General features: G+C 30.7%; 1 protein-coding gene, 1 long non-coding RNA gene and 2 pseudogenes across 4 annotated transcripts; 2 read left to right on the forward strand and 2 right to left on the reverse strand.

Moving 5' to 3' along the window:
- The first annotated feature begins 5,212 nt into the window (after positions 1–5,212).
- LOC146723859 (uncharacterized) lies at positions 5,213–6,351 on the forward strand (annotated as a pseudogene).
- A 2,645-nt stretch (positions 6,352–8,996) lies between these two features.
- LOC114931335 (uncharacterized) lies at positions 8,997–29,877 on the forward strand. 3 transcript variants are annotated; one of them, XM_029303316.2, is made up of 8 exons: positions 8,997–9,474; positions 11,797–11,952; positions 12,079–12,539; positions 13,881–14,127; positions 16,330–16,533; positions 18,707–18,953; positions 28,990–29,189; positions 29,499–29,877. In XM_029303316.2, the coding sequence occupies exons 1-8, from the start codon at positions 9,337–9,339 to the stop codon at positions 29,634–29,636; spliced, it is 1,791 nt and encodes a 596-aa protein (XP_029159149.1). In that variant the 5' UTR covers positions 8,997–9,336; the 3' UTR covers positions 29,637–29,877. The 3 variants fall into 3 exon arrangements, with proteins under 3 accessions (XP_029159149.1, XP_085337095.1, XP_085337094.1); XM_085480968.1 differs by lacking the exon at positions 8,997–9,474 and adding an exon at positions 9,536–10,106; XM_085480969.1 differs by lacking the exons at positions 28,990–29,189; positions 29,499–29,877 and adding an exon at positions 28,500–28,978.
- Positions 22,493–24,067, reverse strand: LOC146723860 (uncharacterized; annotated as a pseudogene).
- A 452-nt stretch (positions 29,878–30,329) lies between the features above and the next one.
- LOC146723861 (uncharacterized) lies at positions 30,330–32,772 on the reverse strand. The gene is made up of 2 exons (XR_014924325.1): positions 32,386–32,772; positions 30,330–30,603 (listed from the first exon to the last, which is right to left on the reverse strand). It is a non-coding gene; the product is annotated as an uncharacterized LOC146723861 (long non-coding RNA).
- Positions 32,773–72,089: the final 39,317 nt, after the last annotated feature.

Genomic DNA, 72,089 nt, shown 5'->3' on the forward strand with positions numbered 1-72,089 from the left:
AATTTTATTTTTTAAAATAAATCAAAATAAAAATTTAAAAAAATTTTTTTTTAATTTTAAAAAAAATGTTATTTTTTTTTTTAAAATTTTTTTAAAACTCTAGAAATTTTTTAAATTTTTTTTTTTTTCGTGATAATTCCCTTTTCTTTCCTTTAAACGAATAAAAAAAAAATTAATTTTTATTTGCCTATTTTAAAAGTTTTTTGCATGCCTTTTTCAAAATTTGACTAAACAACGAAAATAAAAAAAAAACTAAAAAAATAAAAGAAAATTAATTAAATAGACCAAAAATTAAACATTTAATTTTTTAATTTTATTTTTTGAAATTTTAATTTATTTAATTATTTGGGGTTTTTTAAAATATTTAAAATTTTTTTAAAATAAAAAATATGTTTTTTTTATAAATTTTAAAAAATTTTAAAAAATTATTTTTTTTGAGAGATTTTTGTTTTATTAAATTTTTGATTTTTAAAAAAATTTTGGGGGGGGTTTTTAACTTTTTTTTTTTTTTTTTTTAAAAATTTTTCAAAAAATATTATTTACAAAAACAAAATTTAAAATCACTAAACTTTTAAACAGATCTTTTAAAATTATTAACAATTTAAAATATTTTTTGTAATTTTACTTTTTAATAATTTTTAAATTTTAAAATTTAAAATTTTTAAAAAAAATTAATTTTTATGCTCTTTTTAAATGTTTTAAAAAATTTAATTTAATTTTTAATTTTTTTAAAAATGTTTTTTTTTACAATTTTTTTTTAAATATTTTTAAAATTATTTTTTTTTTTTTAAAATTTTTAAAAAAGTTTTTTAAAAAAAAAAAAAAAAAAAAAATTTGTGTTAAGGCTTTTTTATTGCTCCGATTATCCGCTTAATTTAACATACTGCGTGGGGAAAAAAATTTCGGCAACGGGGAAATTTTGGGTAAGTACTTGTTCATTTTTTAGTGACCCGGGGCCCCGTTTTGGTCGGGCCTTTTGGGGGGGTTTTTAAAAATTTGTTTTTGGGTCTTTTTGGGGAACCAACACATCTAAAAATTTTTTTAATTTTTTATAAAAAATTTCACGTCTTTGGTATACTAAATGTTAAAAGTTTTTTAAAATTAATTTATAATTTTTTATAATATTTAAAAGAAAACGACATGAGATGAAATAAACGAAAGAGAAAAACAATATTTTACAAATCTTACGTTTATTTTTTTCGGTTTAAAAGCCTTAGATTTGCTGCTCAAGGAATTATCGTGATCTTTTTCGAATACAAGATAATACATTGGGGCACTAATTTTTTTAAACTCTACTAATATAATGTTTTTTAAAAATATATTTAAATTTTTTTAAAATGCTGTCAAAGGCCCTTTTTTAAATACTGTTAAGAAATAAAGTTAAAATTAAACTCTTTCGAACGAGCGGCAAGCTCGATGAATTTCTATATTCGGAAACTTTTTTCAGCGAGTAGGGGCTCGATATCGAAAAAATCTCCTTTTCTCCATTTCTATTTATCTTTTTTTTTCATTTTCCGACAACCGGCATCCCGTTTTAATATTTTATAATTACAGTAATTTTTTTCAATTTTTTTTCAGGAATGGGAGAGAAAAATTGGAATTCTCTCCGTTGACAAACAATAAAAACCGATATGAATCGTTTTGCCGAAACAACGATGTCGGCAGAAACTGTTCAACAGTGGCATCGGTGACATCGGATAACGATGTCTCACTTGATTCGGCGGAGGCTCGCACGACACCGGGATTGGCACCGGCACGGCATTGACACCGGGCTAGCACTGGCCCAGTATAGCACCGCACTGACTCGCCCGGCGTCGACATTAATGGAAAAAACCGGCACCAAGAAGGGACGGACCCGTCAAAGGAGGCTCCGCTAAAAGCATTTAAAATGAAAGACATTTTATAAAAAAATAAATTTATATTAAATAAAATTTAACATATTACGAATTTATTTTCTACAAATTTTTAGAAAAAAAGCAAATAATCCTTTAAAAATTTTTTAAAAAAAAATTAAGTCATTTTATTATTTTCCCCGGTTTTAAATTAACAAGAAATTTATAAATAAGGGATAATTTTAAATTTTTAGGGGGGGGGGGAATTAATATAGAAATGGGAAAAAAAAATTAATTTTTAAAATTTATTACAAATTTATACAAAAAAAATTTATAACGGGTTTTTTATTAATTTCTATATTATATTAATTTTTTGTTTAAAAAAAAGAAAAAAAGATTTAAATTTCTTTTTTTTTTGATGCAGGCCCCGTACAATCTGCCCGAGAGGAGGACGGGAGGAAAAAGGGCGGGGTACGAGGAAGAAGGGAAAAAGAAGGGGGGGGAAAGGACAGGCATTATCAAGACGGGATTATATTTAAAAATTTTTTATGTCCTAAACTAAAACTATAATATTATAATATCTATACATAAACTCGTATTTTTCACATTATGTAACTTTATATAAAAAACTAATAAAAAAGAAAAAAAATTTACCCTTTGGGCCCTTCTTTAGCTATTTACAGGCCCACTCCAGTTGATTTTTATTTCCGTTAATTTTTCCCCCAGTTCATCCCATTAAAGTTTTAATCGCAATTCCATTAAATTTATTTTAAGCCTTTACTAAAAAAAATAAAATATAAAAAAATGTTTTAAAATCTTTAAAAAATTTTTCAAAGATTTTTAAAAAAAGTGAAAATATTTGGTTCCCCTTTTTTTTTTAAAAAAACGTTTTTTAAAAAGTCAATGTAAAATAAATATTTTATTAACGTAATTAAATATTTATTTTTTTTAAAAATTTTTTTTTAATTTTTATTTTAAAAATTAAATTTTTTAAACCTTAAAATAATATTTTATTACAGAATGTTAAAAAAATTTTTTTTTTTTAATTTTAAAAGAAGAGACTTAATCATTTTTTCACATTTTAAAAAATCTGAAAATGGTTTTAAACATTTTTTTTGCTATATTTGTTTGTTACTTATATTGATTTAAAATAGATTAAATTTATATATATTTAAATTAATAATAATAAAGTAAAATGTAAAAAAAAAAAACTAAAAAATTTTTTTTTAAATATTTTTTAATTTATGTGAAACAAAAAGAAATATAGCATACTATACCTAACAATTGCCGAATAAATTTCGCGTAGTAAATAATATTTTTTACATATACATATAAAATAATACATGTGCATATAAAATTACATGTACATATAAATAATTTATATTAAAATATTAATTATTTCTTTTTTTATTGTAAAAAATTAAATTTTAATTCTACAAATTTTAATACAATTACATGTGTAACATATCGAGTAAATAAATTAGTTTTTAAATTTTCTTTTCTTTTGTTTTTATTACAGGAAATACGAAAATAGAAAATGGTCTGCCAGTTCTATCGACGTGCGGGATTGTGTGTGAAGATCATTTTCTTGAAGACTCCTTCACACATAAAACGACAAGAGGATTAAAACGCAGTGCAGTACCGATTCCTTTCGAGTCTCTAAATAACGTAAGTAATGAACACAATGTATTGATTTCTTTAGATTCTCATAATATTAATAAAATAATGAAATAAGAAAAGAAAAAGTATGCAAATGGAAGAAGTGCTTTATTTACAAGAAGAACAAAGTATAAAGAATATTGTATCAACATCTACTACATCATCTACGTCTACTGTTGTTAATGAAAATGTAATAGACGAGCATCCAGAATCACAAACTTTTGAACAACGAACAAATTCATTGCGATGCTATCAGCCACGACATTTAGATTTTAATTCTTCCATAGAAATGAAGATATAATGGAATGGATGCACATTGAGCCATCTATGCATCAAAGAGTTCTTACGCCTCCTCCGTCTAATAATAATAATAATAATAATAATAATAACAATACAAATATAATAGAATCGGCGCATCTTGAGCCATCATACATGAAAAAGTTCTGTTTCCTCCGTGCAATAATACAAGAAGTACTAAAAATAGTACAGAAACAAATACCAAAAAATGAAATAATACATAAGTTATGTGCAAAAGTTAAATATCTAAATCTGAAAATATACGATTGCGAAGACAAGTAAGATATCTGAAATATCGTTTACGTCATATTCCACAAAACGTAAAACGTCAAAAAAAGATAAACAAAAGAAAATAATATTAAACAAATTGGTAGACGAACAAGATCTAAATCCTGTTTGCGAAGGCGATGATAAATTTGCCACTGCATAAACGCAATGCAGCATATACAGAAGAAGAGAAAAATCTGTCAAGACAACTATATTATTATTCACCTGCTGCTTTCTGCCGCTTAAGAAAAGCAGGTTGCAATTTTCCAGGGCAACGAACTATTAGAAGATGGCTGGAAGAATATGACGTACGGCCAGGATTTTGTGATTTATTTTTCAAAAATTAAAGGAAAAGATTTCTTATTTACCAGTAGAGGAAAGAGTGTGTGCCTTAAAATGGGACGAAATGGCCATAAAACCTTATGAAGAATATTCGCAAAAATTAGATGAAATAGAAGGTCTTGTCGATCTTGGTCCTCTAGGAAAAAAATCAGAAAGATCTAAATGCGTATTTGTCTTTTGCCTAGACAGTTTAAATGCGCGTCACCCATGGCGACAGCCTTTAGCATATTTCCTTCCGGGAAAATGCATGAAAGCAGAAGAAATAATAATATTATTAAAAGAATGTTTAGACAGATTGAGTACAACGGGTGCTGATGTGCAACTTTTAACATGTGATCAAGGCACATGTAATCAAAGTGCGTATAGTGAACTCGGTATTGATGCACAGAGGCCATGTTTTATACATAATGGAAAAAAATATAACGCATCTTTTGATTTTCCTCATCTGGTAAAAAGATTGGCAAGTTTTCTTAGAACGCACAAAAACATTTATTGTGATGGAAAAATAATCGCATCGTATTCAGATTTTGAAATGACTTGGTATATTGACAATGCCACAAAAGGAGGCTCAAATTTATTATCCCATATAACAGAAGCACATATTCGTCCAAATAATTTCGAAGCGATGAATGTTAAAAGAGTTTTTCAATTATTTAGTCACACATTTGCAGCTGCAATAAGAACAGCTGGTAATGCAAAAGAATTAAATACGAGTACGTGGAAAGCTACAGCTGACTTTGCAACACGCTTAAATAATATTATTGATGCTTGTAACAGTTACAGCCTTAATATTACATTTGGCGGAAAACGACCTTTATCCTTCAGAAATTCAGATATTGAAAATCTGTTAACAGATTCTATCGAATGGTGCTCAAGATGGTCAAAATCGGCGGAAAATCTAGTTCAAATTCCTTGTTTCAAAGGTTTTCCATTAACTATACGAGCTATTCTTGCAACTTATAAAAAACTTGCAAATCAATACGAAGGATTTGAACTTGCGACAGGATTGTGTAATCAGGATTCTGTCGAACATTTGTTTTCTAAATTGAGACAACGCGGAGGTTTTAATCCAAATCCAACCGCAAGAATGATCCGATTATCTATCAGACATATACTTTCCACAGGATATATTCAGACTAGCGACAAGGGCAATGTTCAATGTACAGAAGGTGTAACTCTTATTAATCGACCAAGTCGACTTGTTAAGACAATAGAAAAATGTCATGAATACGAGCAATGCGACTGTAGAATATATTGAACATGAAAGTGAATTGCTTGACGAAGATGTTAGAATTCTTCTCGAAGAATATAATATCGAACAAATTGATAATATAAATCCGATTGATAGCAATTACGATGAAAATGCCATTGCATTTTTTGCCGGATTTGTGGCACGGCGAAGTATTGCTAAAAGTAACTGTGACGATTGCCGCAACGCAATGATGAAAACACCAATGGATGAACCTGCAGCAAATGAAAAATATATAGAATTTCGTGAATATCCAAATACAGATGAAGATGCTCCAACAGTAACAAAATTAGTACGACCAACAACTCTATACACAAATATTACTAAAACGCAATTAATGGCGTTTAATTGTACATGGCAAAGCCATTGGTCATCCACACAGATGCTTGAAAAAATAGTGACGGAATGTGTACATGCAACGAATCAAATTCATCCAGATTGGTTAGATAAAAATAACGAATGTTATAATCATCGGATGCAAGCATTAAAATACATGATTACTGTAAAAATATATTCCCGTACGAGATATAACAATCGTACTGCCAAAGTAGTTAGTGCATCATACAAAAAAGTTAAGAGATTTATAAATAAATAAAAGTATATATAAGAAAAGTAAAAAATAAAGGATACTAAATGTAAGATCATCTTGAGCACTATTATATTAATTACAAATAAGAAAAAAATGATATGAAGAAAGAAAAACCACAAAGGTCTAAAATAATATCATTATTAATAATTCATTAAAAAAAAAAATATTTAAGAATTTTATATAAAATTTATTTAATAAATTTTATAAATATTTTATACATTTATTTATTAAATATTTTATATTTATATTTATTTTATATTATTTTATTATTAATTATTAGTAATTAATATTAATATATACATCTTATATTATTTTATATATATATAATAATATATTAATATTTATTAATTTTAATATTTAAAAAAATTAATGCAAGGAATAGAAAAAACATAAAATAACGTGGAACGTAGTAAAAATTATCTAGAAAAAGAATTATTTTTTAATATGAGTATTTTCTATAAAATAATATAATTTCTTTATTTTGTAATTTTGAAAAAAATTTCTTCATTTTTTTATTGTTATATATATCTTGCATAATTTTGTCATTGAAAAGAAATATTTATACTGTGTATCATGAAATTACATTCATTAAAATATGTTTGCAAATCATGTTACATTTAGTAATGAGTATTATTTTCCTGTAATGAGAAAAATAAGCATGAATTTTTCAATTTCTTAGAAGATTGCAATCACAGTTGAAACAAATTACATAAATCGTTAACTAGCAGGTTTAATCACGGACTAAATAAAATATTTTTATGCAATCATGCTAAGAAATTGTAAAATCATGTATTTTCTGATTACTAATGACATATAACACGAGATATATATAATAATAAAATTTTAAGAAAGTACAGTAACACGGTACAATAAATGAAATCTATCGTATATGTATTTGTTGGCATACGGTATTCTAATATAATCATAGAAGATACATATGAATACCGTTAATAATATAGTATACAGTAAGTGATTTTGACAAATCACTTACAATAATAAGACGCCTTAACAGAAATAGATAACAAAAGACATCAAAATATATAACTGATTCTTTTAGTTATAGAAAATCTATATTATATGTAGATTTCCCGTGATAAGACCTGTTAGTTTGAGCGATTTATGTAATTATTTCAACTGTGATTGCAATCTTTACGTCATGCATATCTAAATGCCAACTAAAATACATATACACATATGTACCTAAATCTTTAATTACAATATATTATTAATTTTTTTAAACATACGTTCCACGTTAACATAGTAAATATGATTAAATACAAATTATTTAACAATATCTTTTTTCACAAAATATATGTTTTATAATAATGAATACTTTTAATTACAGCTTTTTTTTTAGAGCGGAGGGTTTTTTAGTGGGTGAGAGTCCCACATACCCCCGTCGGACGGCCGATGGGAAATGCATAATGCATTTTTCCCTTCCTACAAAAAAAAAAAACTGATATATACAGGATTCCGAAATTCGCGAGTCAAAATAGTATAGCAAAAAAGTTCTTTAAAATAAATTAAAAAGTTTAAGCTATTTCTTATTCTAAACAATAAAATTTTTGAGGTAAAAAAATTTTAAATTGACCAATTATAGATTACGATTTAATGGACACTTGAAGTGCGTAAAGTGCATGGTCACTACCCAAACAGCACACATATCCTAAAAACGTTCAGAGAACATTCTGAGGATGTTCGAATGTCCTCTGGATATCCTCTGAATATCTTTCGGATATGTTGTGCTATTAGGATATAACATAATCGACTCATGGATAGGCGTCCGTTTAATCGTATTCTGTAATTGGCCAATTTTAAATCTTTTTACCTCAAAAAATACTGTTTGGAATGAAAAATGGTAAAAATTTTTTTAATTTACTTTTTCGAGAAACTTTCTTTTTATGGTACTTTAATTCGCAAAATTCGGGACACCTTATATATATATATATACATTTTTGTACACGTGGTATACGTATTAAATAAAAAATATTAATATACATATATTATATTATATAACAATTTTTGTATAATTTAAAGTTTAAAGTATATTTAATTATTCATTTAATTTTATTTAAATATATATTATTAGAAATTTTTTTTATGATAAATTATTTCCATAAGTTTTATTTTTTTTATTATTTTTATTTTATAATATTATGTTAATTTTTTGTTATTTTTATACAAATATATTTATTTTATTTTCAATATTTATTTTCTTATTTTTTATATTTTTTGTGCAATCAATTTAATTTTCAGGGATGTTATTTTTGTAAATGAATATAAAATTATTGAAAATATTTTATAAATACAATTGATTTATTATTTCTTATTTTTTATTCATTTACAATTCTGATTTATTAAAAAAAAAAAAAAAGAAAACATATGGTCTTGAACTCTGATCTTCGTCGTATTCTGGTCTATCAATTGTGGATGTAGCACGGACATGAACTAAATTTGGCTCTTTTACCGACATCGAAAGTGGATGTGGCCATGTAGTTCCAGACGCTCGTAAAATGGATGTACGTGACGCTAGTGAGCAGCCTAGAAAAAGCGTTTGACGAAAAACGGCGGCGTGGCCTCTCTCATTCTTCTCTCTGCCCGATCGTATATACACATTATATTCTAATACTATTACATAACTACTACATGTCTCGAATCTTTTTCTTTTATTTATTTTTGTCCCTTTCTTGCTCACTTCTTGGTTATAAATGGCAGAACCAATCAGAAATCGACCCCCTGGTATCGTTAACTTTTACTAGAGGAACTCTATTGTTCACGCTATTAGCACCCTCTATCAGGATCTTCTAGAGATATTTTCTAGGGATTCTGGTTCACTTTCCATAAGAGTTCGCCATCTTTGTATCACGTGATACACGACAGTGCGTGTACTGTGCCCAATTGTGCCGCTGACAATGAACTGCAGCGGTGACTGTGATAAGTGATCCGCGTAAAACCCAATTCTCTCGTAAAAAATCCTAAAAAAAACACGGATTAGTGGCGGTGGAGAAGGATAGCAAAATCGGTCGCTAGACAAACACAGCAGCAGATCCCTTGATGATTCGCGCCTTACGCGAATCGCAGGCAAGCCGGAGCTCGCAATTATGTTCGATGTACCGCAGAAGTTCTACGAGCTGTGTCGCCTTTGTTTATCTCAGGATGGTGTCACATTGTCCATATTCGAGGAGGAGGGCATTCAGCGAAATTTCACCGAAAAGATATTAGCGTGCCTGTCAATCACCGTAAGTGTTACAATTGTCTCAGTTTCGCATCGGACAAGTCCCATCATCATCCTGATGATGAATAGTCTTGCAACCGTGCGATGCGTTCCCTCTTTCTCTCTGTCTGCGTCGTTTCCGTCGTCGCTTGCTCTCTCTCTTTCTCCCGCAGTGGAGCGCCTCGCAAGGAGTGAGCGTGAGTGAGAAAGAGGGAGAGAGAGCGCAACTCGCTCCTTTCTATTTCTCTCTCTTCAACTCGCGAGTCTGCGTTTCGCGATCCCATTCGCGGATCCACGTCAACGCGGATATGTATATGTATGCATGTGTATACGTACATGCGTGCGTGCGTGCGCACGCGAGAGAAAGTTTGGCAAGAGATGTATTCGCGAGATAAGCCGCGACGAGCAGCAGCAACGGTATTTAAAATGGCAGTGATAAGCCATGCGCGCGAACGAGAAGTGGAACTCGAGTCGAGTCATCGCGAGAAGGGGGGAGAAAAGGGAGCTGCGGCTCCTTATTTGGTGTCCTCTTATCATGTTTCACGTGTTGCGAATTTCGCATCCGTGTTGTCGTTTTATCGCTTTTTGACATCTTTCGAATTTATTAGAGATCCATTGAGGATAAACGGAAGTAAAAATATTTAATAAAAGCACATGGTACTTAAAAGTCTCTTATTGTATATACATGGGCGTCTACAAAGGGGGGCAAAAAGGGCATTTGCTCTCCCTCGCCCTTTTAGAATTAGTAAAAAAATTAAGGATTTGCTCTCCTTTTAAATTAAACTAAACTTTTGAATTGAACTAAAATTTATTTGCATATTTATTATAAAAGAATAAAAATAACAAAAAAATAAAATTTGGAAGAATTAAGAACAAAAATAAAAAAATCTAATATACCCCTTCCTGGAAAAAATTCTGCAGACGCCCATGTGTATATTTAACCATAATTTATGCGTATATGAAAATGAAATAAAATTCTTACCGAAGCAATAGCTAGAGATAATGTACAGTTTATAGTTTATATTAAAAATATACTAATATATATTTTAAATATATGTATATAAAATTGTTTGTATCATTTATAATAAATAATGCAATGAATTAAATATTAAATTATTTGAATATTAAAATAAAAAGATAAATGAAAACTAAAAATATAAGAAAATATACCGGGTGCCCGGTGACTCGCGTTTTACACGTTAATGAGAGATTTCTGAGGCGATTAGGAGACAATTTTTCCTCAGCAAAAATGATGAGAAAGGTCATCATTTTTTTAATGTTCCCAATTTTTGAAATCATGTATCTATGTAACTAAGCCTTAAATTAAAATTCCATTATAGTAAACTTTACCTGAAATTAACTAAAAAAATGTAGTTTTGTTAATAATTTATTTTTACAAGGCTTAGTTTACAAAAAAGCTTTTATTTTCAATCATTTATAATTCAAAAATTATTGGTGCCTGGATATTTTTGTTGAGGAAAAATCGTCTCCAAATCGCCTCAGAAATCTCTCATTAATGTGTTAAACGCGAGTCACCGGATACCCTGTATATGTATTGATCTTTAAGGGAATGGTTTTTGTGTTTTATCGACAAATATTTTCATTTAACTCTTTATTGGCTATACAAAATGAAAAATTCTTTACTGGAATTAAAGTATTCGTAATAACAAATGTAGGCTACTATATGTCTATATAAATAGAAACCAAGAAAGTTAAATAATTACATTTTTATTATTGTTTAGGTTAAGCTGACCAAATGCAAAAGACTGATAAAAAACTAATTATTTAGTTTTCTTGTTTTTCTTATATACATATATAGTAGCCTGGATTTATTATTATGAATACTTTAATTCTATAGTATATATATATATATATATATATATATATATATATATATATATATAGTATCTATAGTCGCGTTTAACACATTAATGAGAGATTTCTGAGGCGATTTGGAGACGATTTTTCCTCAGCGAAAATATCCAGTAGTATATATCCAGTAGTGTATATGTATATATATATATATATATATATATATATATAAATAATCCTTTATATAAAAATCCTTTATATATATATATATATATATATATAAAGGATTTTTCATTCTATATAACTAATAAATATTTAAATGAAAATAATATTTATCGATAAAAGAGACACATTCCCTTAATTTTAATAACATATATATATAAAATAAAGATAAATAGGTAACATCAATATAATTTGATTATAAGGAAAACTATTACAGAAATTATTTTGACTAAACATTACTGTTAATTTTTTTAAGTTTTTGCTTCTTCATTGATTAGTTCCATATATATTTTATATCAATATATATTTTAAGGTAAAAGATGGCGATTCCTTGCCAACAAATATTTGCCATCGGTGTGTATCTAAATTGGATGCCCTACACATCTTTCGAGAAGTGTCGCAAAAGTCTGACATCATACTTAAACAGTACCTGGATTATGCCAAGCAGTTGTCATCTCCTGAAGAGCAGGTATTTGATTATTTTTATAACTAAATATTAAATTATTATATATTGTTTCTATAAATCAAATCTATATTGAGAAGAAAATGAAACAAAAATGGATTGATATTTAAATATTTTATTTTTCTTTTTTAGAAAGAGACTTCCTCCACTGCCAAAGTAGCAGGCGAAAGCCCTCTACAATCATTCCTCGAGTTGAATAGGACATTATTTAATGAGGAGTCTAACTCCGAGCCGGCCAGCATTAATCAAAACATAATACCTCAAACTCAAACGCATCATCTACAGTTGCAAAACAGTGATATACTTGAACATGACGATAATATTAAGTGTGAACCAGAAGATGACACATGTTCTAATAGCTCTGATCCTGAACGATTAGAAATTGAGGATCGTGAGGAGCAGGAAATCGAAAGTGAAGAAAATGGTTATGACATGACTGTTAACAAGAGAATAAAAATTGAGGATAATTATGATGGTTCTGAATCCAACACAGCAAATTGTAGTCCAATTAATAGAATGGATACCCCAGAAAGCAATTGTTCTGATAGTAACATTGATCATGAAACGACGAAGCTTTGGCAAGCTTTAGCTAAGTATGTAATTTACTAAACAAATTTGCTTTTGTTTAACAAATGTCTGCTTAAGATCCATTCATAGTTAAATTATACAATAAGTATATTATGCAACTTTGTAAATAAAATAGAACATTTTATATTACAATTATTATATTTTTATTATTATATTATTGTATTATTTTTTATATTTTAGAATTTTAATAGTAAAAAATTATGTTGAATATATTAATTATTTATCTGAATTACATTAATATTATAATTTCTCAATAGATTGCATTATATATAGGTTGGACCATTTTAATCCATTCACGCAAATATCTTATAAAGTAAGCAATATAGAAAAATATGTTTTATACAAAAGTTGCAGAGTTCAGAGGAGGACACCTGACAGTGACCTTAGTTTTGACCTGAATGGTAAATTTGAAGGTTATTTGAAAGTCAACTTGATTTTCTTAAATGAAACCACCAATTTTTCATATCATTCTGGTTGCTGATGTTGAGACCTCTTCAAAATACTATAATAAAACATTTTTTATTAAGTACTTTTTGAGTTATAAAGGTTTAAAATTAACAACTTTTTGACAAAATGCTTTCAAAAAAATATGTTGCAAATTACAAACATTCTTTTTAAAGCAACTATGTTTTCTTTACATGCATTAATTGGCCGCATTATTCCGTGCATAAAAGTATTAAGGTATGATTACCGAAAACTAAATATTTTGCAAGATATTTTACATTTTATGTTAAAAAATTATTAATTTCAAACCTTTATAACTCAAAAAGTGTTTAATGAAAAAATGTTTTATTATAGTGTTTTGGAAAAGTCTCGACATCAGCTACAAGAATATAATATGAAAAATTTGTGATTTTATTTAAGAAAATCAAGTTGACTTTTAAATGACCTTTAAATTTGACATTAAGGTCAAAGCCAAGGTCACTGTCAGATGTCCCCTTCTGAACCCTGCAACACTTTTGTATAAAACATATTTTATTATATTACTTACTTTATAAGATATTTGCATGGATTGATTAAAGGTCCACTCTGTATTATAATTTCATATTTTTCTATTATTACATAAAATGAATTATGAATTATTTGAATGAATTATTTAAATTAAACTGAAAGTACAAAAAAAAATAAAACAATTAAAAAAAAGTAAATTTATTTTTAACAGTTTCTATCCAAGTAGATTGCACGACTATTATTTTTTATGTCAAAACAAATTTGTTTTTCTTTATAAATTATCTTAAACTGTACCAATTATTTTGTTTTTTAAGTTTTTTAATTTTAATATTTGATTGTAAATAATATTGTAAAAAGTTATTTGTGTGTCTATGTTATCATATTTTGTCATGCAGCAATAGAAGTTTGGAAATTACACGCTCAAATGGTGATAAGCTAAACAATGGATTTACTGGTGAAGCCACCAATCTGCTACGCTCCTTGATCAATAACAGGCAGATTGGTATTACTGCCATTGATTCAGACAAAATATCTCCGCAAATCAAATTCTATAGGGATGTCCAGGGGACAACCCTCGAAGATATGCTCGCTTTACCTGTTGTACTTGCTAATCGTACCAATATAGCGCCTTTAGAAAACAAGGTAAATGAGAATTGATTCTGAAACTTTTTAGAAAATTTCATGAAAACCTGAGTAAAAATTCACAATTTCCTCTGATATTCTTGTGATATTCCTGTGATATTCTTTAATTTGTTTCATGCATGCTTATCTTTCTTTAAATAGAAAAGAAGATTCTTTTGGAAATATTTTTGACAAATACGAATATTTATAAAAAGAAAACAAAATTTCTTTAGGATTTTTTTTTTACTATTTAAAATGCAGTTTTATGTAAGAGAAATATAAGATGTTTTATATATATATATATATATATATAAAATTTTTTAAATTTATATATATATTTATATATATATAAATTAAATTTTTTTAATTCGCTTTTAATATAAATGGGTTTTTCTTGGTTACGTTGGATATTCTTCTTATAAAGGGGTTTTTCTTAGTTACATTGGATATTTTTTATAAAAACAAAAAAAAAACTAGCTTTTTTTCATAAGTCAAACTTCCAGATAATATTTTTGAAATATATTAATATTAGAATTAGAAGCAGTTATATATAGAGAAAGAATAAATTAGTTTTTATTGAATAGTTAAATTTTAACAATACATTTTTAGTTTTCAAATACTTTGCAAAATATGTTTTTATATTGAAATAAATTATTATGCATTTGTTATTTTTTTAGTATTGTCTCTGTATTTCGATAACAGGTGAAATATCTTTGTATTTTTTTAAAAACGATTGTTTTTGATAACAAGAAGACATCCTTAAAAGAGCCGATTTTTCCAACTTTTTTGATAAGTTTTACCCGACAGGTAGCATATTTTCGTCTCTTTTTTTAGAATTTATCTGAAAAGAGACGAAAATATGCTACCTGTCGGATAAAACTTACTAAGAAGTTGAAAAAATCGGCTCTTATTGAGGTTACAGTTGTTCAGCCTAAGTATAGTTACGTTTTTATATTTTTAGTTTTTATAATTTTTATTTATAATATTTATAATATTATAAATAAAAATTATAAAAACTAAAAATATGGAAACGTAACTAAGCTCGTGTAATACAAAACGCAAAGAAAACACATAATAAGGCCAGAAAACGAGCACCAAATTAATTATAAAAACAAAATCTATACAATTTAATCGTTAATTCATCTAATTATAAGGTCATACAGTCATCTGAATAAAATAACTAAATAAAATAAAATAATATAGAATAAAATAAAATAAAATAAATTAAAATATAATGAAATAAAATAGAATAAAATAAATAAAATCTATAGAATAAAATAAATAAAATCGCAATGTCAAACGTTTCGACCTATACTTAGTCGTCTTCAGTAATTAACAAATAAAAAATCGATATTTGTGAGCGAATGATGCATTACATCGAAACAGCTGATAAAATGTAAAAATTGTACAATAAAGTGAAACAATATATAAACAATATATAAATATTTCTTGATTATATTTTTACATTTTTATACAGAGTTCTATTAATTTGTTATTTGAGAATAAACTTTTCATATTCTAAAAGTTAGACTATTTTCCAATCGTCGAAATTCGTTGTAAAATCATTGAAGATAAAAAAATTAAAAAAGATTTTGAAGCTTGAAATTTCAGCTCTACGCTATTGGTGATAAAAAAATATATCTTGTTCTGAAAAATACAGGTTAAAAATTGTGTAACTCGGTAAAAAAAAAATTGTAAGATAATTTTAAGGAAAGCATTTTGTAGTGTTTTAGTTTGTGGAATTTGAGTTAAATTTTTTGTCATTTTTTTATCGAGTTCCAAAAATACATAATTTTGAGGAACAAAACATTATTCTTTTTTAAAACACAAAACAAGGAAAATAAAAAAAAAATGTTAAAAATTGCGTTAAAGTTGAAATTTCCCAGCTTCAAAATGCTTTTTAAATTTTTTGTCTATTGATTATTGATTTTTCGCTAAGTTTTAACAGTTTGAAAATAGTCTAATTTTTAGGATATGAAAAGTGCTATCTATTTTTTTATATTAATTTTATACAATGCAAATTAAAACATTAATTTTGGAATATTGTTTTTAATATTGAAATTATTTCTTACATAAAATTGACCTTATGTAAAAAATTCTTGATTCTTTGTGTGGAATATCTTAATATATTATGACGAGCTATTATAAAAATTATTTATTTGAGAAATATTTTTAAAAAAATTTGCAAGAAAACATAAATGATGATTTAATCTGTATGTATAGAGTGCCTCGATAGACAGTAACCCATCTAGCCCTGCCAGTGTCGGTCGTAAGGAAGTGACAGTAACTACAAAGGGTCGCAGGAAACAAAGCTATCCCAGCAAGGCTCCTGCGAGTCCGGATGTCGTCGCCAATTATCAGCATGAACGCAACAATGAAGAGCAAGCCCATGACTTCACCACGTGGTCGAATAAGATAAAGGGAAAGGTATTTTTTTGCATGTGATAAATTTGTTATTTGAGTCTCCTGGCTCTTAACCGATCTGTTGGAATTGTGATGTCAGAGATGAGAAAACATGCTAAAAATTCTTAGATGCTATTATGAAATAAAGATATATTGATGAAACAGCACTTTAGATGGCTTTAGCACACTCGTAAAATACCTCGAGAACTATCCTTTTCTTTTTACAATCAATAAACAGCTGTAAAATGACCGTAATACCAGGCTCAGTCCGTCTAGTCCTTGCACATGCGCGGTCATTCCGCATGACGAAGTCTGATATCACGATCATTTTACAGCTGTGGATTGATTGTCAAGGGAAAAGAATAGTTTTCGAGGTATTTTAAAAATATATTAAAGCTATCTGAAAAATAGTGTTTTATCGAAATATCTTTATTTAAAAATAGTATCTAAGAATTTTCAGTATGCTTTCTCGCTTCTGACGTCACAATTTAACATGACTACGGCGAGAACCCAGGAGTCTTAAGGAGGTTCAGATGCTTCAAAAAAATGTAGCCAGCCTCACGTAATTTTAATATATTGTTTTGCAATGCAACATGGAATTATGTGAATTTTTTTGGAATTTTTCACTGTCTCGTTTTGAAAATAATCGGCTCAATAAATTGTATTTTTTAGCATAGATTTATATGGAAAATGACATAGGCGTACAACTTCAAAATGAAAAGAATGAAATAATGTAAGAAAAAATGCAAATAATAATGAGAAAATAATATGTACATAGTATAATTTAACAATTTACAAATAAATGAGTAAAAAAGTGATAGGTTACCGCACATTTTGCAGAGAAATTAATTATTAAAAATTACTGATTTTTTGTTAGGTTAGAAATAAACGCAAACAAATGATGGTAACAGCGCAATTGAATATAGCAGAGATTGTATACACACACATATATATATATATATATATATATATATGTATATATATTTATATATATGTATATACATATGTATATATATATATATATATATATATATATATATATATATATATATATATAAAATATTGAGGACGGACCTCAAAGTAACACAAGTTTCCAAAGTAGTCAGAATATATAAAATTTTGTCCTCAAAGTAACCGATCTGCTCATATATATGTATATATATGAGCAGATCGGTTACTTTGAGGACAAAATTTTATATATTCTGACTACTTTGGAAACTTGTGTTACTTTGAAGTCCGTTCTCAATATTTTATATACAAAAAGGTTCCTTCAAGGACTCCCGAAAGAAATGTATATACACAATGATTACTTTAGGAACCTAGTTAGAAAAAATTTTATATGATGTTAGTGTTCAATTTATTAAACTTTTGCAAGTAGATTATGCATCGAAAATAAAATTAAGATATACAGAGGGTGTATCAAAAGTAAGGTACCTCTGAATATCTCGTGAGAATGACGTTTTTAAAAAAAATTAAATACAAAAGTTTTAGGTTCGAACGTGCACATCTGATGATGCCTTTGAACTTGACCTTGTGATCAAATTAAAGTCAAATTAAGTTCAACTTGATGTTTTTTAATAAGACTATTTTTGATATCAGAAATAGAAAATGAAAAATTTCACGTTGAACCATGTGGTCATGATGACACGCTCAATGTTCAATCGTACTAACAATAAGTAAAGATTAAAATATTTAAGAGCATGTGATCAAATGTGAAAATTTGTATATTTTATTTTCATATAAATCTAAATTAGATTATCAATTTATAAAATAGTGGAAGAGAGCAAGACTGCATCAATGTTTAATTATATCAATTAGAGCAAATTAAGTAATTATTAATTATTTATCACTCATACTTTTTTCGTTTACAAATTTTTCTTTCCATATATACTGTTTTATTTTTACCAAGGTTAATTAAAACTGTCAAATTAAAGTTTGACAGAAGCAATAATAATAGTACGTGGAAAGCAATGCCAACTTCAAACGTTAGTTCACTGTTGCCAAATTTTCACCCCCCCCCCGATAAAGCACTTGAATCTTCTTAATCATATATGTCATATGTAATACTCCTATATTACTAGTCATATATGTTCCCAATAAGCGGCTCTTTTGAGCTTTTATTAGTAATAGAGGAGTACGACATGTATGCTTAAAATATTCGTAAATTGCGTATAATATTATTTACTCGATATTTTAGATGGACGATCAAAAGCAATTCGATCAACAAAGTGGCAACATGACGAAAAAGGTTGACATGTCTTGCACAAATTGCGGCACCATGACAACCACCATCTGGAGAAGAAATATGAAGGGCGAGATGGTGTGCAATGCTTGCGGGCTATATTACAAACTTCATGGTGTTAATCGTCCGGTCACTATGCGAAGAGATACCATACATACTCGTAGACGTAGACCCAAAGGCGAGAAACCAACGAGACATAGAAGTAAGATACTCAATCATTTATATATTTATATATTTTTAAATTTTATTTCAATCAAATAGCAATCTCGAGAGCTTTCCAAAACACTAAAATAAAGTATTTTTCTTTTTTAAGTATTTTTTTAGTTAAAGTTTGAAGCCAACAATTTTTTTATATAAAATGTAAAATATCTTGTAAAATATTCAGTTTTCGGTAATCCTTACTTTAATACTTTTATGTATGGAATAATGAGACCAATCAATTGGTGTAAAGAAAACACATAATTACTTTAACAAAAAGTACGCAGCTGCAGTGTTGCAAATTACATACTTTTTTAAAAAATAATTATTTGATCTCATTACTCTGTGCATAAAAGTATTAAGGTAAGATTATCGAGGACTGAATATTTTACAAGATATTTTACATTTTATGTAAAAAAATTATTAACTTTAAACTAAACTTTAACAATTCCAAAAGTACTTAAGAGAAAAATACTTTATTATAGCGTTTTGGAAAGCTCTCGAGATAAGCTACAAGAATATGCAATGAAAAATAGTAGGTCCCATTTAAAAAAAATTGAAGGTGACTTTTACGTAATCTTCAAATGATTATACAAGGTCAAACTAATAACAACATCTTATGCTCGAAGTCAAAAAACTTTTGTTTGAAATATTTTTTTGTATCTCAGTTTTCGAAATATTTGTCTAGGGCGATTAAAATGAGTCATCCTGTATAAGAATAGAGTTGGTAAAAGTCAGATGCAGATGATAGTGAGTCAGTTTCAAAGAAATTTTTTTTTTTTTAATTAATCACTGTGCATAGATCACACATTTTTTGTGTGATACCAAGTAATTAATTAAAATCTCAATTCGGAATTTTGCATATTTTAGAGGGATGAATGCTTGCCTCTTCCTCATTATTTATGTTAGATAAATTTGTTTGGCATGACTGTATCTCCAGCTTATCTTTTTCTTCTTCGTTGAGTATATTTTCAAAATATGTTCTCTCTATCGGTTCATAATTTCTTCGTCTGCAATAGCATCTCCCCTGAGTTATCTCTTATATTGTGTAGTCTGAACTGAAAAATCTTCAGTTCAGTTCAGAGTTTTTATTTAACTTTCTCATACTTCTCTCGCACAACGTGTTTAATATGCCGTTTATTGATGTATTGTAATCTTTTACTAATTGCACTTCTCTTCTTGACTCTACATATATTCTTTGCCATTATTTTTTTTCTCATTGTATTCTTTTTGCACTCTCTTATTGTGTCACTGCAGCAATTTTCTTTTTGCCATATTTCTGGCATTCAGGGCATCAGCACACTCATGGTCAAACTAGTCCTAATTACGTTTAAAATATTTCTTCCCTTTTATTTAAGTAGCATTTGTTATTTAATATTATTCTATCCGCTTTTTACATTTTTGTTATTACGAGCTTTTGCTCGGCTATTTTGTTTTGAAATAATTTTTTCGCAACTCTTATCTAATTTTTTGATATTCCATTTTATTCTTCTACTTTCTTTGACTTTACTGAACTAGATATTTTTTGCCTTACCTTTATTTTAACAAGATAATGATCATTGTCGCAATTTTCGCCTCTATAAGTTTTCACATTAGATTTTCTCTTTTTGTTTAGTACTAGGACAATATCTATTTGGTTTTTTGCCTTTTCTCCAATAATTTCCAGGTGCCCTTATGAATGTTCTTATGTTGAAAATTTATACTTATACGTCTTAGTGAAAAATTTTCCGTTTACTAACATAATTTTAATCCATTAGGTGATGTTTTGTCATGTAATGAATACCATCCACCCATAAAATCACCCTTAATTCGGAGCCAGTGTTGAGTTCATGACAAATTAGTTTAGGGTGAGGTTGTCAAGGTCAGTTGTCAGTCTTAACTAGGCCACCAAGTATTTAAAATAGAATCAAATTAATAATGTTAGGCTTTTTATAGACGAGTAAAATAACGTTGTTTAAAATTTAAAATCAAAATTATTTATAGTTGTAACATAAGATGTTTCGAACATTACTTATGTCTTATCAATCATGAATAGTTTAACATAATTATGAAATCGTACATATAACAAATTATGTTAACTTTTAACTGAAATTATCCATATTAAAATATTAGGCAGTTCGGAAATTGCCGTCATTTTTTTACAATCTCTTGCATTGTTGCATAAGGCAATGCGAAAATTGGTACAAGTTACATAGGGGTTTTGTTACAAGTCAATCTGTATAATTTGATAACATATCATTAAGATAAAATATTTTTTATATAAAGAAAATGTAGTAACTTCTAAAATCAAATAACGCACATCGCAATTTATATGTCGAAAAATTAGTGGTATGTTGTCGGTAATAAGTACGGATCTATACTGTGAAGAAGCAATCACCCAGATCACCTTGATGCCCCAATAAACAATATATTTAAAGAAACAATCATTATAATTTGTTTACAGCATCGATAAGAGCAAAATAACATATCTAATAAATCTGTGTCCTCCCTATATAATTTAAACCGTTCTCTTGTTTAATGGAAATCATTTCAGATATCAGTCTTTTAAGGATGTATTGGAGATATATTACAATCAATGAAATCGCCGTGAATTTTTAAATAAATATTCTTAATAACGTCCTAAATCGTCATGAATTATTTTATTTGCTCGTTTAAAAGTTATTAATTTTTGAATTTTGCGATTTTAACATAGGATCTTATGTAAACGTTCAAAAGATAGGTAATAAATTATTTATAAATTATGAAAAAACAATGATAAAAATTTGATTTTATAATATTATATTCTTTATATATCTAAACATTCCCACAAAGTTTTAAAACGATTTACTTGCTCGTTTTGAGATTATTATTAAAAAATAACTGATTGGTTTGACACAATATCGATGATAAAACGTAGCAACACTGCATAACCTTACGTGTCAAACGATGCACACGAAGTTTGACATACTTTGAAATTTGAAACTCCGGACATTTGAACATTTTTTAAATGGTAAAGTAATGTTGAAAAAAATTAAAAAACATCAAATTTATACATACTGGATAACACAAGCGCGCGCTAAACAAATTTTTACTTCGCGAGTGTACATAATTTTAATTCGCCGAATTTCAATTCACATTTCATGTACATAACTCTAATTCCCGAATTTCTATTATACATGTACATAATTTTAATTTGCTGAATTTCTATTATGAACATAATTTTAATTTGCCGTATTTCTTTTATATAAATAATTTGAATTTTTGATTTTCCATTATGTTCATAATTTTAATTCTTGAATTCCTATTATACACATAATTTTAATTCATCGTATTTCTATTATGTAAATAACTGAAATTGTACCTAATAGAATTTTTTTCATTTATGGTTAGAATTTTCCTTTACACAGCTTTATAAACAAAAGATAAACAAAAAAACAGAATAACATTTTTGTTCTGCACATTTATGCTATTAATATAAAAATATTAGACAAGGGAAATATTTAGTCTTTAAAAACTAATCCTAAAATAAAACAATTGATTGATATAATACATAAAATTAGGTATCTAATCATCATATAAATTGTAAAGTTCTGCAAATATTTTACCCGACAAGCAAGCTTTTGCATCGCCAGATTCAGAATACAAACTATCGTTATTTGATTGTGAAGAACTAAAACGTTTAATATTAGGTGTTAGCAAACAGCTCATACGTGATTTTAAAGCCAGGTATTCCCTCAAAGGTTTCTCTACTTTCTTGTCAGTGCACTTATTCAACACAAGAGTATATTTCTTAACTGATATAACTTTTGTGCTAGACTTTATATTAGTGATATCCAACTTATTTTTTAAATTCACGAAGCTATCATTTTCCTTATTACTCTCGAAAGAAAAATCGATTTGACATACCTAATGACTGAATTCCAGAATTGTACTTTCCATCTCTTTCTACAAGTTTCGTTAAATTAGTATCAAGCGTTTTATAAACTTCTTTCGGAATATACCTGTCTTCAGTATTAATATTATTGCTAATCGTACATAGCGATTTTGTGATTGTATTATTCATTATTTCTATATTATTATTTAAATTTTCAATCATCTCTTTCAAAATCTTGTTGTCAGTATTACTGTTATCGATTTCCTTTGTTGTTATACATATTTAACATAGATAATACATATGTAATATAAATAAATATTGATTTAAAATTTGGTATTATATCTTATAATGGAAATATGTACATAATCTAAATTAACTGTATTTCTATATATACATAATTTTAATTCATTTTAATTCATTCCGAATTTCTATTTCCCTTTCTAACTGAGAAACTTTTATTCATGTAAGTTTTCATATATTTTACACTTTTTTTATTCATGTAAGTTTTCATATATTTTACATTATTAAGATTTTTCTATAAGGAAAAATATAAAAAAAATTATAAGATTTTATTATATGAAATTATAAAATTAAGCAAAAAATGTATTGAAATAAAATATTTGAATATTTTTCGATTATTGTAAAAATAAATTAATTCTACTTATATACGATTAATTTGAAATAGTTGAAACATTTTTTAAAAAATATTAATTTATTATAAAGTATCATTCAAAAAATATCTTAAAATTTGAATCTTTTTTTGATTATCGTTAAAAATTTATCGATAAATTTATTGTGTAAAAATATAAATAAGAAATCATGTAATATGAAAAAAATTAATAAAAAAAAGTACAATCGTCTGTTCAAAAATTGTGTTGTTTCAAAAAACTAATATAAATAATCTTGGAACTGTTTAGAACCAGTGATAGTGTAAAAATTAGAGCTAATTGAATCATGGAAAAATGTTTACAATTGTACTTGAATTTTTTCTGCGTGTTCTAATGCAAGTGATCTTTCCAAGTTGCCGCTTTGTTGCAACTTTTTTTTGTCATTTCTGCGCCTTCTCCAATTTCTTTTTTATATCTTTTGAATGTCTTAAAATCAAATACTGGCAAATCAATGCATGCACATAGCTTACAGAGTCCGAACCATCCCATACCACTGTGAGTGAATAACACCTGAATAATAAATACCAATTTAGTTCTAACGTTAATTTCATCTGATAAACCATGCTAAAACAAATTGAAAAACTTACCTAAAGCCATTTTTGAATTAATATTAAATCGTGCTCTTCTTTCATCTTTAGTATTGTATTGTCTGTCCGTACACACAATATTTAGTAAGAGACATTTGTTGCATTGCACAGTCAATTTCGAGCCAAATCCTTCTCGTATTTCTTTCAATAAAATCCAGAGAAAGACATTCTTTACGAGAACAACATCAAAGGCCTTTGGCAAGAGTTGAAATATTAATAATACGTCTTCCACACATTAACGAGATTTTCACATTGAGTCTCATCATTAACATCAGTCGTTTTTGACTGACAATGAGACTTTTTTGGACGTTTGCAATTTGATCTTGTATTTTCCTTTGATAAAATACTTTTTCACTAACTTTTTTTCCTTTCCGACGATATTTTTCATCTTTATATTCCGACATAATAAAAAATAGTAATTATCAAGAGACACGGTAGTGTCTCACGACAAGTCACAAAATCGTAGCGAGGTACTTTCGTATATCTTTACGCGAGTCGAACTTTTGACAGCATCTTATATTATCAGATCTCATAGAAGGATTGAACTGATCGTATTCTCGATAGACTTAATCGATAGCTTGGGTTTAAATTGTATTAGAAAATTGTCTTTTTACTTTTGCTCTACGTATTATATATATACAGAGATATTACGATGTAAAGTTTGACTTTATAATAAAATTGAAAATTTTGGTCATCGTCGTCGACCTTCTCAATGCGCATGTGTGCGAAAATGTACTGTTCGAGCTGTCAACGCTAGATTGTAGTAATGTCGCTCCATGATTCATGATATTAGGTTGTGTGTCAGGTTTGATGACATGTAACATGTATGTAGGTTATATTATTCCCTACAATATCATGTTACATATTAAGTACATATTAGTTGTAATTAAACGACCAAAAGCAAATATAAATTTGGCTGATAAATTCAGAAAAGAATACTATTTGTAGAGGGAGAGGAAAGAGAGAGGGAGAGAGAGAGAGAGAGAAAGAGAGAAAGAGGTCTAATGTGTATATTATTGATATATACTAATGTGTATATTGATATATAATTACATTTATTATAATATAATTTCTTTTATAATATAATTACTTATTTATTATAATATAATTACATTTATTTATATAGCTGCTATATAACATAACTGCTATGTAACTAACGTAAATGTTACATATTAAGTATTAGCTGTAATTTCCCACTCGTAAAAGTAATATTTTGTAATATAACATATGTTACATTGTAGTTATATTATAATAATTATATTCCAGATAACACAATAACTTATCCAAAGATTATTTTCAATATCCTACAATATCTATCGATGAGTTACAGTGATATATACAGGGATGTAATAACAATACAACTACAATGTGACTTATGTTATAATACAAAAGTTACATGTATGTATAAGTGAAAAATTACAATTAATGTGTACTTTACATGTAACATTTGTGTTATTTATATTAATAAATATATACATTAAAAAACATAATTTCAATTTTTTAAATATCTATTTTCGTATTTGGTTTAATAAAAACAATTCACAAAATAAATAGTAAAAATTATCAATATGCACATCAGACCTCTCTCTCCCCCTCTCCATCTCCCCTCTCCCTTTTCCCCTTCTCCCTCCCTCCCTCCTCTCTCCCTCTCCCTCTTTCCCCCTCTCTCTGTCTCTCCCTCTCCCCCTCTTTCTCCCTTTTTCTCCCTTTTTTCCTCTCTCTCCCTCTCCCCCCTCCTTTTCCTTTCATCCCTCCCTCTCCCTCTCCCTTTCCGTCTCTCTTCCTCTCTTCCTTTCTCTCCCTCTCTTTCCCTCTCTCCCCCTTTTTTTTCTCCCTCTTTTCCCCCCTCTATCTCCTCCCTCTCTTCTTTCCTCTTTCTCTCTCTATCCCTTTTTCTTTCTTTCTCTCTCTCCCTCTCCCTTTCTTCCCCCTCTTTCCCCCTTTCCCTTTCCCCCTTTCCCTCTCTCCTCCTTTCCCTCTCTCCTCCTTTTCCTCTCTCCCCCCTTTCCCTCTTTCTTTCTTACCTCCCTTTATCCCCCTCTCTCTCACCTTTCTCTCTCTCCCTCCCTTTCCTCCCCCTTTTTACCCCCTCTATTCCCCTTCCTTCTCTCCTCTCTCTCTCTCTCTCTCTTCTCCCTCTCTTTTTCTCCCTCTCTTTTCTCTCCCCCCTCCCCCCTCTCTCTCTGTCTCTCTCTCTCTCTCTCTCTATCTATTATATCTATCTATCTATCTATCTATCTATCTATCTATCTATCTATCTATCTATCTATCTATCTATCTATCTATCTATCTATCTATCTACAACTTGTGTTACTGCAGGATATAAATGTATGTATGATAGAGAGGAAGGGGAGAGATAAATATATACAAAAAAGAATGATATCCATAAAAAAACTTATCTTTTTTAAAAAAAGGTAAAAAAAGGCGACAAGTTTACGTGCTCACGTGAAAAAATGTTATACAAAAAAAACAGTGTTTTTCTAAAAAATAATGTCATTTTAATTTTATACAATATATTTTTATTGTACAAAATGATTAAATATTTCTAAAAAAAAATGATATCAAAAATTGCGACAAATAAAAACATTTATACTATAAAATCTTTTATTATGATTATTTTATTAAATAATTTTTTTCATAGAAATATTTTACAAACAATAATTAATTAAACATATGACTCATATATTGTAACACAGCAAATTATATAAAAAGATCAAATGTGACGAACGATTTATGATTGACAATATCTTATTTGGATTAAAGAGTATGATAGAAAATATATATCTCATTTGATATTATTGTCAACCATATAATTACTCGTTACATTTGGTCTTTAGAAATATTTTAACCAAAAAAAATAGAAAAATTTTTGTTAAAAAACTTGGCGCTGGAATATTAATAGAACAATTAACTGGAACATAAATGTATATACAAAGTACCTTAACATTATTGACATATTATGCAATTTAGCAGCGCCAAGTTTTTTTAACAAAAATTTTTCTATTTTTTTTGGTTAAAATATTTCTAAAGACCAAATGTAACGAGTGATTATATGGTTGACAATAATATCAAATGAGATATATATTTTCTATCATACTCTTTAATCCAAATAAGATATTACTGTCAATCATAAATCGTTCGTCACATTTGATCTTTTTATATAATTTGCTGCGTTACAATATGAGTCATATGTTTAATTAATTGTTGTTTGTAAAATATTTCTATGAAAAAAATTATTTAATAAAATAATAATAAAAGATTTTATAGTATAAATGTTTTTATTTGTCGCAATTTTTGATATCATTTTTTTTTTAGAAATATTTAATCATTTTGTACAATAAAAATATATTGTATAAAATTAAAATGACATTATTTTTTAGAGCAGTTTTTTATAGTAATTTAAAAACACTGTTTTTTGTGTATAACACTTTTTCACATGAGCACGTAAACTTGTCGCCCCTTTTTTTACCTTTTTTTAAAAATTTTTTTTTACACGAATTGACGTATCTGAGAGGTGACACCTGACTTCCGACAGTTCTGACACGGAAAGAATTGCTGTCAATTTCCAATAAATGAAAAATTTTTGCGGCGTTGTCACATTTTACATACATCGTATTTTAATTAATTATTTTTAATGTTTTCATCATTAATAAAAATATTTCACTACACTCTATGCTATAAAAATGAATTTTATTAATTAAAAAAAATTGAAAACGTTTTATTTGCTATTATAATAAATTGATATTCCATAATTTTATTTTTCTTAGGTTAAATTTAAGATACAATAATTTCCAAAACTTTTAAGATGAAAAATGTTTCTTTGGGAAATATACATTTACAAATTTGTACATTTTCTTGGACACTAAGACCTATTTATATTAAAGAAAACTTTGAAGTATGATTTCGTAATTTTTAAAAAATTTTTGTTTAATTAGAATTTGTATTCTGTCCAACTTTAATTTTTTGACATTTTGAATTAACTTTTGAGACAGACGGTTCGTCTAATACATTCTTAAAATAATTGCTTTCATAATCAAGAATTTTTGTATCCCATTTTATTGGATAATTGCAATCCATAATGTCTTCTTCTTTTTAATTATTGCTTTGTTTGACCAACATAAGTGGCATTGCAATCTTTACAAAATATTTTATAAACAATGTTGTTATTTGATGTGGGATGTGTTATGTTTTTATGAAGTTTAATAAATCTGTTTGATCTAAGCACATTTTTAATATGTGATGATAGCTTCTTCACATACGGTAAACCAATATATTTTTTTAATTGTTTATTTTGTGTGATCTCGAATACCTCACTTTTACGAACATTTATACTGCAATGTTTTTTTAATTCTGCGTTGGCAACATTTAAATATAAGATGCAATGGATATCCGTTATCAATCAAAATATTAATACATAAATTAATGTTTTTTGCATGAAACAGGATCCGATAAAATAATTGCTCTATCAATTAATCCGTATATAATACCTATTTTGCGGCACATTGGATGATTTAAATAGTGACAGACATCTTCCTGAAAATGTATTCTTATGGAACCAATCTATGTGTAAAAAATTGATGTTAATATTTAATTTCAAATCTAAAAAGCTAAGTACTTCTTCGTTCTCTATTTCTATTGTGAATTAACTCTTTCATGATAAGAACTAAAAATAATAATTTAATCTGTGTCCTGTCTGGTTATGTCCTGGCTAAAATAATGTCATCGACATATCTATAATAAAATATCTTTTTTAAGTATTTAAATCCCCTAAGGTCAAAATGACCCAGATATTTTTCCGAGTGCTAAAGGCTACAGCCTCTTTTGCGGGACCACTAGGCGAGGCTGGCATTTGATTAAAGATTATATGTTACACATAACACGCCCTTTGACCCTCAGAATGAAAATTCACAAGGATTATTAAACTTGTCACAGAAAAAGGGGACGCGGTCTCAGCATCTCAATCAGCAACGGAACAAATGGATGCCGAGAGTGCGGACATGTTGGCGGCTCTTCGACGACAAATTCAGCCTCATCTGATGATGGCAGCAGCATTGACGCCTGCACGTATACCTAGTGGCCATCCGCCTCCACCTGCTGCTTACTCAATACCTTTGCCTAGTTTCATGATTCACGTAAGCTATCCTTTGTCTTATACTCGAATAGATAAAAAAAAATTTTTTTTTGTATTTATGCATTTTTTGTATAATAATTATGCATTTTTTGTATAATAATTATGCATTTTTTGTATAATAATTATACATAAATATGATTAGGAAACTATATATATATAGGAAACCCAATAATTTTGGCAACATGTCAGAGTTCCCTAATATGCATATTAATCTTTTGTATTTATTTATTTTGTATTTTGTATTTATGATTTTTTTTAATTTTTTGTTATAAAGTACTAATTAAAATACGATTTTACTTTAAAATTGTAGCAACATGCGAAAGCCGAGGAACGTGTACAGCGACATCTCTCGTTGGATACCGAAGAAACGGATGAGGGCGATGAGGAGAACGTTTCTGATGTTCCTTTGAATTTGGTAGCGACTTCACTTTCAGAGGAGACGCACTAAGAAACAAATCGTTGGGTTTTTCGTCTAGGTATGCTACTAATAACACGAAAATTTTTCTACACGACGTAGCCGTTGTCTCTCTATGACGTTCACCTTTAAATGAACGTTTATGTCTTGACAAACTTTTCCCAGTACTTTTCCCCAAAAAAGAAGAAAAAATTACTTATATCTGGGACTGTGACAAAACGTTCCGCGAAAGAGTCATCAGACTCACTGCCGCGATATGGCGTGCATAATGGAACGAGATGATATTAATTACGCAGTATTAATTCAAGATGTACATACACACAACACATTTATACATACATACATATATAAACACACACATGCACAGAGAGAGAGAGAGGGAGGGGGAGAGAGAGAGAGAAGAGAGAGAGAGAGAGAGAGAGAGAGAGAGAGAGAGAGAGAGAGAGAGAGAGAGAGAGAGAGAGAGAGAGAGAGAGAGAAGAGAGAGACACACAAGTATACTCCGTTCAACGAGAGAATTTTAAAGAACATTGGTCTGCTCATAGATGAGTAAAATAGAGAGAGATACAGTCTTTTTTTTTTATTAAACAATAGACAAGCTTTGAGGCCATACAGCTTCGGGAACGTGGTGTCACCTATTGCAGGCATTGATATGTTAAATAAGCAGTAAAGGGCATGAAAATCGGCCTGAAACGGATTTTCGATGCACATTTTTTTGTCGAACGGAGTATATATGTGCATAAGTACACAAAGCACAGATAAGCACATGTAAGAACACACATACATACAAGAAAATATTTTTATACAAAATTTTATACGCTCATAAACTCGTTGTATATATATAATATACGTGCCGCGAATTCAACCGTGCCGCTCGGAAGTGTTCATCGTCGTCGTCTTGTTTCATATTTTTGTACATGAGTATTATACTTTTTGCTGCGATTAGTGGTCTTACGCAGCAATGCCAATGCTGATAATTTCTCTTATGGCGTACCTGCAACTATCGTTATGGCATTCAGTCATGTTACTCTAAAAATTAAGAAAAAAATTCTTTTAAACTCTCTTATACGCTGTGCGATCAGCGTTGAATTTTTTAAAATTTTATCTCAGGATTAATGAATCTATATATATTATTTATTTATAAATTATTTACATGGTATGTGTATATTAATATATACACGCGTACTTCAAATTTTACAAGTATATGCGTGTGTATATATACACGTACACGCGTATATATATATATATATATATATATATATATATATATATATACGTATACAAAATTTTCGCGTAATAAATTTAACAAACACATAATTTTTCATATCTCAAAACTATTGTTTGTCTTCTTTTTTTATTGCAACTATCTAATTGACATTAAAAGCCAGGAATCGTGCTTTTTTTGTACTAGATGTCGAAATTAGTATTTTGATATGTCATCATCTGTATTCACAAAAAGAAGAGAGATAAGTAAAATTTTGAAATTATTTTTTATTATCTGTATGTTAATTTTTCGTAATAGATATAATTAAATATAATACGTGGTTTACATTTTTTTATGTAAAAATATATCTGATGTTCTAAATATATATTTATGTAACTTTATTTTACAAAAATTTTGAACAAAATTTTTTATATATTGTATATTGATATATTGATTTATAAATCTATATTATTGAACGCGAATGATGACATATGGAAAAAATTAATTGACTTGGATATAAAGTGTGAAAAATTAGCATACTTTTCTGCTTTTAATATGATAATTTTTCAGTTGCAATTAAAAAACAGAATTATTGAAGAAATATTTATATTTTCATTGACACATGCAATTTTCTTAATCATTTTAATAACAGTTAAACACAATTATAATTTCATGGACAAATTAAGATAGAGATTATTGCAATTAATACACTTTTATTAATGAATCATCCTATATATAGCCTGTATTGGATGTATAAAAAGTCCCGAGACACTTTTATTAATGAATCATCCTATATATAGCCTGTATTGGATATATAAAAAGTCCCAGTGAAACATCTTGAAAAATATAAGTGTATAAAAACTGTTTCAGACAAAAGTTATAGAATTTAATAAAATATATCTTTACCATTTTAGTAAGATTTGGGCTATTAGTTTGACTTTGGGTGGCCAAAAACAAGGTTACCTTGAATATTTAATGGAACCATTCTATTTTTTTTATATACATCGATTCTTTGCAATATTTGATATAAAAAGTTATAAGGGTAGGATAAAAAGTGAGTTTACGAGATATGTATTTTGTACTTTAATGTGACATAATCTTACGTAAATTGAGATATCTTGTAAATTATTTATCACTTTGTGATGATCTTATGATCATTAAAAAATAAATGTTTCACAAAATCTCTCATATAGTTTATGTAAGATTGTCATATTAATGTACAAAATATCTCGTAAACTATTCATTTTTTACCCATCTTACCTTTATATTTTTTATATATACCTATATATACACAGATATACATATACACAAGATGTGGCTATAAAGTTACCCGGTCTAAAGCTGTATAAAAACCAAACAATGACAAAATTATTGTATGTTATTTATTTTGAAACAATACAATATTTGGAGGGTGTCAAATCAGGAAAATATGGCAGATCATTCGTTTGTTAAATAATTATTTGTAAAAGTTGTTATTTTCCTCGAACACCTCGATTGCTCGTTGTCTTCCACATCTTTGTAACTATCTCTAAATCTTCCAATTAAAAAATTATATATTAGCGATAGGCAATCTTTTACCTGATCACCCTGATCTCTCTTTCAATATTTCATATGTTTATGTTAAATTTTTCCCAAGTTTTACACTTGATATTCACTCTTTATTTCATTATGTTTTCTCTGCGACATTCAATTTTTACTGATTTTATTGTCATATTTGTATGACGTACACTGTATACATCCAATGCACGATGTAAGAGAATAAGGTGATAGCACGGTTTATTTAATATATAAAAATTTGACGCATTTAACGAGGTACTTCTGCAGAAATCGCGTCAGTAGTGCTAGTTTTGTGTAGGCCAGACATGAAATATTTGTATGAGCATGTACAATACACAAATAAGCATTGTAACTTTTGTAAATGCTTCAGTTTTAACCTCTCTTTACTGTTGTCCTACACAAATAAACATCTACATTCTTCTAGCGCCTCTTGCGGAAAAAGTTAGAAGTTCCTCAATAAATGTGTTACCTTAGACTTAGGATTGTGGCATCATCTTATTATCTCTTACACTGTCCAATAATAATAAAATTTCCCCCCAAAATAAAAAGTTTTGTCTGGTTTACTTTTTAGCTACATCTTATATTTAAATAAGGAGGAAAATATTTCTTGATCAGAAAAAACCAAAATATATGTTTAGAATAAAATTATAAAGGAAGAAAATATTTTACGATTCATTGATAAAAGTGTAATAATTGTAATAGAACTTATATTGATTAGGAAAATCGAAGTAAAATTAAATTTTTAATTGTTCATTACACGCGCATTTTTTATGTTTTATTTTCTACATTTTCATTAAAATTTTCATTAAAAAAAATTGTAGTAGACTGATTTTAGATGATAAAATCTAAATTTTGAACATTATTAACAAAATTTATTAATTATTGAATTTTATTCTAATTACATATAAACCGAAATATGTTATATAAATTGTAATTGATCACACTGTAACTTTTTTTGATATGAATTTTCACATAGTGATGTTTGCAGCGAAAGCTTCCTGTATTTCATAACGCAACAGGTTCGTCTAATGACGAAAAAATAAGCTATTGACAATAAAAAAGATTGGCGCAGAGGACACTTCGGGGCTTGAATAACAAAGAAAAAAAAGGAAAAAAAGAAAAAAAAACTCGTATTGAAAACCTTACACAAAGACGTGCCTCCTCTTATTTCCGTTGTTGAAAGCACGCACTTGAAGAAGCCTTAAATTTAGAGACCTGTAGATGCAATCGAATTACGACTGCTAGGACTGTGTAAGAGAGAGAGAGAGAGAGAGAGAGAGAGAGAGAGAGGGATGAAATTAATGTCTAAAAAAAATTTCCTCCACCTTCTCTCGAGAAAGCCGTTGTACTTAATGCCGGACTGTACTCTCGCACGTAATTATCTTAAAATAAGATTCCAGAAGCAATAGGAAACATGGCGTAGCATCTATACAAAGGTGATTCTGAATAAGTGCGAAAAATTTTATGATTAGATGATTTTTTTGTCGAAAATTAAGGGGAGATCTTTCATATAACATATTTTTATGCCTCTCTGAGGAGAAGTTACAATCTTTCAAAATCTTTCTTTTAATAAAGAAATTCTAATGTCCTATTTTACCGACAAAATCATTTTTGTGCACGCTTTTCTTTTTATTGATTGAATAGAATAATAAATGCTCTTTCACGAATAAAGTATATAGTAGAAACAAAGCAAGGCTCTTTATGTTAAAATATCAACTTTATGTTAAAAACAAATTTAAAAAATTAAAAAATTTGTTTAAAAATTAAAAATTTTTTGTTTTTAACATAAAATCGGTAGGTCTTTGCTTTGTTTCTATATGTAATTTAATCGCGTGGAATAGCATTTATTATTCTATTCAACTAATAAAAAGAAAAGCGTGCACAAAATGATTGTCTTATCGGCAAAATAGGACGGCTTCAGGATCACTTTAATTTTCAACAAAGAATCGTCTTTTAAAATTTTTTTATATTTATTTAGATTAATTCTATATAGATGTTGCTGTTATTGATTATTAGAACGGATACTCAGTTTGCACGCTCTCTCTTCTTCCTTTTATTTATTTTGATGACAAACAAGAAACTGAATAAGAAAAAACTTAAGAAAGTAATACTTGTATAACATTTACTTAGTTGCCGAATAATGTTAAAAGTAACGAATTTATATGATATATATATATATATATATATATATATATATATATATATATATATATGTATATATTTATGACTCCACTGCTGCTGCGTAGTCAGTTTAGAATCAGAATGGAAAGGCTTTTCGCTCTAATACAGTAATAGAAACTGTAAGATTTTACATCTACCTCCTGTATACACATTTACAAATTTCTCATTTATAATAAATATAAATTTATTTTTCAATATTGATAAATAATAAATATATAAATGGAATAAAATTCAATTTAGTTTTTAATTATCAAAATAATGTGAGATAAAATTAATTGCACGATATATGTATAGAGGCTATGGTTTAAATAATTAAAAAAAATATTGTAGATATACTCCATATTTAATTATATTTTCCACGCATCATATAGATTTTAATTTCTTTTTTTTTACAATTTAAATCCGCGCTGCATATAGTGAATAATGATGAAAGCATAGTGGGCCGGGGTCTCCGTCATTTCTTCAGGATTGTACAGATAACGTGTCAAAGAACAGATATTAAGCGACCTTATATAACGCATAATACTATGGCCAGTGAATTTACTTATGGTATCGCGCATACGCGCGTAATATTTAACGTGTATACCTAAACAACATTGCCAAAAATAGATTTAGTCTACATAGGATAGTTAAATATACGTACACAAAAATTTAGCAATCCTTTCTATTCTTCATCTTTTCTTTTTTCCCATATTTCTCTCTCTCTCATCTATCATCTATCTTATTGCTTTATCCCTTTGTTCTGTATATTTTCTTTTCATCTTTTTGTATTTCTCAATCTTTCTTTCAAAGTTATGGAGACTCATATATGTTTATTTATTTTCTCCTAATTTTCGCTCTCTTATTGTGGAGACCCTTGGAACGTTATCGTAAGATTTCAAAAACAGCTCGCAGCAGCCCGCGGAGTACCTTATAGCAAATTCGGTTGGATGCACTAGTACGCACTGAGTGCATATAAAGGTTATCTTACACAATTTTACAATATGTGTCATTGTGAACTTGTGTGTGATAAACCTTTATATGCACTCCAGTGCACACTAGTGCGTCCAACCGAATTCGCTATTAGTTTAGCTTTAGTTGTTATCAAAGAAGCCTTATATTATAAACAAATATTTTCCCATTAGCGCAACGCCACTCTTTATAATTATACGATTATTCCACTTTTACTTAACAAAATATCCAGATTGTGGAAGCTTTTCAGCAATGTGCACAGCTAAAATGCCGTGTTTGATTGTGTCGTTATTTTCTATCACTCCATTATATCAACATTTTAACATTTTGTACCATTTTTTTCTGCAGAATAGATGGGAGGTATACTTAAAAAAATATACTTACAAAAATAATTTAAAAACTTTGAAAAAGCTACGTAAAGTAATTGCTCCGCACTCTGGTGATAAAAATTCGAAATCTAAGAAATGTTATAGCTACAAGTCGATACTGTATCGACACAATGTGTGACTGTGTTTCATTGCTGGAAAGCACCCAACTTAAGATTTATGAGCGAGATTCATAGCAAAAAAATTTTTCATGTCTGACTCATAAATATATTTGATACAAGAATTTAAGTAAAATACGTTTAAATGCATCACTAGATACAATCATTACGATATCTAATCTTAAGGACTCTTGATTTCTTTCTGCAATCATATTGAATTTATAATATTAGAAATTACGAGTGAGATTTTTTCATTAATAATAAAACATTCTGATATATAAATATAAGGACTGAAACGTTCAAATAAAATGTAGAAAATTTTAAGATAAGTTTGCCGGCCTACTTTCTGCGCCTGGTTTTTATTAGTCTATTTTTTCTAAATTTATTTTTTTTTCTTACATTATAGATCGAAATAAATTGTTTTTATTATATATTATCAATCGCGTTCAATTAATAATATGAGATACTAATGTATATACAGAGTGTCACTTAATTGGCGCCCAATATTTATATAGCGATATTCCTCGTGGAAAACTGAGTCGAAAAGTCCTGTACCATTTTTTTCTATAAGGCATAATAAAGTAGTAATTATTCAGTAACATTAATACGTTACAGTAACGAACTTCTTTCCAATTACCATGATTTAGATATATTATTATAATCATAATGATGGATATATGTAACAACTTTTAGTCATTTTTTTTGTTAATATCTGTAACAATAAATAATGACCAAGTAATGACTAAAAATTATTACTTTCTGTATTCATTATTATAATTTGAAAAACATGTTGAAGTTTAAGGTGATTCTGAAGTCATTTTATTTTACAAAATGATAATGTTTGTGCATGCTTTTCTTTTTATTTGAATAGAATAATAAATGCTTTTCCATGATTAAAGATAGAAACAAAGCGGGGATATATCGATTTTATGTTAAAAACAAAAAAAAATTATTTTTTTATCAAAAAAATTAAAATTTTTTTAAAACAAAATCATATAAATCTTTACTTTGTTTCTATATGCACTTTAACCGTAGAAAAGTATTTCTTATTCTATTGAACGAATAAATAAAAAAGCTTGCACAAAAATAATTTATTTATCGATAAAATAGAACAACTTTAGGACCTTAACTCATTGGGATTATTGTCAATATTTATCATTTTTCCATTGGATGATAATAAAATGGAGCTTATATACGATTCCATATACATTTAAAATTTTTTATACAAAGTCTGATTCACGTATAAACACCCCCTTTTGCAGTAAAAGAATCAAGAGCCTTAAGACTATTCATTTTAGAAAAACGACGTTAAAATATTGGAATACTTTGGGAACTGTATATGTGGGTGTACATGTGGATACACGCATGCTCAGTGTCTTATTTTTCCTTATTTTTGATAGTCAAATATTTGAAAATCATGGAACTTTAAAAAAATATGTATCAGGTAAAAGTTGTAAGGAGGCATATAATATATCGTGACTTGTTGACCTTGGGTGGTACTTTCAAGGTTATTTAAAAATCAATTTTTTTTAAATGGAAGTATTCTATATATATTGTGTGTGTGTGTATATATATATATATATATATATATATATATATATATATATTTATATACACAGGGTGTCCGGTAACTAACGGACCAATGATTAAGGGCGGATTCTCTGGCCAATTTGGAGACGATTTTTCCTTAGCAAAAATGTTGAGAAGTCAATAATTTTTGTGTTATAAGCGATTAAAAAAAATGGGTTTTTTAAAAACTAAACGTTTTGGAGGGGATGCCGGATGTCTGTTTTATCGATCAGATGATTATAGATTTTTCTGCACCGAAATCTTTTTATTGGTTTAATAAAATAATAAATGCTTTTCCACAATTAAAACACGTACAGAAACAAAGTGGGAACCTACTGATTTTATGTTAAAAACAAGAAAAAATTTAAAAACTAAAATTTCTTTATCGACTTCTGTCGTCAGGTCGAAAAAAATAATTGTTTAATATAAAAGTTCTGCTATTTGTACGTACAAAATAAGATAGGTTCCGACTAGAAATTGAATGAAGAAGTATTAGTATATTTTTAGATATAACATAATTACATTCTTCAGTTAATTTCAGGTAGAGTTTACTATAATAAAATTTGAATTTGAGGCTTAGTTATAAAGATACATAATGACAAATATTGGAAAGTTGTAAAAAATGATGACTTTTTTCGACATTTTCGCTGAGGAAAAATCGTTCCCAAATTGACCAAAGAATCCATTTGTAATCGTTGGTCCGTTAGTTACCGGACACCCTGTATATATGTATAAATTGATTATTTTATTTCAATATTTGTATGCATAAAGTAATGAGAGGAATCAATTGATAAAGAAAATACATTTATTTATTTGTCTTTATGAAAGTTTGTAATTTGCAAATAGCGATTACATATTTTTTTAAATTGTTTTATTTTAAAAAATCTAGGTTTACCTTTAAATGATATTGAAAAGTACTACTCAAGATTAATTCTAAGTCACGATGTTATGTCCCCTTCGAAATCCTATAAATACTTGATAAATTTTTTTTTCCTAAAACCCACGATTTCCAAATAATGGATCGAAAATAAAATAGAATATCCTGTGTATGTATACGTGTGTGTATTTTAAATAAAAAAGAGATAATATAGAGCTTGAAATTTTTTTCTAAAAGATATTTATTAATGTTATAAATATACATTCATATTTCACCAAGTTTGCTTTTATTAGGTGAGAGTGTTTCTGTACATTATTTATTCATTTATAGTATATTCCGAATTAATTCTTGTCTGATGATCATAGCTGACGAAAATATGTAATATCTAAAATGCTAATTTTTGAAATTATATATATATATATATATATATATATATATATAGCATATATATTTATTAATTATGTGCGTGTACATATATATTATGAAAAGATGGGAAATACTTAACGATTAACGATTGAAAATTTCGTAAACAATGTATTTTGAAAAAGTGTTTCTTATAAAAATTGTTATCCAGCATTGAATTCAATAGTGATTTGACTTTGAGTTAGATGTGTTAAAATTATTAAAATAATTATCTTGAATATTTTCAAAAATACTTATTAAAAAAAAAGTGTTTCAGATAAAGTTGTTCATTTGCTTTTGTGCTTTCTCTATTTGACTGCTATATTTATTTAAGATTGTCTTCAATCTTTTAAGTCTCTCTTAAGGAGAACAAGGACAAACTAGAATACCATTATTAAATAGATTTGCATAATTTTTATAGGAAACATTTATTTCATATGCATTGTTTATGTAATATTCAACGTCTTGTAACATTTCCCATCTCCATTCTGTGTGTATATATTTTATTATTACTTACCTTAACAAATATCTGTCCTTAACTGGTGTCACGGAAGTTTGACACCTTTATTATTTTGAATATTCTTATTATTTTGGGAATTCTAGCAGTTATAGAACAAAGCTTTAAGCAACTTCACTTAAACAATTTGAAATCTTTTACTTTCCTTATATGTCTACCACATACTAAAAGTTATACTTTTGCAATGATTAGCAAAGTTCCTGCAACATGATATCCATACTGAAACTGTGTATTCTTAGTGTCATTCTAAGTTGAAATGTCTTAATACACATATGCCTTAAAATCGATTGTTTTAAAGCGAAAAGACAAAATTGCATAAAATAAGTATTTATTGGAGATAACAATTTTATTTATTGAACGATAATATTAAAAAATTATTTTTTAAAAACTAGAAATGTTCTTACCATAATACTTTTACCATGAAAACATTTTTTGATCATATCTTGAATATCTCCCATCAGTTTTATGGGATCTTATATACTATAATAACAGTAATCTTGCAAAGAGGATTATGCAAATCTGGAATTTACACAAATTGTTGATAAAATCTGTTTTTGTGAATTTACAAATTTTCCGTATAAAAATTATAGAAATGAATTAAATGTAGATACAAGAATGCTTGTGTGGAATATTTTTTACTTTTCTAAGTATTTTTATTCTTTCTTTCAAAGTATAAAATATTTTTATTTTTTAATATCTGTTATTGATTTTTGAAAAAAAAAAGAAAAATAAAATTAATATTTTATATATTTTAGAATCACAAAAATTTAAGCAGATTAACCAGTTATATTACCATTTCTAATACTATATTTCAACTCAGAAATTATTACTTGATAATTATTCTTTTCCAGGAATTTTTATTTCGCTCTCTCTATCGCAAAGTTAGATTTTATATTATTCAAAAATCTTTTATTTATGAGCTTCTATTTGTACTTTCTTCGTCCAATTATATGTATCTATAATGCAATTTTTTGATTATTATATATTGTTTATGATCCAATGATATTGCACTTTTATGACAAAAAAATTAACTACTATTTCTGTAGATATTTTTCATTCATTAAGGCAATTTTTACAGACAGATTTCTCAAAAGACATGCTAATCATAATAATATTAAATATTTTTTTGATGATTTATGCCACTATTTAAACCATACTTTTTTAACTTTTAAAAGTTTATTTCAATATATGGTATGTATGTATATACAATATATATGTAAAATAATATACATAAATGTTGTGTCTTATAAAAGTATATTCATATTTTTTCAATGATATCAAAATTTCTTTACCTAGAATATAATTGAAATGAATCAATGTAAAAAATAATAATATACATTAATTTAAGAAAATATGCAATTGCATGTTACAAGTGCAGTACTGTATTTGTGTAAAGATAAGATTATCAATCCATTCTACTTATTATTCTAGAAAAAAATTAATGAATATTTTAATAGAAGAATGGGTTTTTAGGCAAGATTTCATTTATTTTATATTTTAACATTATGTCAAAATATATTTTATCTTGTAAGCTGAATTTTGCACATCGATTTTGATGGAAATTAATTTTGTAATGATTCATTTCAATAATGTTTTTGTATGCAAAATTGACTAGAAGACTCTATACTCAAGTAAATCAAATACGTATATATAATACAATAATATGCCAGCAGATTGGCAATATTCAAAAGGTGCTAACAACTTGACTTTAGATTTGTATTAGTAGATTTGTGATCTGTCAGCAAAATCATTTACAACAGATGGCGTTAGAAATCGAACTATTAACATAACTCTTTTGTTAATTGTACGGAATTTTACATTAGTCTACATATTCATGCAAATTTCTATAACTATTTCATTTTTAAACATTTTGTTATCATGTTTCTAGTTTTTAATCTTACAGTTTTAAAAACCAATTTCTCAGATTTCAATGTTTGTTTATTTTTTTAAAAATTGATAGGAAGATTGCTTTCTATAAAATGTTTCAATTTATATACACGTATACATTCTTATATGTATGTATAAATGAATAAAATTTTTTATTTTATTATAATAATGTAAATATTATGTATATAAATCTGATGTATATATCTATAAAGGAGAGGATTTTATATACACATATACATACATATGGTATATGTATATGTATACACAATATATATAAAACATAATTCATTTTAATCTTAGCAGGCAAATATTTGGAAATCATGGAGTTTTAGGATGAAAATATTTTAGGTAAAAGTAGTAGGATTTCGAAAGGAACATAATATCGTGATAATTTCGTGACCAGAAAAAGTATGTAACTTGGAACTAGCCAGCTACATATTTTTTCTTAGAAACAATTATCTGTTTTCTTTATAGCAATTGATTTCTTATATTATTTTGTATAAAAATATTCATCTAAGATAATCACAAAATGAATAATTTTACGAAATATTTCATTTATATTTAAAATTAAACTAAAATAACTCGTATCGATATAAAATATCTCGTATAAACTATTCAATTTTTGGCTATCCTATCTTTACATCTTTGTATGTCGAATATTGCGAGGAATCGATTTGTATATAAAAAATTACATTTAAGAAACCTAGATTGATCTTTAAATAATTCTAAAAAATGCTATAAAATTCTGTCACATATTATGTTCTCGAAATTTTACAGTTTTTGCTTGATTAATTTTTTTCTAAAATTCCGTAATTTTCAGATATTCGATTGTCACAAGTAAAATGGAACAGGATATGTGTATGTATACATATATGTGTAAAATACATTAATATAATAAGAAATAAATATTATAAAAATATACTTTTTTTCTTATTAATTAAATTTAATTTAATATTTTAATATACAAATTACAGAGAATCTATTTATATAAGAAAAAGTCTATTCTTTCATTTTTAAAATAAAGATAATCTTTAAATCTTAATAGCGATTGCATTTGTAATAGAATAATATTAACTTAAAAGAGGTATTGTTAATTTAATAGTATATTAACTAACAATAATTATATGATTGTCACTCGGCATTTGTGTTGTTTTATTGTAACAGTACATTATATTTTATTATCTTTATTTCACAAGTACAAGTTTTAAAAAGTGGCAAAATCAAATAATTTAAATAATAATTATATACATTTGGTCCTCCTCAACTTCAAAATTTTAAAAATTGAATGATTTCGAGTACTAATCTTAATTAGGATATCCATTCTGAAAAAATTTGCAATTATCAAGGATTTTATTTTTATCCTGAAAAATCAGGGAATTTTCATGAAATTTTATTGAAATTTACAAAATTAAAAAAATTTTCTTTGATAATTGATATTTCGTTTTTATTCTTGCAGTCTTTTGACTAATTTAAAAATTGTAAAATATATATATATACATAAGTATATATATATATATATAGGATGTTTCACTTTAATTTTTGGATTGAAATTTCTTGAAAATTAAAGTTGTCATCAAATAATGTTTCGTACAAAAGTTGTAGGGTTTTGAGAGAGACATAAAATTGTAACAGAGATGACTTTGGATAATCTTTTGAGAGTCACCTTTAATTTCTTAAATGGAAATCCCTATTTTTCAATATTTTTGTAGCTTATCTCGAAAGCTTTCCAAAATACTATAATAGAGTATTTTTCTTAAGTGCTTTTTGAGTTAACGCAAAGTTTACAATTCTTTGACATAAAATGTAAAATATCTTATACAATATTCAGTTTTCGTAATCTTACCTTAATACTTTTATACACGGAATAATTAAATTAATCGATTGATGAAAAGAAAACAAATATGTATTGCTTTTAAGAAAAAGTACACAGCTGCATGTTACAAATTACATACTTCTTCTTCTTCTTTTTTTTTTTTTTTTTTTTTTTTTTTTTTTTTTTTTCCCATTAATTGATCGGTCTCATTATTTCGTGGATAAAAGTATTTAGGTAAGATTACCAAAAACTGAATATTTTACAAGATATATTCATTTTATTAAATAATTAAAATTAAAGTATAGTAAGTAGTCAAATTGAAGTATAAAATCTCATAAACTATTGATCTCTTGATCATTCTACCTTGATAACTTTTTATACAGAATATTGCGAAGAATTGATTAATATAAAAAGATAGTAATTGTATTTAAAAAAAATATGTAAATGACTTTTAATTGACCTTGAAAAAGTGCTTCTTTGAAAAAGTCAGTAGCGCTATCTTCAGTCTCCATTCAAATAAAATAATTTTTAAAACACGATCTACACTCCATTCCTCTCAGCCAATAGAGCCACACGCGATGTTATTGCGACAATTAAGAAAGAAAGAAAATTTGGAAACTAAAATAATTTTTATTTGAAACATTTGTCGTACAATCAAAAATGAAAAATTTATTTGAGGTGAAAAAGTTAATAAAAGAAGCATATTACACACACACACACACACACACACACACACACACACACACACACACACACACACACACACACACACACACACACACGTGTATATATATTACTTTATATCTATATATTCATATATTTAATATTGATAAATATGCATGATGATAAAATCGCTTAAGCAAAAAGATGATTAATAAAATATTCATTATAAATATACATTTGGTGTAAACGCAGTCGAATTAAACGTTTGGTGTGCACTACTTTTGATTCGCGTATCAAAAGACGTACGGTGTAAACTAGGCCAATGTTAATGTAAATCCCACTTGTACAGAAACACTCATGTTGAAATTGTTAAAATAAATTTTCAAGCTCTGTTACTCCTTTCTCGTAAAAATAAATAAATGTATAAATATGTATATTTGTGTGTATGTGTGTATATACATATGTACACACGAAATATACATACATACATACATATATATATATATATTCATATAAAATCGAATATCCTATGTGTGGGTATATATATATATATATATATACCCACACATAGGATATTCGATTTTATTTTTGAGAGTCAAATATCTGGAAATCGTATTTTAGAAACAAATGTCAGCAGATAAAAGGATTTCAAGAGGGACATAATAGCGTGACCTAGAATTGCCTTTGGGCATTTTTCAAGGACATTTAAAGATCAATCTAGATTTTTAAATAAAATCACCTTTTTTATATAATTTTTACCAATTTTTTTATATAAATCGATTTCTCATAAACAGTTACAAAAGATGGTCAAAAGATGAATAGTAGTTTACATAAGATATTTTATATTTGACATAATTTTACATAAACTATGTGAAATATAAAATATTCATTTTTTATGATCTTATGTTAATACTTTTGCACAAAATAATGAGAGGCATTAATTGGTAAACAAAATATATAATTTCTTTTTTCAAAATGTATGCAATTTGCAACTAGTTGCAATATATTATTGAAATAAAATAGGATTCTATTTAAAACAGAACTTAACTTGATCTTTAAATGACTACAAAAATGCTATCCAAGGCATTTGTAGGCATTTTCTAATACTATGTCTCCCTTCGGAACCTTACAAATTTTGCCTGATATATTTTTTTTTAAATTAGTGATTTTCAAATTTTTAACTATTAAAAATTAAGTGAAAAATTTTCTTATAAATATTATATATAGAAACATATGTGCTATATGAGTATATGTATATGTATGTAATGTATATAAATTTGGTGTTTAAAATAAACAAACTTTTTATCTCCAAAAATATTGTTTTTAGAAAAAAATATTTCAAATAATTTGTAAAAGTATTTCAAGAAGGACAAGTTGTTGTTATGAAAATGTTTGAAATGGTTTTGAAGGTCATTTCAAAGTTAACTTGATTTTTTATAAATTAAATTATCTTGTTTTATATAAATAGATTCTTGTAACAATTCTAAAAAAAGGGTAAAATAGCAAAAAATTGAACAATTTGTGAAATATTTAATATCTTAATCTGACATTTTTTTAAAATATAAAGTCCAAGATGTTTCGTAAAGTATTTAGTTTTCAAAGTTCTTGAAATGATCTTTAAAGTTGCCTTTTACATACATTTCTATAACATCAACTTATGTCCCCTTTGGAATACTGCAACTTTTATTTGAAATATTTTTTTCTAGAAACAATATTTTTGGAGATAAAAATTTGTAATGTGTATACGCACACACATACATATATACTAATACATAGACACATGTACGAAAAAAAATTTTTATTATTAAATATTATTATATTATTCAACACATTGGTACGAATAACAATAGGACTATTGAATCATCCGCGTTGCAGTGACAATAGTATTCAGAACTGACATAGTGAGGTAAAATAAGTGCGATAATACATAACATCCCTCCTTTTCTTTACACATCTTAAATAATCATTCGTTTTTATACGTTATATATTAATCCCTTTTCTTCCTAAAACGAAATAAAATTTATTGGTGCACAGTGAATCAAAATAGATCAAAAGGGTTAGTATTAAATGTAGTTTTATTCAAAGCTTGTATAAATCTATACTTTTCTATTTTTTTTGTACGAGATACAAACAAGCTGTCTGGAAGTATTATAATACAATTTTGTGTGAAATATACTATTTTATATTTATTTGCATTATATAAATTCTTATGAAAATTGATATCATGTGACTAAATTAGTATTAAGGCTCTTAGATTCTTACCGCGGTCATGTTAGATTATGACGTCAGAGGAGAAAAAGTCATATACTGAAAAGTCTTAAATTCCATTTTTAAATAAAAAAATATGTATTTTGATGAAATACTAATTCACATGGCTTTAGCACTATTTTAAAATACGAAAATTATTCTTTTTACTTGCTAATCAATCAACAACTGTAAATTAATCGTGATATCAGACTTTGTTGACTGCGCATGTGTAAAGACCAGACGGACTGGACCACATATTAGTCACATTATACAGGTGTTGATTGATTATAAAAGGAAAAGAATAGTTTTCAAGATATTTTGAGAGTATGCTAAAGCTATTTGAAGTGCTGGTTCATCGAAATATCTTTTTATTTCGAAATAATATCTAATAATTTTTAGTGTTTTCTCGCCGCTGACATCACAATTTGAACATAGTCTGCAAGGAACCAGGAGCCTTAATCATGTACTAAATTGAAAAACTATTAGCACATCGTTAAAAATAATGATGTAATATATTCTTATTAAAAGTTGGACATAATATTCAATAAATTAATAAAAGTTAAAACAATAGATATAACATCAGAGCGAACAAAATGTCTGCAAGCATTAACATTACAATTGGATGTTAATAAACGTATTTCTGATATTAAGAATTTTTTCTTGTTTATCAATTAATATTGACGAAGGTTAAAAGATACCGAGATTACTGTGCATTGAAAGCAAATTCAATATATCCATCCAACATTCGCGAGTATTATGTTATAGTATTACTTTATTGTTAAAATCTCTTGCTGATCACCTTAATTCCGTCGAATTTTAATTCTGGGTGGACAAACAAGTTTATTTCGTTGTAAAGTTGCGCGATATTAGTAAATTTAATTCTCGAATGATTAGGAGATATCTACATTATACAATATATTATATTTAGTAAAATGAGAAATTAAGGCATTCGCGAGTATAACAAATTTCATTGTGTATTTTTCTTAGTCGTGATCGGCATATTGTAGATTTTTAATTATTAATCGATTTATCTTTCATACACACACATACATATAAACATGTAACACACACACATATCTAGATATTATTATTATTATTATTATTATATTATTATAATACTTTTATTATTAATTAAATAATTACACATCATTGCTAAAGCATAGATTAAGTTTCAGCTCTCTAAATATGGAATTAAAGGATATTTTTTATATAATAATTAGAATATCTGAGTATTGCTATTATTATTATTATTATTATTATTATTATTATCATTATTATTATTATTATTATTATTATTATTAAGAATGATTAATTATATTATCATCAGCGACTTTGTTCGAATATATTCGATCAATTCACTCGACTCTTCTCTAATCTTGTCTTCTCTGTTTTTATCTCGTAATTTTTTCTTAAGATCTTTTTTTGCATATAGTTATTTTGCGAGTAAGCGCCATGAGTTTGTTTCGACAATTGATAAGGCCGAGGCTTTTTATACACATTTTTTTTATGTATCAGTATTCTATGCGTTTGATTTTAGTCGATAAGCGATTTGTTTAACCGACAGCTACTTAAAATGCTCGATACGGCAGCGAGATTTACATATTACTTAATTAAATTATTAACTTTATCCTTTTTTCTTGCCCGCTCTCTCTTTCTCCCTTGTTTTTGTATCTTTGTTGCAGTCTCCTTCCTGCATATATTTCCCTTGAAATATTATTTAAACTCTAATTTATTGTATTTTTACACACGTACATGCATAAGAGATATACACATGCATATATATATGTATATGTGTATATATATATATATATATATATGCGAATTTTGGCGACTGGCTTAATAATTTATTAATGTTACAATATAAAGTCGAGATACATCCACATATGATACGAGAAATATATTTTTTTTGCCTACAATGTTTTCTTTTCCATTGCACAGTATCATACTTTGTTTATAAGATTCAGCAATAATTTTAAAAGGAATGAAAAGGTTTAAAAATTACTTTCCAATGATAAAATACTCCCATCCATATATTCAGTGCCGTAACTAGGGCAATACCCCTGCAAGTTTCAGGAGCACAGTTAAGACGAAAATTAATAATACTAAGAATATTTAGTCAGCTCTCGAAATAAATACATAATATATACATCCATCTCGAATTTCTAAGTTTCTTAATTTTCGCAATAACATCGCGTTTGACTTCATTGGCCGAGATAGATGTATATATTATGAAAATTAATAAGTTGGGAAAAAATAAAAAAAATTTATTTGCAACAAGTACATGTTTTTTTTAAATTTATAAGTTTAATTTTTTATTATAAGTATTTGAAGGAGGAGGGAGGCGCAACTATAGATATATTTAATAACTATATTGCTGATGCACGTTGTATTTATGTGTCCCCCGCAATTGAATGCCACGTTAGAAAAAAAGTTGTCATGCATGCGCGTTAACTGCATAAACGTATTGGACTTGAACCGTGTAAGTTATAGCGTTTTTCACTAGGCAGAACTGAGTGCGCACTGGAAACTCGTCGAGTTCAGGCGACATGGTCAGAGTGCATTGAAGGTGTGAGTTTTTTGCACTCCCAACTAAACACGTCTTGCATTGAACTGACACGGTCTCTTGGAGCTTGTGCCGAATTCTCGCATTATAGTGCAAAAACTCGGCACTGGACTTCCCAGTGAAACAGCGCGCACCGTTTTTGCGCGTACCGAAATGCCCAGTGAAACATGTTGCTTGTAGCGAGTACACACTCAGTGCGCACTAGTTCTTCCAGTGAAAAACGCTATTAGAGTACTTGGAGAAGATAGAGAGATGTTACGCGCATGCGTGACAATTTTTCTTTTAACATGGTGGCATTCAATTAGAGACAAGAACTTAGAACATATACTAGGGGAATAAAGGATTGAGCCTGTATACAAGTTGGGTGCGAGAGAGAACCACGTTTTAAGGAAAGAGAAGAGATTGTTACCTTCGTCCGCAATGCGTAAGCGCGAATTAGCGAAAGCAGTGCTTGTAGAAGATTAGAGTTAGGAGAAAATTATTTGTCACTGTATGTACACTGCTCGGCATTAATTATCACCTATTCTATCATCGTCAATTGTATCACAATTAAAAATTAAATTCCATTTTCAAACGGCGCGGTGAGCGTGACGTCATCCACGTTTGCGCATTGCGAGCAAAGGTTACAAGCTACCTTTCTCTCTTGTACCCAACTTGGACACGGATTTTTTCCACGAAAAACAAAGCAATTCCCCTTCCAGATATATATGTTCTAAGTACGAGAATATTGTGGTGGGGGATAAGATTTAGGAGACAGCAATTTAATTATTATATATATCTGGGCGCAACATAGGCTAGTTACGATACTGCTGATATGGATTCAGGCTTGTTTATCTTTCTCTATTTTTATATTCGCCTTTATTCGCGAAAAGCATGTTGTTGTCAGCGCTGTTTGGGTGCCTTTGCCCGCCTTTGTGAATACACGCGACGTCGAATGATCTATTGACGTGAAGCGTAAACTCTTTATCGTCGACATTGTATAATACGAAACTTTTGCAAGTGACAATTGTATACGTAGAAAGGAAAAGCTTGTGTGTATGGACGACGCGCACACCGCGGGTGGACCAATCCGAAATTAAGTGGAAGATAGTTCAATTTATCCATAGAATTGTTGTATCTTTGATATTTTATCTTTGACAAGAAAATAGAAAATACAGTAGATTGCCTGTAATGTGATATATCGTATTATAATCAGTGTTTGCTATTATCTAAATAAAGTTTATCTTTGACAAGAAAATAGAAAATACAGTAGATTGCCTGTAATGTGATATATCGTATTATAATCAGTGTTTGCTATTATCTAAATAAAGTTGTCTAGATGAAGTTATTCAGATAATCATTTAAATGAAGCAATTTTGCATTATCTCATCATTATTTTACTAAATAGAAAAATGCGTCTGCCTTAAATTATCTAAGATAATGATTGCATTCAGATATAATACATATTAAAATTTATCTATATAACAGCGCCAGTTGAGCGTGTGTGGACGACTATTATATATATTACGTAGATATTATTTGTTAAATAATACGTTTAAAAAGCTTTTTTAAACAATAAATATTTATAAATACGTTTATAAAGTTTACATTTTTTCCTTAATTATTTTTTAAGCAATATTATCTTAATATCATTTAGATAAATGCTAGATGCTTTATAATTTTATCTATTATTTAGGTAAACTTAAAATAAATTATTTCTATCTTATATACCATAAGATAAAATGTTGTCTTATCTCTTTATCTAGATGATTTCAATATTATTTATACAAAACACTGATTATAATCTTATTTGTTTTATCGATCAGTTGTATACTCGTAAAATGTTCTTTCCAGCGTCCTCTATCGCTATTCATACATTTACCATTTATATTGGAAAGAAAGCTGATAGATGACGCGCGATATCTTTATTTTACACGTGTATCATTAAAATAAAAGTAGAGACTGAAAAGAAATTTTTATAATAAGGACAATATTTTTGGCCCCAAATTCACAATACGGGTTATCAATTGTATAAATCGAAAAAAAATTCAGAAATCTTTATGACAAGTATTTTAATTGTTTTTAACGTCTAATATAAAAAAAAATCAATTTAAATTATTGAAATAACCTTTAAACAATTGATTAATATCTACTAATAGTCAGGAATTATTGAGTGTAATAATAAAGACATTATTTATAATAGTCTTAAGCAATAATTATTTATAATAGTAAAATAGTAGCAAGAATAGACTTCTAAAATTAAAAAATTAAAAAAATAACGTACATGCAAATAGAGAAAAAAAGTTATTTATCGTTAACAAATAATATACCGTATAATAGTAACTATCGTCCACTATCTAACTTGTTTAGCTTTGATATTAGCTTATTATATTTGCAACTACTTATCTTCGGATATCCACTAAAAGCTTTTCCTTTGCATTAATCATGAATATGGTTAAAATTCGAACTCATTGACTGAATATTATTTTTTTAATGTGAATGTAATACGATAAGACGATACGATAGATGGCAATAAAATTGCAACAAGAATCGCGCGAATATATATTTTGCGCAAGATGCGGCGACGAATTACAAAGCTTTGATCGATCAAGAACTAATAATTCTATTATAAACTATTATAACTTTGTACTGCGATATTCTTGCGTATCCCTGTTAAAATGAAAGGAACAAATATTAATGTGACTAGAATACACGACTGAATTTAAATAATATATATATATATATATATATATATATATCTCAGAAAAATGGAAGGATTTATATATTGTATAAATGCTGTATGCTCTTCAAGAATTTTAAGAGATGTTTGATCTACTCATATTTTAATGCATTCCATCAAAAAATTATTCGATTCGTGTGAAACACGATTTATACTTGTTTGAACAAGTTTCACTTTAATACGAAACTGAATATTAATTACAAGATTACTGAAATCAGTGAAATCGTTTTTAATATTTAGTCTGTCTTTACTATTATGAGTTTTACGACATTTTTTTTATATAAACATTGCGATATTGATGATCTGGACGTGTCTGAAAATATTTCATATATACATATAAGTCATCTTCGTAAACTTTTTTTCCATATTCTTGTGCAGATAAATAATTCTACAGAAAAAATAAAAAATATGAAAAAAATTTTTTATGCGATGCTTTGCTTTGAAAAAGGAATTTGAAAATTGAAAACTTACAGAGATTTAAAAAAATTTTTTAAATTATTCTCTTTATTTTAAATGTATTTAAATTTTTAATGATACCACATATATTAAATTAAACATTATTTTACGACGCTTCTTTCTCTCCCCTTTTTCCTTTTCAGCTACTTTTTCCTCCCTTTCCTCTTTTTTTCCCTATTTACTCTCTTATTTGAAAGAGAGAAACATAAACAAAAAAAAGAGAGAAAAACTTCTTGCACAAAAATATGAATATACTCTAAAAAATAATAATTTTTCTTTATATTTTGCAATATATTTCTTTTAGTGATGTCTTAAATATCTGTCAACATTAAAAAATTATATTTTAAATATTTTGGTTAAATATTTTAAATATTTATGTTATATAATAGCATTAAACAATTTTCTGATAAAATCTGATAAAAATGATTTTTTTTGAAAACAAAATTTCGTAAGAAAATTTTTCTGTCTTTTTGACTTATTTTTTCATGTAGAATTATTCATTATAAATAGATGTCTGCTTGTAGAATACGACGCTTAATTCGTATATTTTAGTTACATTAATGGAAAGAAAACATGTTTTTGATGCGCGATGATTGAAAGGATAAATAGGATACGTGAAAATTTCGTGATTGACCGATTATATATCAATCAAGAGCGTTTATAATAAGTGAACGTGTGCGAAACATATATAGCAATAGCAGGAAATTACTTTTGTATTTATAATGTATGCATAAGTTAGTTCGGCTAAGGCCAGCAGCTGTTGAGATTATTCAAGGTTGTGTGTATCATAAGTATTTTGAATTGTTGAATAGTAAATAATATAAATGAACATTATAGACGTTGCACGATGCAGCCGTGTCGAGAAGGACGAAGCTCTTGTGAAAATGTTTTTATTGCTACTTATATAGCGCGGCTATTTTGTCTCTTGGAAATATTTGAATCCAATTTTCTTTCTACCATTATGATATTTGTCTTATATATGATCAACTCTCTTACTTGCTCTATATTTTAACAAGTATACGCGGATTAATCTTTGCGCTTTTGCAACACGCGTGTATACAAAAGGGATTCCATATTATTGGTACACATTTTTAACGCTATTCTATCGGCATGTTATAATAGTTCAACTTTTTAAAAATTGGAGAGGTATGGTCTTCTCAAAACATTAATTACATTCTTCTACTTTCTTAAAACATTTTAAAACATTTTTAATTATTATATTTTATTATTTTTTTATATAATAATACTTTGTGTATATAGGATATTTTTGTTTCATTTGATGGTTTCGATATAATGAAGGATTATACACAATATAAAAATGTATATAGAGTGAAGTTAAATCTTCGATATAAACTTTTAAGAATATTTCCAAAAACTAAGAAGATAAAAAGAAGAGATGAAAGTAGTCTGATTTTACAGTAATCAATGAAACAAATCAAACTGATTATATAAACTTTTGAAAAAAATTTTGAAACTCCAAATTTGAATATTATTCCATTTCTTGAATAATGCTAGAAGAATGTAAGTAATATATTACGATTTTAAAGAATAGATGAGAAATATATATAAAGAATTATGAGTTTACATACCTAAAGGATTTGTAATTTATAAGAATAAGCAAGATGATCTAAGAATATATATATATATATATATATATATATATATATTTAAAGACCAAACTCTCACTTTATTAACGCGTGAAAAATTTAGTATTTGTACCGTCCATAAAACTTGATATAATTCTACATTACACGAAACAATTTACAATAATGAATAATAAATGATCACTGTTATTTATGCAATTGTAAATAAATGTTTTTATTTATTTTGGGCTATATTATTAACAATATATTTTATATTGCATAAAAATTATTTGAAATAGACGCTCTTTAGATGAGAATATCATTAACATTTTTTCACTGAAGTTTGTTGTTTAAGTTTAGCTTTATTCTGTACACAGATATATTTATGCAGATATTTACCAACATGTATTATAGACACTTGTTTAATTTATAAATATCGATAGCAGCATTTTATGCGATCTCCCATGACAAGTGTACCTAATGATTATTTATTTACGGGTTTAACTAACGGAATCATCAAATCGCATTATTTTTTCTTATTTTATCTAGTTATTTTTAAAGCTAATTTAATCTTAGAGCATGTTTTAAATATTTCTTTTTCCTCCTCTGCTTCTCTTTCTTTCTTTCTTTTTTTGTATTTTATAAGTGATAAGCGATAACGTTATTAGCCATTTTTAAGTATAATATTGGACTATTATCTGATTTGTTGAAAATTATTTTGAAAAAAAAAAATTTTTAATGCGAAGAGCGAAAGTGCCCAATGCAGCTGCAATGTCAGCGATTTTAGGAATAATCCAATACGATGCGATCTTATGCTACGTTTGTTGTGTATGCATTTGTATTAAATTTAATTATTTTGTGAGATCAGATTTATACAGAGTATCAACAAACGAGAGCGATAGGCAAAGGACCAAAATATATAATTTGCATTCGTTAATCTAAATCTTCTTACGATTGGCATATTCACATGCATTTTTATATGCGACACATTAGAAACATCATATAGTCCATTTTATCTGCAAAACGAATAAATTTCAAATTCTTGAGGCATTTTGTATTTGCAAGGGCATTGTGATACCACAGATGCAGCTTCATTGAAAATAAATAAAAAAATGCGTTAATTGATGTTCTTTTATTTACAATTTATATTAATAAAAAATATCATTATTTTACAGCACATAGGCAAAGCAAGACCATAAAAAAGCATGGACATAATATATACATATATACTATTATCCTGAATCATTCCTAATGATTTTAAACGATGTGATTTGCTTGCTGAGTGACTTCTAATGTGAGAGCAAGTTCCTTTTGTGTTTGAGACGAATCTTCCTCCAATAATTCTTCCAATTCTGCATCTTCGTAAATTTTAGGCCTTCCACTGCGGTCTTTGTCTTCTACATCAAAATCACCGTTTTTAAACTTTTGAAACCACTCACGACACGTTCTCTCACTCAAAGCAGCTTTATTATATGCTTATACGAGCAATCGATGCGCCTCAGCTGCAGATTTTTTTAAATTAAAGAAATAAATTAAAAGTTCCTGCAAATGACGTTTATTTGGCTCAAATTTAGACATTTTCAGCTCAAGAAAATTATATTTTACTAACACGGAGTCACTAATATAGTAAGGTTATGTTATTTTAGAACGAACAGATTAATTTTTAAGCCGGTTATCATCTGTGAATTCTAACGAAAACCGCGCGCCGCGACACCTTCCTTAAAACGGCGGAAACTTATTTGTACTCCTAATACATGTAGAACAAACATGAGACAAAATCTTTGAATGATGGGATCCTGAAATATTAAATTATGTTACACGTTTATTTACTTGTGTGAACATTTCTCTTAAGTTGAGTCTTTATTTTTGAGTTACTTATTAATTTTATTCTTCTAATAAATTAAAATCAGTCAGTGACTAACTGTAAATTGCAACACTATAAAAAATCTATATAAAACAACTTAAAAAACTGAAGAAAGCTCGGTCAGAATCACTGCGGGTGCCGTTCAATCTCGACTGTCAATATTCGAGAACTATTGGAAAAGTTTTGAAGAGCAATACAAAACTTTATGCCTTGGATATATTAAAAGGACATGTTAGAGCAAAACGATTGTGCGAAAACGACTACGACTTGTGGAAGATATTCCTAAGACTTGAAAATACTATATTTCATACAAAAGGATTTTCTCAATTACGTTTAGCCGATCAGAGGAGGACAACTGATCGACTGCGATCGTGAAGATCGAATTATCTCTCGTCTGCAGCTTTTTCTTGTATGCTGCCTCACTTCAACGGCAAATTATTTAAAGAGTGGCTGTTGTTTAAGGATCTCTTTCTGTCACTCATCGAGAGACAGATTCAGATTAGCGACGTGGAGAAGCTTTGCTATCTAAACATGATAAAAGAAGCAGAGAACTTAGTTAAAACCACGCAGACAACAGCGAATAATTATACGCAAGCATAGAATGCGACTTACGAGAACAAATTATTAATTACAATAATTCGGTCGTGCTTTATCAAATTTGTTTCGCTGTAAAAAATGAAAGTCGAGTTCGCGTTCGAATTACAAAATATTTTGAAATGCATTTCCTCGACGGTGAACTCACTTGAAAATATAGAGCGTCCAGTCGATAGCTGCGAAGATTTGTTTATGCATATCTGTATCGAGCTGTTAGATTTGCGAATTCAACACAAATGGGAGCACTCCATCGAGGGATCATCGAATTCATCTGCTTACGACGCGCTAAAAGTTTTGAACCGAGACACGTTTGAGCTCATGCAATCGTCGAAATTTGAGTCGGAGCGGGTAAATCTAACGATTATTTTCGCACGCTCTGCAAAAACTCACCATGCGCAAAAGAGAGGGATTAGATCAGACCGTTGTTCCGTACGTAAGGACAATTACTTACTTATGTTCTGTGCTAAATGCACAGCCAAATGCGCTTGAAAAAAGCATGTCGAGACGAATAATTTCTGCGTAAATTGCCTGGCAAAACATTGAGTGCGGCGAAACGTTTGTGCACTGAGAGGCACCATACCTCGTTGCATGATGCCTATTGCAAGACCTCCGCCAACAACAAGAGACGTGCTATATAGTTGGATACAGCTCCATGCTAAGACAAGAGTCTGTTGTGTGCCTCGGGTCGGGCACAAGGGTCAAATTAGGATGAGGATCCGGGGCGTCAGGGCTTGGATCGAGGTTATTGTATTAATTCACTTCACGTTTTCACTATTAAAGAACTTTTATTTTAACTAAATACTTGTCGTTATCTTTATTTTCATAATATTACACTTTTTAGTTACTTAACTAGTTGAGAGGTAGCGATTACGTATGACTTCGCGAATTGCGCGCGCGACTGCGATAAGATGTTATATATCGCACGCAGTTAGCGTGATTACTCTTAATTAGCGACTCGATGGCAGCTGCCTCGAGCGCGTTTTCTGCTCGACTTATATAATGTCGCTTTTTAGGAGGTTCTTGATCGGAAGGGGTGCCTGGCAACAGGCCTTCTCGATCAAAAGCCTAGGTGCTAACGAAAGAAATTCAAAGTCCTTTTGCTTTGCTTGCATTTTAGGCCATTTTGGTTTCGCGCGTGTCTCGCAGCGTTAGCGTTTCTCGCACGATCGGCATCCGTCGTCAAGCGGATGTAATATGAGTGGTTATATTATTTAGGGATATAACAAGTCTGTCCTCGCCACGGCTTGTGTTTGTATTGCCGATTGCTTCCGATATCTACACGGCGCGCGTGCTTTAGTGGATCCGAGTTTAAAAATCGGCAATATTACCGAGCACCTAATCCAGAGACTTTATCTTTCGCGTCAACGTATTAGTCGCCATCTTCGGAAATCAGCAGATTGTTGTGAGAAGTCAAGTTACGCTAAAGGTATCGTTGTGATCTACCGACAACATGTCGGCTCTCATATTTCTCTGCGCCTCACCGCCTACGTAAAGGAGATACACTTGTTCACGTGCGACTAACAATATTTCGATATATCGATGTGTTATTTGGTTCAGACGTACTCCAGTGTGAAGACCTCCAGAAAAGCAAGCGTGGCGAACCTGTGGCTCAGAATACTATTCGGCTGGGTGGTCGCGAGAAGAATAAACTTGTGTGCGAAATTATTCTGGGAGCAAGATTTGCTTCTCGGCTCCGGATATCTACCCCACGATAGTAGCTTCCGTGAATTACTTTCACTAAATTGAGAGTGATTCAAGGAATCTTGGACTATTGCTTGACCATTTTCTTAACGACCATCGAAATTAAAAATAATAAAAATACTATTAATTTTTCTATATAATTCTTACACGTGGAGGAAAATTTTCTGTCTGCCCTAAGATGTGTTTCTCTGTTGACGGTGCCACTACTACGTTCTGGCTACAGACGTAGAGAAAATGTACAGACATTTTGGTATATCCTGAACACCGAAGATTACAACGAATATTGAGGAAGGAGAAGGAAAATGAAGATCAGATGGAATATGCAATTAAACACAGCGACTTATGGTTTAGTCTGCGCTCCTTTCCTAGCGCACTCAAATAGTTCATGTTGGATGAAGTTAGTCTAAAGATATCTAAAGAGGTCTGCGGTGTTGTTTCGCGACGTCTACATGGACGATGTCTTGACCAATTCTGACACCTTAAAGGAAACTAGAAATACAAAACCAATTGCATCTATGCAAAGCGGTTTTCTATTAAGAAAATGGGCCGTTAACAACTAACAACTATTAATGACAATACTTGGAGGATCAAACCCCGTTGGATATGAGAGCATGATCGTCTTAATAGTACAATCACACCATGCTCTGATTACGCTGGAATCCACTTTTGATTCGCAGTCAAGATACCAACGACAGAAACGAAGTGCTCTACACTTTCTCAGATGATTCAACTTTTTGATCTCCTCAGGATTTGATGCCGATAACGATTTGAGCCAAGATAGCAATTCAATTAGTTTGACTGTTAAGTTTCTACTGAGACGCTCTGTTGCCTGAAGCAAGCAAGTGACGGATATTACAACAGAATTGCCTCATCTTGTAAATCATTCTTGCGCCCTAGAAAGGAACCAGCATCGAGTGTTTTACAGCTTCGCTGATATTTCCGACCAGTCGTATGCCGCTGTTGTACACCTAAGGACGCATGGCAGTTTAAATCAAACTATCTTTTTGGTCATGACTAAGAATACGGTAATGGCAATCAAGCAAGTTTCTTTACTATGATTAGATTCATGCGTCGCTACATTACTAGCCCGTAAAATATACGTTTACGGTATTCGATTTCTCGGACATTCTGCTGTATCTGTGAACGGATTCAACAATTACTGAGTCTAGTCATTGTAGTAAATAGAAAAATTATGTAGTCAATCGGGTAACGGAGATACAGATTTGTCCTTAGAACTTGTTGGATCATCTGCCTAGTCATTACAACCCAGTCGACTGCACTTCCAAAGGCATATCACTGAATGAACTTATGTGGCATGAGTTTTGATGGACAGGGCCTTCTTTCTTACATCAGCTACAAATCCCTCACAAATCTCCGAGTTTTGTTCTCTGACGAAAACTTTCTTGAATAATGTGTCTATATGATGGAAATCACTGCTAATTCTATGGGCCATGACATACTGTTAAAATACCAAAATTAATTAATCCGAATAAGAGTTTTGTATCAAAGATGGTTTAGAAGCGTTTCTGTCAATCGTCAGATCGAAGCCAGGGAACCCAACTTTCTACTTACGACTACCGGGATCGAGGATATGGAGAAATTATGAATACTAATGCTGTATTCAGACTGCGCGTTATAAATAGATGACAGCGGCAAGGAATAAAGCTCTTCCTCCTTCAGAGCTCTTATTAGCCTAAATTTCTTTCTGGACAGTAAAAGGATCTTCAGAGTTGGGAGTAATATCGTATAAAACATTTGCTCCTTTCTTATGACAAGAAGCATTCTGTTTTTATTTCTGTAAACGTACGATTAATTTTGTTTATTGTTGAAACACATGATAGGAAATTCTTACACAGAGGAGTACATCTCACGTTGAACTTACAAGGGAAGGTCCTCAGATGTTTCACCGTTTTTTATTCAAAACCTTGCGTTCGCTACCCTCGAGCACGCCGAGCCCGACGGGAAAAACGCCAAATTATAATCGGGTGACAAATATCTGATCGGCGGTATCAGATATATATATTAAATATAAAGATTGCGGTATCTAGAAACGAAAGATGAAATTAGCATAACGGTATCAAGAAAAAAACGAAAAGTGCAAAAATTCTACGTAATTGGGCGCTAGAGATTATTCCGCGCGTCACGATATCAAAATTTTAAAAAAACGTAAATTAATCGGCTACGCCCTGCTCAGTATTTGGCAAAGGGGTGCGGTTCACGGATTTTGGATGATCGAGATTCTGGAGTGATTTTATTAAAGAGAACACAGAGGTTGGGTTAATCAAATAGTTAACAATATATTTGATGATAAGTGGACAATTACAGGATTACATATATAAAATCGGTTAACAATATGTATTATATAATTACGGATCGGTCTGATCGAAAAGTTGAATATTACAACGCATAAAGACAGAAATTAATCGTTTAATATATAAACGTCGATATAATGCGGAACGGGAGAACGATACTTTACGAAGTTACCCCTAGGCCTAGACCGAATTTTCATATAAGTACGGTATCTTATTCGCGATATAAACACGGCTGAACGTCCTCGCGGCGCGCGCGAAACACGTGATCGGATCGGAATGCGGCGTGCGCGCGGAACAAGACAAGAATAGACACGTCAGACAAGGATGCCGATACTCAATATATAATCGTTAAAATAAGATAACATTTTACATATAGTTTCTGACTAATGACGCAAAGAGAACAATAAAATATAATTTTTTGTAAGCCGTACAATATTTCGGTAACTCAAAATTAGATAATATCGGTATCCAAACGGTATCGTAGAAATACACGGCCATTTTGCAAATCACGGCGACTCTCGCAGAGTATATTCTAAGACACGATAAGTAACTCGTGGAGAGCGTCTATGCGCAAATTCCGATTTCTGACGATTTACACATACAACACGATATAACACGATAGACCAGGAATACGCAACTAAATTTTTTGGCGGGCCAAATGTAAAATTTGATATTATACTGCGGGCCGCAATAGCTAAAATATGTTTGCCTTCTTTGCATCACCCAGGAATCACCACGTGGAGGTGAGGCAACGTCGAATCCCTTTGGGGGGGAGGGGTAAAAGAGGGGGGTGTATTTAGGGTTAGGGGTTAGGGTTAGGGCTTTTGTTTTTGTATTTTTATTGGTTTTATATTTTATTATATTTAATATGTTTTTTTATTGTTATGTTATATTTTTATATTTTTGTTTTTTTACTTTTTGTGTTTTTATTTGTTTCTTGTTTTCTTATGTTTTTATTTTGTTTTTATATATTTTTTGTTATTTGTTTTATATTAATATCGCCAAGATCGAAATTCTAACTTCGTGACAAGGCAATTACTTCACTTTTTAATTGTCATAAAAGGCATTTTTAATGTGAAAAATTTGCTTTCCTATCTTGTGCTAGTTTCTTGAAACTTGGTTCATAAGTGGTATTGGCTACTAGCATGCAGTCGCGCAAATGGTCGTCAGTCATTCGATTTCGATATTTATTTTTTATTATGTTCATTTTAGAAAATGCTGCTTCACAAACATATGTAGATCCAAACATTGTACATAGCATAGTACCCATTTTTTTCAGATTTGGAAAAGATTGTTCAGGGAGTGTGTCTATCCAAAATTTTGCTATATCTGTTGTGGTAAATTTCTCTCGCAGCACAGTACTCTCTTGAAATTCAATAATTTCCAATTGCAATTTAGCCTTTTCAAGAGTGAACAGTTGCACTGCTATATTAATCCAATTACCATTTGTCTCAAGACTGAATGGGATTTGTATTGCTGCTAATAAGTCGCCAATTTGATCAAAATCAGTAAATCGGGAAGTAAATTCAAGTTGCAATTTTTTTAGAAAACTCGTATTCCTCAAACTGTGGAATTTCTTTAACATTGCTTTTAAAATGTGCTTTTAATAAAGGAAAATAAATCAGCTCTTTAGAATTCAAATCATTCTCAAACAATTTTAATTTTCTTTGGAAAGCTTTAATCTTTTCCCACATATCACAAATCAGTTTTCCTTTTCCTTGCAAAGCCAGATTCAGGTCATTGATATGTGAGAACATGTCACCCAAAAAGCATAGTGTAGTAACATTATTTGAATTACAAAGAAACTCAAAATATTCGGTAGCTGTTTTTGTATTTCTACTTTTAAGAAAATCCGAAATTTCATTAAGCAAAATTATAAATCTTTTGAGTACATTTCCCTTGCTCAACCAGCGAACATCGTTATACAGAAGAAGATCAATGTATTCAGAATCGCATTCTTCAAGAAATGCTCGGAGTAAGCGATGTTGTAATGCTGAGTGAGATCTCAAATAATTGACAATTTTCATAATTGTATTCATGACATTTTTGAAATCACCCGAAAGCTTTGCACAAAGAACTGCTTGGTGAATTATGCAATGTAATGAAATAATTTTAGAATTAATTTGCTTCAAAAGTGTTACAAAACCATTTGCTTTTCCTACCATTGCTGGTGCACCATCAGTGACTATAGAAAGAATGTTTTTATATGAGAGGCCATTATTGTTCATAAATTCTTGGAAACGTTCAAACAATATTTGACCAGTTGTGCGATCATGCAATGGCAACAATGTCAAGAGTTCTTCTTTATAATTATTATTCAGAACATAACGAATAAACACAGCCATTTGTGCTACATCAGATATATCTGTAGATTCGTCAATCGCAAGCGAGAAAAACTGTGTTTTAGTAAGATCTGCTAATATACTTTCACGAACTGATTTTGCACAAATTTCGGTCTTACGAATCGCGGAATCACGAGATAGTGGAATTTTGCTAAACATTTCTGCAATTTCTTTCTTATTATCGAAAACCGCATTTGAGACTTGCATCAAACATTCTTTGACTATCTCGGAATATGAAAATGGCACCATATGTTTGGCCAAAATCCATGCAACACGTAAAGATGCTTCAGTGCATTTTTCCTGTTCGGACATCGAACGTTTCATTACCATTTGAGAGCGTTCAAATGATGAACGAAGGACATTAACTTTTTCAATTCTAAGTGAAGAACCCTTTGGAAAATCTATGTTATATCTTTTCAAATGCTTTGTTTCATAATGGCGACTTATATTTGCTACTTTGCACACAGCAACTGTTTCGTGGCAAATTAAACATGTTGGTTTCGCATTTTTATGGAGTGGAAGAACAAAGAAAAATTCTTCAGTCCATTTTTCATTAAATATTCTATTTTCGAAATCGATTTTTCGACGCTTTGACTCAGACATCGTGAACAAGACAACAAAAAACAAAATCCGCAACTAAATTAAAGATTAGTAATGCGATATTGCGACGTCTCAAGCAATCATACAACCGAGAATTGCTTATCACGCGTCCGTATGCGCTCGGCTTTCGGCTAGCAGAAAAGAACAAACAAAAAAGAGTCGATTTTCTGTTCCACCGAACCGACAAACGATAAATGCCAAGAAGCAAATGTCTCTTAATCGAGTAAAGCGAGTGGCTTCGATATTAGAGTCTAACAGGTCTGACCGCGCGAGTTTCCCCGCTAACGCTTCCATACGCACGAGGCGTACCATCTTGAGACATGTGACTGTGTAAGAGTGTAGATTGGAGTGGGGATAAAGCCAAAGAGGAGAGACGAGAAGAGATAGCGCGGAGAGGTGGCATATTCTCCTCTTCGCGTGCTCCGTGGACGGCCACGCTGTCAGGCCTGTAATTAGATATTCCATTGTCAAAAGCTGCTGTTGTGTGTTTGGGATCTCGTGATTCCGGTCGCTATATCGCATAAAAAACCAATTTGGCGTTATGTGCAAAAAATTTAATTTATTTTTTCTGTGAGTCAAGTTTGGACGTCGCGGGCCGGATTGGAAAACCTCGCGGGCCGGATCCGGCCCGCGGGCCGCCAGTTGCGTATCCCTGCGATAGACGATACAATAAACGAGACGATACGAAACGACTGTCGGACGGTTTCCCTGGGAGGAATACATTCGCGGCTTACGAGATAGGCTGGACTCGGTAATTATTTCTGATGAGAGGAGAGACTCTTTCTTAAAAGACGATAACTACTTTCTCAAGGTAACAAAGAACTTCGCGTACCGATTCCAGCCCATCTCGAACTCATCGCTAGGACTTATCTAAGTGATGGCTTACAGTGTAGTCTTCTTCGGCGAGAACTGGTCGCGGGATCGGTCCTGAAGGGTCGTCTACCTTTGTTCACGGCGTGCCGAACAGTGATTCTCTTCGAGAGCGTCGCGAGGTTCTTCGCGTCCTGCGTCGATTCCTTGCGTATTCCCTCAATATTTTTGGATGGCGTGGGGTTGCGTCGATCCGCCCATCGATCCCTTATCGTGATTCCTCTTGTAATTGCTGCGGTAGCTGGGTGGTCGGTGTACAGGGGTCGCATTTGGCAAGCTGACCAGGTCATTCTCCAAATTGTCCCCAAGTTGTTTCGGTACTGTTGCGGGTTCGTTATCCATCCTGCAGCACGGACTCCCCGTCTGGATTCGACGCCGACTCCAGTAATTCTTGCTGAAAGTTAGGCGGCATCAATCTTACGTACAATATATTACATTTTACTGGGGATGGCGTGATTGGCGGGAACGCGATACTTGCCCTTTGACTGCTGGAGAGCGGGATTCTTCCTGGACGCTGTACTCCTTTCCGGTATCTATCTTTTTTCTGAGTACGTCTGGCTTTATATTTTATTAAAAGGTCTCGGGTTCGATTCCCGATTCAGCGACTTTCGAATCTATATTTTTCTCTTGCATTTATTTATTTCCGTAGGGGGGTTAAAGGATTATTGAAATTAAATCTCAAAGTTGAGATTATTTCATATTTTAAAATCTTGGCAGTGACCAAGTAAAATTTGGTGCCTTGTACACAGATATTTAATTCTAACGAAAAAATTTAGTTTCGTTGGGATAACGCACTATCTTCCGCGATCGGCTCTTATTGCCTGTTTTATACTTTAAATTTATATTTATATTTTATATTTTGCCGCACTCAGACAATCGTTAGACCAATTTCTCAGCTTGAAAAAAGAACATAAAGAAACGCAACAAAAATCGGTAACGCGAGTTCCCTCCCGAGGTGCGAGGGACAACTCAGAACTGTTTTCCCCCTTGGTCAGGCATTAGCCCTTGTGACGGCGCTCACCGAAAAGCGTCACGTCACAACTCTCCCCTCCTAAAGGAGGACCGAGGAAGTCTTGCCTCGCCAAGATACTTATCGCCACTCTGATAGTATATCTTCATACTTCTCCAATCCTCGAGATCTGCTTTTTGATCTGTCCCCGTTTCACCGATCAGACAGTATTTCTCGCGCAAGTATTCTTCCGATTACGCGGACTCCGTATGAGTCGCCTCGTGATTTCCGAACCCGACGTGTTATTGGGTCTCTTTAAAGCTTATTATTACTGGTGGGAAAGGAACCAAACCTTCTGAATACCAATCTCATTGTCTTTTATTCCTTTTTATACAAAACAAAATACCTCACTCGGGGGTCGTCGGGTGTGCCAGGGTAAGAAAGAAAAGAACAAAATCGTATCCATAGCGAAAATAAAACACTAAAAGAAAAAAAGAACGGAAAAGGGGAAAAACCAAAAAAATCAAACGGAAGGGAGAAGGTGGGGTGGCTCACAAGCAGATAAAAAAGAAAGCAAACATTCGCAGGGGGTACGCGGAAGGGCTCGTCGAAAATTAAAGGAATATGCTGCTCCCGCGATTCCCAGTACTACGACCCTCGATGTCCCGTTTCCAAGGCCATCCTCGAGGAAGGGGATCGTCGTTCCTCGAAGAATCTGGTCCGTGGGGCACCCGGGGTCCGTCTCACGGTGTACGGCTCCGTCCGCCGGTAGGTGGCCCCGCACCGCCGGCACGCGCGTGTGACTCCGGGTTGCCCGCACCCGTAATAAAATTCCCGCATCCGGGGCAGCGGGCACCCGGCGTAGAGATGTTGGGCGGAACCGCAGTTCCAACACCCGCGCGCGTACCAGGCCCGCCGGGAAGGACTTCGATCGACTCGCTCCGGTCGGCCTGTTCCCGGCTCCTCGCTGATCGTTGGTCCCCCCGGTCCGGGAGCTCTCTGGCTTGGTCCGTTCTCTCTCGCCGTAGGGCCATGGCCCCGGGCCTCATTCCCCGGTACGGTCACCGTAGGCGGCAGGGCCGGCCTTGTTTGGGGGGCGGTGTTTTCCACTGGAGTGGCGGCGGTCTGGGTCGCCACCTTTTTCAGGGGGGTGGCGGTGGTTTGAGTAGCGGCGTCCCGCGTTTCCGGGAATTTCCGTACCACCGCCTCCTTAGTAGTCTAGTGGCATGCCATCACCTTCTCCGCGGTCTCCTGGAGGTCCAGCTACAGGCTCTCATTGTGAAACTCGATGTGTTCTCGAGTCGACCTATGCCTGGACTAGAAGGTCCGTCATATTTGCTGCATCTCACGGCGGTCTATTGCACGACGTGGCCTCATCTATACGGTATTGGACAGGATATAGGGTTTAAGATCTTGTATGTGGATCTAACTCGCGAACGATCCGTCCAGCTGTGCTAACTCGTACACAACCGGAGAGATCACTTGCGCTATCTTAAATGATCCCTGAAATTTGTGTGCCAGTTTGGACGCGAAATTCTGAGCCGCCGATGATAAGGTGTGTTGCTGCTGTAGTACTAATTCGCCTACTTTGAACATTTGATTGTGTCTTCTTAAATTGTAATGAAAGGATTGCTTTTCGTATGGTCGATTCAAATTTTCAATCACCTACTCGAGCAAGGATTGCAACTTTCTCATGCGCTCGATCCATTTCGCGGTATCTTCAGTCTCTATGTCGGTAACTTGTTGACTACGCCGCTCTAATAAATGTACAGGCTCTAACTCTCGCCCCAGATTCAGAAAGGCAGGTGACGCTTCTAATGAGGAGTGATGTATTATAAGCAAAGCGGAAATCAGAGAGGTGTTTGTCTCACTTTCTGTGGTCTTTATCGATGAATGAGATAATCATCGTTTTGAGAATCCTATTTACTCGTGGTAATTTCGACGGGATTAACCTGAGAGTGATAAGGAGGTACGGTGGTGTGGGTGGTGTTGTGCTCCTCTGCAAAGGCGTTCAACATACGGTTGATGAACTCCGTGCCGTTATCGGTCAGAAGAAACCTAGGAGCACTTTACCGAGATATTATCAAATCCTTTAATGCCTTCCTAATCTTTCCGCTTGTCGCGACCCGCAGGTGCTTGAGTTTCACCCATTTCATGAATAAATCCTGCATGACTAATAAGTATTGGAACCCAGCCTTGCTGCGTGGTAACGGACTCATGATGTCGGCAGTTATCGCGGTCCACGGACCGTCGGCAATGCGATGTTCCATGAGACCAGCGGGGCCGGCTTGCTCGACCTTGGTCCTCTGGCAAAGGTCATAATGACGTACATAATCGGTAACATGGCGAAATAGATTCGGCCAAAAATATGATACGCGCTGATATGTCTTCACGACACCTAAATGGCCTGCCTGAGGCATATCGTGGGATTCCTGTAAGGCCACCTTACGATATTCTTTCGGTAACACAAGCTTCCAACGGTCTAAATCCTCTACTATTTCAGAAATCCTCTACTATTTCACTCGTTTAAGTCTCAGAAAATATAATCTCCCGTCAACAACTCTCCATTGCGTAAACTTCTTCGGTTACTACTTTTCTGAATCTTTTACGGTACCATTCATCGGTCGTGTTCGCTAAATCTACGGTAGCTGTAGCGGCTACCATTTGGGCGTTCTGAATCTCGGTAACTAACGCTTCTTTGGTATCATCAACTTCGAACATTCTGGACTGTGCGTCGGGCACGTGGTGCAGAGCACCCTATGGAGGACCTCGTAATCGTACTCTAATAATTCCAGTGCCCCTCTCGCTAGTGTACCTGTCAGGGTTTTTAGGTTATGTAACCACCGTAGGCTACTGTGATCAGTAACTACAGTAAATCGGTATCCTTCTAAATAGGGTCTAAACTTCTGAATAGCCCAAACGGCCAAATGGCATTCCTGTTCGGTCACGGAGTATCTAGTCTCCGGATCCGATAGAGGTCGACTTGCGAATACTATCATTTTCTCGCTCTCTATTGTTTGGGTTAATACCGCTCCTAGCCCTACCGAACTCGCGTCCGTTTGAAGGACGAACGGTAACTCCAAATTCGGACATGCTAAAGTGGGTGCGGTAACTAACTGTTTTCTAATCTCCTCGAAGGCGCGAATCTGATCATATCCCCACTTCCAGCGCTTTCCCTTTTTTAACAATCGCGTTAACGGTTCGCTTAAGGTCGCGAATTGCTGGATAAAACGTCAATACCAGAACATTCCCAGAAATCGACGCAGCTGTTTAATATTCCAGGGGGACGACGGATATTCCAATATTGGACGCGTCTTTTCGGGATCCGTTAACCCCTTTCTTTGTATTATAAAACCTAGATATCGCACTTGCGATCGACAAAACTCGCACTTATCCGGATTCACGGTAAGGCCAGCGGTAACAATCCTATCGAGCATTTTCTTTAGCCACGTCATGTGCTCTTCGAACGTCGAAGTGACGATGACGATGTCGTCCAAATATGCAAATGCGTGGGGTTTCATTTCCGGATCTATTAGGCGGTCTAACAGTCGTTGAAACGTGGCCGGTGCCCCAGTTAGTCCGCATGGCATCCGCGTGAAATGAAACAGTCCCTTCCCGGGGACACTAAACGCGATAATTTTCCTACTGTCCTTAGCTAACGATACTTTCGATACGGAAGCCTGACAAATCGATTGTAGATATGTAACAAGCTGACCGTAATTTATCCAGAATCCCATTCATGTTCGGTAACGGATAAGCGTTTTTTTTAGACGCCGTTTACTTTTCGAAAATCTAAACAAAAGCTATATTTGCCATTCAGCATTTTAACCATTACAATCGGGTTCGATCATTTGATATAGGACGGCTCTATAATTCCAGCCGCGAGCATTTTATCCGTTTCTGCTCGTATCGCTTCCTGGACTTTGGGGGAAACCAGGTAACATCGTTGTTTTATTGGTGGACTCGATCCGACATCTATCCTGTGTTCCGTTAATTCTGTAACCCCGAGTTTTTGGGGTCTCCGGTAACGTTTGTAAAAAAAATTTTTCTAAGATTTCCGCCTGTTCGGCTGTCAATTCGGATAGCCCGCAACACGACGATTCACCCGGTATCTAGACGGTATCTAATATGCGGCGTTCTCGCAAAATACCACTCTCTTGTAACGAAATCCACGCCTATTCCGAACTTTATTAGAAAATCGATCCCGAGAATGCATGGTACGGCTAATATGGGCAAGAGAGCAACGGTAACTTCTCTGCATTTGTCCTTTAAACTTATCGGTATCTGTGCTTCCGCTACGATGTTCGCGAGTTGGCCATTTGCGGTCCGAATCTGTAATCCCCTCCTCTTGAAGGTCGGTATTGCTAACGCTTTAAAAATTTTTATTCCTTCGCGGTCTAAGAGGATTTGATTGGACCCCGAGTCCACGAGAGCCGCGAGGTTATGGCTGCGTATGTTGATATTGAAGAAACGTAAAGACGGTAGCAAATCGTTTTCCAAGGTAACGTATGAGTGTAACCGATCATGGGGTTGGCGGGTCTCGTATTCAGAACTCGGAGTCGTAGGGACCCTGTCTACTGGCTCTGGTTCGCGTTTCTTGTGCACGTAGGGCAAGTTTGTACGGTAACATCCAGTTTACCGCATTGATAACAGTATTTACGTCAGGGTTCCGTACACCCCCGTGTACGATGTCCGGTCTTCCCGCAATTCCAACATTTAACCTCATTTGCAGCATTTGCGGCTGTTGCAACGGTATCTCGTGAGACCGAGTCTGGCACGGTGATTGTCACGGTAACAGAGGGGATCTCTGCCCCTACGGTATCTGCGGTGGCCCGTTTCTTGGTCTTCTTCGCTTTACCCGGGTTTACGGTAGCTGTTGCGACGGTAACTGGGTTCTTCGTTTTTCCTTTTGACGCATGGTACGCTAAATCTGGAAAGATCGACTGTTCTGGCGGTAACGGGGGACGATAATTTTTCTTGGCCATTAGGCTTCTTTCTACTTGCGTCGCTAAGTATTTGAGGATGGAAAAGTCCGAAAATTTTTGCCGGCGAATTATTTGTAATTTTGGCAGCATATTTTGGTGCATGAAATTTAGCTGTTTGGCTAACGACCATTGAGGTATCATCCTACTAAGCAAGGCGCGTAGACACGTTAAATAATCGGCTGTGCTCTCGTATTCCACTTGCGTTCTTCGGACAATCTTGTTGCGCAGTGCGTATTGATAATCTGGATTCCCGAAACGCGCTAGCTATGCATTCTCAAAAGCGGCCCAGTTCCGCCAATTGTCACTCTCTAATCGCACTCAATATAATGCCATATCCGACAGAAACAAAGGCAAGCATTTAAATAAATCGGCATTCGAAATCGGTACTATCGCGCGTGCTTTTTTTATACGTAGCAAGAAAGCTTCCGCGTCGCTACCCCGCTTTCCTGAGAAGTGGAGATTCCACTTTCTCATCAAATTATATGCCTTCGCCGTAGAGACTCGCGAAGGACGTGAATCGATCGATCGGAGCTGATGATCCGTGTTCATTGAACCCCATGCTTGATTCCGGTTCCCTACAGGGGGATTTACTTTTAGTTGTTCGTACGAAACGAGCATTGGGTCGCGGGGTCCGTCGCGGCACCCTCTCGTAACAGATTGGACTGGGGGGGGGGGGGGGTCAGTAGTCTCCGTCGTGGACATATTGTCCTGACTCGGTTCCTGTCGTAAGGATCTTCTCGTATTTCAGGAGTCGCGCTCGTAATACAGGTAAAATGCCTTGCGTGCTTAAACTCCTGTCAGCTAAATGACGTCAGTAGATATATTAAGGGGGTTCTAACCCAGAGGCAATGGGGGGGGGGGGCGACCCCTCGCCGGGTGACGTCACACGAGGGAGGGGGTTTTATCAGCAAATAAACTTATCTTATCAGCTCAAGTTACCTGATAAGGACCTCTTATTAGCTCGTGTTACCTGATATGTTTATAAAAAAAGATAAATATATATCTATTGCAAGATAAGATAAGCGGATATCAAAATTTCCAAAGCGGCATCTTTGGCAGAAAATACAAAAGATAAGCGTTTCTTTGGCGGTATCCGATATCTAAATATTCTTAGAAAATCCTAAGAAATATCTTGCGTCATCGGGGGGTAAACACGTCGCTTCTTGCGAGCTCGCCTTTTGCGACATGCGACTTTGTGACGGGATGACACCAGGAATGTAACGATGATCTGCCGAGCGGCGGCTTTATAATTATTATCTAAAATTTTTTTCTACGAATTATCAGCGGGAGATATAATTTATTGCAATCTTCTTTCCGGGTAAATTAATTAATTAATTAACAATTGCATCATTGCGGAATCGTAGCTATGATAGAACAAAGGGTTGATCGGGATATATAATGAGAACTGCTGCTGCTGTCGGGTTATAGTACGGTGACCACAAGAGCGCACGCTTTCCTCATTCGATGTGCAAGAAAAAAAGTTTAGTGTGTAATTTTAAAGCATAAATGTCAATTTCGCATAAAATTATGGTCAAGAAAAAAATTACATTTTTTTCTCTACTATTTTCTAAGATATACTACATAATACAAGATATATAATATAATCTCGGCAAACTTGTATCCAAGGATGGTTAAAATTTCTAAAGGTCAAGTTTATCAAACGAATTAAAATTTGACATGACATTAGCAGAATAAAATTAAAAATAACTGTGAGACGACCCAACTGGCTTAAATTAATTCTTACTATTATTAGTTTGATGCCATATACAAGAAAAGACAACGTTTCGACCTTAGGTTTAGGTCCTTATCAAGTCTAAAATTAACATTAAAAAATACAATAGATGTACATACAAGAATTTCGATTTTTAAGAAAGCAAAGCGCAAACCAAGATTGTAATAACAAATTAAAACGTACCTTACAAATTCTTTAGTGCAATATATACTTAATTTTTTTATTTTACATATTTCAATATAAATACTGTGTTACGTAAACGTTCAGTATGGATGATAAAGACGAACTAAGTTAAACAGCTTTGATTATTCTATCATAGATCGGATTCAAATTCTCTGTGTCTTTCTGTAGGTTGATCGTGTTATTGAATTTTTTTATAAAAAACATTTCAGCAATCTCTTTTTTTCTAGTGTTTGTTTCTCGATGTAAGATATTTAAGTTTGTCCATTTAAAGTCATGCGAAAAATCATTTCTATGTTTGCTTATAACATTTTGGTTGCTGACATGCATTTTTATATTATTCATGTGTTCTTTAATCCGAGTATTAAGGTGTCTTTTAGTTTGTCCAATGTATGTGGCGTCACAGTCGTTGCAGTCAACTTTATAAACTATATAAGTATGCTGTCTTCTAAGCTGGGCAATAGAGCCAAGGAAACGAAACGAAAAATTAATTAAACGGAACTGTATCTCAATTTGAGATCCCAAAGTTCCACATATAAATTAATTTCGAAACTTACATATGGAGAAATAAGCGAGAAAAATATAGGTCCGAAAAGTCGCTGAAGCGGGAATCGAACCCGCGTCTTTCACTTTCCGAGCGACTGCTCTTACCAACTAAGCTATTCAGACCCTTTCGATCCTATA

The sequence above is a fragment of the Nylanderia fulva genome, unplaced genomic scaffold (genome assembly GCF_048542155.1).
Source record: "Nylanderia fulva isolate GAGA-0341 unplaced genomic scaffold, ASM4854215v1 Scaffold163, whole genome shotgun sequence".
NCBI lineage: Eukaryota > Metazoa > Arthropoda > Insecta > Hymenoptera > Formicidae > Nylanderia > Nylanderia fulva.

What these genes read in the sequence shown, in the direction of transcription:
- LOC114931335 (XM_029303316.2), top strand. Translation starts at nt 9,337, where the DNA reads ATGTTCGATGTACCGCAGAAGTTCTACGAGCTGTGTCGCCTTTGTTTA. An exon ending in GAAACCAACGAGACATAGAA is followed by an intron (nt 18,954 to 28,989) that starts GTAAGATACTCA and finishes AACTTGTCACAG; the next exon opens with AAAAAGGGGACGCGGTCTCA. An exon ending in TGCCTAGTTTCATGATTCAC is followed by an intron (nt 29,190 to 29,498) that starts GTAAGCTATCCT and finishes TTAAAATTGTAG; the next exon opens with CAACATGCGAAAGCCGAGGA.